Source organism: Danio aesculapii, chromosome 2, assembly GCF_903798145.1.
Source record: "Danio aesculapii chromosome 2, fDanAes4.1, whole genome shotgun sequence".
Classification (NCBI taxonomy): Eukaryota; Metazoa; Chordata; class Actinopteri; order Cypriniformes; family Danionidae; genus Danio; species Danio aesculapii.
The window spans coordinates 48,623,974-48,688,588 of NC_079436.1; the positions used below are offsets into that span (position 1 = coordinate 48,623,974).

The window sequence follows — 64,615 nt, forward strand, 5'->3', positions numbered from 1 at the left end:
GGCTGTCATCTATTTGTTTACGAGGTGTTTGACAAATATTTTAATGCATAAGCTACCAATCAATGTGTAGTACTCCCTAAACCCTTTAGCACATTTTACTACATTTAAATGTAACGTAAGAGCTCATGCACTTTACCCCACAATGATTACACTTTGATTAACTTTCAAACATTTGAATGAGAGGAGGTTCAGTCGGCACCATAACATTACATTCTCTGAGAACAAATGTAACAAAAAACGTCAAATTAAATATATATTTTTAAATAAGGCATGAGATATTTTGATATTCAAAGCACTCATTTTCATTAAAGACATTTGCATGTTGTACATAATGTATTACATAACACATTGCATTTTTTACATAATGTATTACATAAAGCATTTCCAAATAAGTTTCCAGCAGGGGATTTAAATAAAGAGCACACATTTTGAATAAACTTGTAAGTTGCTGCATGAGTGTGTTAATTTAATATATAATGTGTGTGAGCATACAGTATATTCAGTTTCATTGTATATATTTTGAGCAGCAGCAGTATGTAATCTAAACATGTGGTATTGCATGTAAAATTCAAACATGGTCTAACTCAGTGTTTCCCAACCCTGTTCCTGGAGGAACACCAACAGTACATATTTAGAATGTCTCAATTAACTCAATTAACTTCAGGTTTTGGAGTCTCTTCTAATCTTCTGATGAGTTGATTCCGGTGTGATTGATTAGGGAGTGGTTGAAAATGTGTACTGTTGGTGTGCCTTCAGGAACAGGGTTGGGAAACACTGGTCTAACTAAATAAAATAACTAACCAGTGATCAAACCTCAAATGTTGTCTCAAAACCAAAGTCTGTTATTAAAATGATTAGTTTCATTTACCTCCTTGAGTTATTTAAACATGTTTATTTGTCTTCTTACTCTGAGGTGCAGATTGCAAATGTTAATGGTTTAGGGCGTACTCACATTATGTACAGTACAGTTGCCTTGAACCTGGCCAAATCACACTTGTCCCCGCTCCTGTCTGCCCTGACAGCCTGCACTCACATTGCAATTGAGCCTGAGCATGCTTATGTCATCGATGATGCGCTGTTCAGTTACAGGGCATACTCACACTATGTACAGTTGGATTGAACCGGGCCAAAGCACGCCTGTCCTCCCTCCTATCATCCCCGACGGCCCACTCGCCCATTGCATTTAGTCCTGAGCGCGCTTACGTCATTGATGATGTGCTGTTCGGTTTAAGAAGAGCTCTAGCTCAGCACAGTGGAGATTAGTGAATACAACATACTGCAGTACATCTACTGCAATACAACTGCATTATTACTCCAGTACAAATGCAGTACAACTGTAATTCAACTGAATTACTACTTAAGTACATTTCATGTTATGATTGGTCATTTTCCTTTAAGATATTTTTCAGCATTGACTCGCATGTCACATCTTTAAGACATGAAAATGAATCAAGTCGTGCATCAAAGCCAAGATTCTCATGTCTTTTAGATACATCAAATATTATTGTTATTAGTGTACTTGCAAAGATTTTTGGTAAATAAACATTTCTTTCTGAGAATATTCTGTAAGTCATGATCAAAATGATCATTTACTGGAATGCTGGAAGAAAAAATTCAACACATTTGCTAAGTCTGTAGCTTTAAATGCTTTCACACATATCCAGGGGTAAATAAAGGACAATGCATTATTTGAGGATGTTAGCACACTGCAGCATATGTAGTTATGTGGATGTTATCAATGCTCTCTCTCTCACACACACAGAGCTAGAAATAAATCACCCCAGCACCACCTACAGTACAAAAAGAGACACCAAAAAGACACGAATTTCAGCCTGAAAAAGGCCATCCAGTTTATTATTGGATGCACATCTTCAAGTGCCAGAGCACCTGTTCATTAATAGAGGAGCTTAAACACATCTCATTACTTAACAATGAATATAAACATTAGGTTCATGAAGCTTTATGAAAAGGATATTTGGTGTTTTATTATAACTCTAATGACACACTATTAGCATTTTATATGGACAATTTGTGGATCTCTTGGACTGTTAAAGTTGGATATATACAGTTGAAGTCAGAATTATTAGCCCCCTGAATTATTAGATTGCTTGTTTATTTCTACCCCAATTTCTGTTTAACGGAGAGCAGATTTTTTCAACACATTTCTAAACATAATAGTTTTAATAACTCATCTCTAATAACTGATTTATTTTATCTTTGTCATGATGACAGTACATAATATTTGACTAGATATTTTTCAAGACACTTCTATACAGCTTAAATTGACATTTAAAGGCTTAACTAGGTTAATTAGGTTAACTAGGCAAGATATGGTAATTAAGTTATTGTATAATGATGATTTGTTCTGTAGATTGTTTAGAAACAATAGCTTAAAGGGGCTAATAATTTTGTCCCTAAAATGGTGTTAAAAAAATTAAAAACTGCTTTTATTTTAGCCAAAATAAAACAAATACAGAAGAAAATAAAACTTTTTACAAAAGAAAAAATATTATCAGACATACTGTGAAAATTTCCTTGCTCTGTTAAACATCATTTGGAAAATATTTTAAAAAGACGAAAAAAATTCGAAGGGGGCTAATAATTCTGACTTCAACTGTATCATAGTCAAGATCAGGTGTCAAGTACTGTATTGTATATATTCATACACTGATGACAAAGTGCCTGTAGTTGGCCACAAGATGGAGACAACAATGTATTAGAAACAAAATGGATATGTTACTACATAAAACTCTATTAAAGTGACAGTTCACCCAAAACCCAACATTTTTTAATTAAATGTCATTTTAAAAGTGCCAGCACAGTGAACAATTTAGAATCTAAATTATTTGACTAAAAGACCTTCTATAAAAACAGAGGCAATGGAATGAAATTTACTTTATTTAACTACATTTATCTTTCACATGTATTGTAAAAATGCTAATATTATTAAATAGTGTAATATATTAAATAGTTAATGTAGTACAAATTTTATAAAGTTCTGCTTCTAGTAATATTTTCCTGTTCCTCAAAGCAATATTGTAACATTATTTCATATTGTTTTAATTGATAGAGTGCATTAAGGATGCACTTTACATATATTATCTGAACTCCTCACACCATTGTTCTCCAGTTCAAACACCTTTTTACCTTTCTCCATTCTCCAGTTTATTTCGCTGCCACTTTCCAGCCCCATACTTTTGAACTTTTCGGTGATCTGGAAAACAAACAAGAATAGATCAAGATAAAGTCATAGACCGATTCTATTTTTCTTTACTCCAACCCATTCCCCTTGGCTCTTGAAACAGAATGTGAAGGGGAAGGGCTTCAAATTTACCCCTAAGAAATGGGACACCACTACACTACCTGACAAAGACTTGTCTCATCTGGAATGGCAAAGAAATCGTTCTTGCAGGACTTCCAGAGTTCATCAAGATTCTTTGGATTCATCTTCAATGAAGTGTGAGAAGGAGCGCTATCCTGCTAAAGAATTTGCTCTCTCTTATGGTTTGTAATGTAATGGGCCGCACAAATGTCTTGATAGCTCAGGCTGTTGATGTTGACATCCACTCTGCAGATCTCTCGCACGCCCCTATACCGAATGTAACCCTAAACCATGATTTTTCTTTCACCAAACTTGACTGATTTCTGTGAGAATCTTGGGTCCATGCGGGTTCCAATAGTATTTCTAGCATTGTCATTATTCAGGTTGCTGTAGTTGTAGTAGTAGTCATTGCAGTAGTAGTGGTTGAAGTTGTAATTTGGGTTTTGAAGTAGTAGTTGAAGTAGTATCTGTAGTAGTAGATGTCGTTGGTATAGTGGTATCAGAAGTAGTGGATGTGTAGTAGTACTAGTAGTAGTAGTAGTTGTTGTTGTCTGTGCAGTAGTATCAGAAGTAGTAGACGTTGTTGATGTAGATGTTGTATTAGCAGTCATTCCTGTAGTAGTATTAGTAGTAGATGTAGTAGTAGTATCAGTGGTAGTAGTTGTTGTTGTAGGTTCAGTAGTAGTAGTAAACATTATAGGAGTAGTAGTAGTAGTGGTTGCGGCTGTAGTAGCAGTAATAGTTGTAGCATTAGAAACTCTCTGTAGTAGTAGTAGTAGTAGTTGGTGTAGTACTTGCTTGTTTACTGTATTATTACTATCATTATATCTCAGGGTTCTCTCCTGGAACAGCATGCCAAACCTGCTACTATCATCAAGCAATATCTAAGTGCGAAGTCTTGAATTGATGTTTGTTTTTTTATATTTTTGTATCAGTTTGTTTGTTTATTTGATTTTATCTTATTAGTTTCACTCCAAGCTTGAGTCTGTTAATCACTTTGGTCAGCTTTGCTGTGATAAATGTGAAATAAATATAAATAAAATGTACTTACGAATGGCAGACACAAACCTGATTCAGAATGGCAGTCTGTAGCGAAGGATCATTCAAAGTGCATTTTCCAGCACAGGATATTTTCAGCCGGACAATCTGTTTTCTCTTTTCCTCTAATGAAATATACACATGCAGTCATTTTCAACATGGAAGATTAATCACTGATATATCACAATCCTAATATTTTTGAAATGGCCATTTCAAGAGTGATCATTTGTTTCTGTATCTGGTTAAACTCACCCTCATAACAGATAAAAGGATGCAGTACATCACAGCTTTCACGACTCCATTTCCCAGAATCAGTTGTTGACATGCTGACACAGCCAGATCCCACTCTCTGGGATGGTTGACCTGATGCCCAGTGTCTGAATCTGAGATCCCACAGATCAGACCATTCCCAAGGGTCTCGGTAAAGACCAATCCAGATGTAATATCCTTTTAAAATAGCTGCAGTTAGCTGGTCATTCTCTGCAGAGCTGTGGATGGTGGGCAGGTCTGTGTAATACTGTCTACAGTAACTCTGAGCATCTGTCCAGCTTTTAGCACTCTGTACCATGTAATATGTAGTATTTTCTGTGAAGAAAAAAAAAAGTATTCAGTCTCTGCTCTTCTTTTCCAGTTAAACTGCAGAATAATACACTTGAAAGAATGTCGAACTCACTATAACACACAAAATATCGCTTATAAGAACATGTCATATCTGTCCATCTGCCATCTGAAGTAGCTACACAGTATCCATCATCATTTGGCATTCCTGAAGCCCAGTTAAAGTACTGAGAAGAGTTTTCTCCATTCGACCAACCCCAGCGTTTCTCTGTCCCACTCTTCAGTCCAATCCACACTGATCCACTGTATCCAGCATCCACTGTATTTAACAGCCTGTTCACATCATCCATGGTGTCTACAGTAGCCAGATCAGTGAAATTCTCTCTGCAGTAATTCTGAGCATCTGGCCATGGTATCTTCAGGTTTATATAGTGATAGCGACGAGAAACAGCAGAACTGCTCCAGAAGAGCCCTGTAAAAGCCAATATGTTAAATTAGCTATATCTGCACATTGTCATAAATACAGATTACAATTAGGGCTGTGCAATAAAAAGACTTCGCTAACTTCCAATTGGCTGATTATTAATAGTTATAATTAACGATTAGGGGTGTAGATTAAGAAATGTGCTTTTTAAGTACTAAAAACATTATTAGATAATAATAATAGTAGTGAGAATTTGCTACTTATACTACAGTGTTAGTTTTTTGTCAGGAAAATCAAAATTTTACCATGATTCTTGATGTTGTTAGTTTTCACTATTTTTAAGTTTCCTGAACAACACAGCCCAACTAAGTTTCTTATTTTAAAAGCATCCGTATAAAGTAACATAAAATAAATCAAAGTAGGCAAAGATTTAAATCTGTAATTTTTTCATTAAAAATATAAACAGTTATATTATATATAGTTGAAGTCAGAATTATTAGCCCCCTGTTTTATTAGACTCCCTGTTTATTTTTCCCCCAATTTCTGTTTAACGGAGAGAAGATTTTTTCAGCACATTTCTAAACATAATAGTTTTAATAACTCATTTCTAATAACTGATTTATTTTCTCTTTGCCATGATGACAGTAAATAATATTTGACTAGACATTTTTCAAGACACTTCTATACAGCTTAAAGCGACATTTAAAGGCTTAACTTGGTAAATTAGGTTAACTAGGCAGGTTAGGGTAATTATGCAAGTTATTGTATAATGATGGTTTGTTCTGTAGACTATCGAAAAAACATATAGCTAAAAGAGGCTAATAATTTTGACCTTAAAATGGTGTTAAAAAAATTAAAAATTGCTTTATATATTTTATATATTGCTATATATAAAAGAGTACACTCACACCCAAGATCTATTGCATGCCAAGATATCCGTTTTGTCCAGTGACAAGAAATGTAGAAACATCTTCAGTAAAACTGAGCTATTTGACTATGAAAACTACTCACTTTAAATCAGAATTTTCCAGAATTTATACATTTAAATTATTCATATACCTGGCAAATTCTGATTTAAAGTTACTTTTATTCAACCACCTAGTTTTTTGACCACAAATGACACAGGCTTGCCCTGAAAATGACAATTCTGTCATCATTTAGCCACAAGTTGTGAACCTTGAACCAAGCTGAATGAGTTTTGTTAAACATAAGTTATTTTTTCACTGGCTTCAAGAGTATTTTTTCTGCTATCAACAGCCATCATCTGTTTGGTTACCCACATTATTCAATGCAGCCATCCAGGGGCGTTGCTAGACATAAAGCTCTACTGGGGCACGTACCCTTCTCCCCCATCCCCCCCGCCCCCCCTCAAATTTTTTTTTATATATATATATACATATATATATATATATATATATATATATATATATATATATATATATATATATATATATATATATATATATATATATATATATATATACACACACACACATTATATATATAAATATAAATACACAATATATATATATAAATACACTATTATTCACTATTATTTTGAAGAATAATTGTATAATAATAAGAATACTTTTATTTATAATATAATATACATATGTATATTATATTTATTATAAATAAAAGTATTCTTATTATTATACAATTATTCTTCAAAATAATCTTAAATGTAACTGGAAAACAATGTTAAGACAACTGGAGTGATGCTAAGATCATTTAAGAAATTACTTTTGCATAAATATTAATTTCATTTGAATGAAATTCTATAGACAATTCAATAAAATACAAAAAAAAGATGTGTTATAGGATTATCTGTTGTAGACTTGACACACGGCAGATAATTAGGTTTGTTAAGTCTTACCTCCTGACTCCTCATCCCTCCTTTTTGCTTCATACAAAATAATCTATGAGGAGGCACGCTTAGTAAGATCACCATCATATTGTTTAAACTTTAGTTTTGTGGACTTGCAAAACAAAAAAGGCTGTTACGCTGGTTTTCCAACGCATGAGCGGCGCATAACAAGCAGCCTGCTTTTTTGGCGCGCATGTTTACTATCGGGACTCTCAGAAGAAGAGCAGCGCGTGCGCGAGGCGCGCGTGTTCTCTGCGCACACGCGGAGATGCGTCAGTTTGCTTTTTGATTACATTGCTATTACATTGCTTTCACCAGCGTTAGTTCGGTTGCACTTAGAGAATAACGTCTTTATTTCGGAATGACCACTCTTAATAAATACACTTGCATATGAAGTAAATCATATCTCAATGCATTTACTGGGGCACTGGAGATTTTTACTGGGGCACGTGCCCCAGTGAATTGGGTCTAGCGACGCCCCTGCAGCCATCTTCTTTAGTTTTCAGCACAAGACAAAAATCTTTACTACAGTCAATAAAAGTATTCGCCACAACCAAAAATATTCCTATCACACAATTACAGATGACCAAACCAACCTGACATCAGAAACAGCACAAGCAGACTCTCGTCCATGACTGCTCGCACAGATCTTTTCTGCTGGTTCCTAGTGAGAAATAAAAAATATATATATATATGATATGCATCACAACATTGTAAGAGGAGTGTGTTGAATTAAATATATATTTGATTTAATTTCCCTTAGCATAAACAGCTCATTTAATAAAATAAAATAAAGACATAGTTTCTAGTCTCCAACAGATTGGGGTTCCAGTGATGCCATTAACGATATTTGTTAATTTAATTGTAAGGATGGCTATATCTCTCCATAATATTAAACCCTGAAAACTGTTATGGAACTTCACACGAGACAAGACCACAAGAATAGTCAAGCACTAAAACAATAAACTTTCTAATCTGAGAAGAAGATCAGCTAGAAACCCAGTTGTTCAGGTTGTCTCGATCATGCATCCTGAATATTTGCCCTGGACTTTACCTTCTCCACCAGAGCAGCTCACTCACATTCCACACAGAATGTTTAAGTTTTTTAATACGGTGTATCTTGTGGCTTTATATTCATGTTTGGTGTCATTTTAAATGTCTCTGTGTGATTGGTAAAGTGGTCCTAATTTCACTGTAATATTTCTTAAAGGATTTCTTAAATTGTTTCTTAAAGGAAATTAGCTTATCTGCTAAGAAACAGAACTGGCGAGGATGTGTCCGTGAGCAGATGAAACTGGCCAGCATACTGACTCTAAGCGACTTCGGGTAAACGATGAACCATTAATTGAAAATAAGGATTTATTAGGTTAACCAATGTAATTTAGACCTAATCACAACCTATAAGGTAATCAGCTTGAATTAGATGAATCTAAAATTATTATAAATTGGAGTAGGAAACAAATTAAAATAAATTTTAACGAATAAAAATATTTCTTTTCTAATGTGCTAAAAGGCTTACATGCATTTAACCTTCACCCATGCTGTTAGTTCCGTCATAGGACTAATAGATGGACCCTTACATAATGAACAAATATTATTGAACAAGAAAAGTAATCAGTTTAATTTTAATGAAAGGATCATTTGTTTCTATCAAGTCAAAAGACAAATCAAAGATTACTTTGCATAAAATTAAATGATGAAGGGCATAGTTTACCCAGAAATAAAACTTCTGTCATTATTTACTCATCCTTGACTTCTTCCAAACTGAACTACCCCTATAACAGCACATTAATGATATTAGTCATGATAAAATAGTCACAAACCTTATTCCCAAAATAAATGCTGCTCTCTGAAGACAAATATAAACCTGTACGTTTTAGACAGTTTTAACTTTGCTTTTAAGCATTTGAGTTTTCTTCATATCAATCACCTCATACCTAGAGTTCTTCGGAAGAAAGCAGGTTATTTGGTCTTTTATTAAGCGTATGAACAAAAAAGGAAACAACTGAAAACAATTTGGAGAGCTGATCTAATGTAACAGAAAATTAGCTTTTTGCATAATTGCCTTAAACTAAATTACGATTATAGTTGGCAAAGTTTAAATCCGATCTATAATCATACAAACTGGGCTTAAGGTTTGGATGGTAGTACATCCATACAGTGTTACATGTTTATCTATTCAAATAAACAACACAAACAGATCAGTCACACCACAGTTTGTTTTCATTTAACCAAACCTGAACACTCCCTCAGACAGCTTACCAATACTGAGCATTATATTGCACTTTAAAATAGATGTGTGTCAAGATTACAGTGCATCCAGAAAGTATTCATAGCGCTTCACTTTTTTCAATTTTTTTTATATTACAGCCTTATTCCATAACGCATTAAATTCATTTATTTCCTCAAAGAAATAAAGCTCTAAATTCAGTTGATTGGACATGATTTGTCCAATTATCATCCGTAAGTGGAAGATGTTTGGAACCATTGGGACTCTTCTTAGAGCTGGCCGGCCATCTAAGCTGAGTGATCGGGGAAGAAGGACCTTAGTCAGGGAGGTGATCAATAACCCGATGGTCACTCTGTCTGAGCTTCAGCGTTCTTCTGTGGAGAGAGGAGAACCTTACAGAAGGACAACCATCTGTGCAGCAATCCACCAATCAAGCCTGTATGGTAGAGTGGCCAGATGGAAGCCACTCCCCGTCTGGAATTTGCCAAGAGGCATCTGAAGGACTCTCAGACAATAAGAAACACTCTGGTCTGATGAGTCTAAAATTAAACTCTTTGGAGTAATGTCAGGCATTACGTTTAGAGAAAACCAGGCACCGCTCATCACCAGGCTAATACCATCCCTACAGTGAAGCATGGTGGTGGCAGCATCATGCTGTGGGGATGTTTTTCAGCAGCAGGAACTGGAAGACTAGTCAGGATAGAGGGTAAGAGGGATGCAGCAATGTACAGAGACATCCTGAATGAAAACCTGCTTCAGAGTGCTCTTGACCTCAGACTGGGGTGAGGTTTATCTTCCAGCAGGACAATGACCCAAAGCACACTGCCAAAATATCAATGGAGTGGCTTAGCAACAACTCTGTGATTGTCCTTGAGTGGCCCAGTAAGAGCCCAGACCTAAATCCTATTGAACATCTCTGGAGAAATCTAAAAATGGCTGTACACTGTTGCTTCCCATCCAACCTGATAGAGCTTGAGAGGTACTGCAAAGAGGAACGGGCAAAAATTCACACAGACAGGTGTGCCAAGCAAACCAGGTTTTTTAATTTTAAGAAATTTGCAACAATTTCAAAAAATATTTTTTTCACATTGTCATTATGGGGTATTGTGTGTAGAATTGAGAGAAAATAAATGAATTTAATCCATTTTGGAATAAGGCTGTAACATAAACAAAGTGTAATAGTGAAGCAATGCAAATACTTTCCGGATGCACTGTACACTATAAAAATGCAGGGTCCCACACAATTCATTCATGTTGTCCCAACACAAATTAAGTTAACTTAACACTTTGAACTAGTGTATGTAGATTGAACATAAAAAATTAAGTTGTCCCAATGAAATCTGAAGAATTGTGTTGTTTCAGCTCATTTTAAATAAGTAGTTTGAACGAGCAAAAAAAAAAATGTGATCGTAGATGAGTCGAACCCACCCAAAATCCCAAATTACACTTAACACTGAAACTTCAGAATGAGATGTGAAGGTTTAGCCTGCACCGTAATGGCTTTTGGATTTAGCAGAGTTTTGTAGTGACAATATGCGAGTAGATTTCATAGTCAAATAGCTCATTTTTACTGAAGGTGCTTCTACATTTCTCATCACTGGACAAAACGGATATCTTGGCATGCAACAGATCTTGGGTTTGAGTGTACTCTAAAAACTTTACTTCCCCATCATCATCTCCTCTCTCTGCATTTATTTAAAACTTTTTTCAAAGATAAACATGAGAGATCATAACTCAGCTGCATATTAAAATGATTTCTGAAAGGCCAATATCACATGAATGAATTATATTTTTGATAAGTATATTAAAACACAAAACTACTTTTAAAAATCAGAAAAGCATCATCGCCACCGATAGCTAAAAAATCTAAATTCAAGTTGCGGATCTTTCCTGATCTCAAACTCTCTCTCTCTCTGCTTCCGGCATAATATGCTGCCCTATCATAATGAAGGCAAAAATACAAATAATAATAATAATAATAATAAATTAAAATCAGAATAAGATGTCCCAGTTTTACTGATTTGATCAGATTTTTTTGTTCAATAAATGTAGTCTCTGTAAACAGATAATACTCTGAACATAAACGTTTTTAGGATTACTCCACAAAAAACAAAGAAAATATTAAGGCAACTTAAAGAAAGCATTTTTATCAGTGCAAATCAATCGACTAGTAGTGAATTATATGATGTCTTTGTGATAATTTATTTGCTTTTTATTACAGTATCTTGAAATAAGTAATAGGAAGACATACATTTCTTACCTTGTTTTTCTGCTATTGACAACTTAGGAGAGATGGAAAATATGCAAGATGCTACACTCTGGTTATTTTGGATAACCCTGCCTCCAGTCAAGTAAAACAAACAAACCATCTTGTCACTTTACATGTTGTTGACCCAAACAGATTAAGCTGCAATCTGGACCAGAGGTCTGTTGGACAAAACGAGTGGGTTGCAGAATAATTTTCAAGTTGACCAAACCAAACAAATCCAACATGATTAAGATTGGGTTAAGTGGTTTCACAATGCTTGATTTAAACGTTTTCTGTTAAGTCAAGGTTAAAGCCAATCATATGAAACCTTTAAATGTCACTTTAAGCTGTATAGAAGTGTCTTGAAAAATATATAGTCAAATATTACTTACTGTCATCATGGCAAAGATAAAATAAATTAGTTATTAGGGATGAGATGTTAAAACTATTATGTTTAGAAATGTGTTGAAAAAAAAAATTCTCTCCGTTAAACAGAAATTAGGGAAAAAAAATGAACAGGGGGGCTAATAATTCAGGGGGGATGATAATTCTGACCTCAACTGTATATATATATTTATATTTATATATTAGCATATACTGTGCCAATTCGATTTAATCAATTCACTTATACTGCATGTCTTTGGAGTGTGGGAGGAAACCAGGGAAACCTGGGGGAAACCCACGCAAGCATGGGGAGAACATGTAAACTCCACACAGAAAAGCCAACTGGCCTGGCTGGGACTCAAACCAGTGGGGCAACAGTGCTAACCACTCAGCCCCATGCCACCCTATCCTGGATTACACTAGGAAAGAGGGGGAGGAGTAGGGGTTGATGGGGGGGGGGGGGGGGGGGGGGGTTGGGGGGGGGGGTTGGGGGGGGGGGGGGGGGGGGGACTATTGCTCTGCAATAACACTTCCGAAACGCTAGTTGACAGTAAGGAGTTTCTTCGCTGGTGTTTGTTTATCCTGAACGCCTCCTTAATGTACAAGTGGTTCAAACTTGCTCATTTTGAGGCTGGAACCGGCGGACGAGCAACAACTTTAATCACAAGGTAAACACAAAACAAAACTTTTCATCCGGAGCTCCTTCATAGGGCTCCACACTTGTAAACACTCGCTCCATTGGGCTCGTGTGGCTCTTGATCCCGCCCACACTCGTCAGCGCTACCAAGCTGACCAATCACAGAGCTTGCGCTATAAGTTGTTTCGACATGTAGTTACATTTTTTTGAGAGGTGCTGTCAGCGATGCCGACAGCCACGGCGAGGGCTATGCATCCATGCGTAGGCTGCGCCGTAGCCACTTGATGCAGAAGTATAAATCAGCCTTAAAGAGCCCATATTATACATGAAATAGGGTCATATTTAGGTTGTAAGGGTCTCCAACAACAGTCTAATATGCATGCAAGGTCAAACAACACTTTGATGGTCTTATAATATGCATTTATTTTTACCTAGTTATCCCAGCGACTCCCATATGAATCGTTCAGCGATTCATTTGTACCCAAACCCGTCCTCAGCGCGAAGCTAATCTGCGCTGATTGGACCAATGACAGGCTGCTGCGATTGGTCGACGACACTGACAGGCTTCAGGGCGAGACAGAGTGAAATGCCCAGCAGATTATCAACAATATAAAAGTAGTCACAGTGTACACACGCTTCATAGTGGATTTTGGCTGCCAGTGGGTGAATGTAAATACAGACGATGGACTAGAAAATACTGACGACTAACTATTTTATCAAGCAAAAAGTCCAAGAACTGGCGAGGATATGTCCTGGCAGTCTACTTGCTCTTTTTACACACACGCACACACAGGGCCGGCGCGTCCAGAATAGAGACGGCGCGGCGGCGACACCTCCCTCCCCCTCCGCGTCCTCAGTTACATCCGCGATTACAACCCTAAGATTTCAACCGCGACACCCCACCCCCCCCCGCCCCCGCCCCCCCGGTCCTCATTTTACAAACGGGTCCCTTTGATCACCCTTTGCCTAGAGCTTTACCCTATTCAGAGACACACACACATCAACCTCCTAAGAGGAGACACTCACACAAACGACCGTCCTCAGAGGAGCCACACACACACACATTACACACACACACATAGCTGACTCCATAAACAAAGCGGCACGCGTCGCGTTTTCAACGTAGCTTTACACGCGATATGAGAATATAAAGAGTTAACCTGATACAGCACACGCGGTTACAAGTAACAAAACACAACTAAATGCATAATTTGCAAGCTAGAGTAAACGAGGCAACAATTTTAATCGCACGTACTTACACTGGTGAAATGGGGGAAGAAACTGATTCATGATCCACTGATCCTTGTTCTGACAGTCTTTACCGATCCTTCCTTTAACAAACTGATGAAGTCTTCTTTGTAAGCAGGTAGTTTCCAGAGGCTCTCGATCTGCTCAAGGCTAGGCTATATGCTAAGGTTTCATCTTTGGGTGAACTGTCAATAATCTCCATCTGCACAGCGTGACTTCATTCTACCGGTGTCTGTGTGTGTCTCTGTGTGTGTGTGTGTGTGACTTTTTTCTGTTAGTGGGCGGGGCCGCAGGTTTCAAATCTCCCGGGCTTGCGCGTGCAACTACTTGTGTTTCGTAGCTGCGTCATCGCGAAACACCTAATAACTCGTTATTAAGACGACTCGTTTGAAGCACTACGAGTCGACTCTTTTATAGATGAATCAATAGTTTTAAACACTGTAAACTTACAGATTTAAGCCTTAGCTGGATATTTCACTTCACTTAGAGCTGTGTGACACACTACATGGAAGGGCATTTTCAAAAAGCCATAATATGGGCTCTTTAAGGCAGGGCTGCCAACACTCACGCATTCGACGTGAGAGTCACGAAGTTGACCGAATTCTCACACTCTTACGCCACACATTCAGTTTCTCACGCAAAAAAATCCTCCTGTGAATATTTTTTCCATTATAATAAAGACGGTGTTAAAGACTTTTATTGTGCTATAAAGATGTTTTTCTCTCTATGTGAAAGCAAGCAATGTAATCAAGAACAAACTGACACATGCACGCAGAAAACATACCCGTGCGCCTCTCGCACCGCCTCTGCTTGACGCTGACGCGCTGCTCACGTTGCCGCTCCCGGTATGAATCCCGGTTGTGAACATGCATGCCAAAAAAAATAGGCACCGCTCACGCATTGTGCAACAGGTGTTGTGCTAAGAAACACATCCCTATTTAGGCAAAGGCAAATTGCTCACCTCGCTGGAACAAGCTAGTTGAGTGATTCCTGCCCATCACCATTTGATTGACAGAAACAAAACAACTAAAGAGAGTGACAAGCATCAGTGTGAGTGACGGAGCTCGTAAAGCGCATGGCATTGTGTTTTAACGTGATCGATTATGAACCCGGTTCGAATCCAGCATCTGATGAACACGTTCTTCTTTTTTTCCCCCACTACATATCAAATTTTGCCTACTCTTCATCATGAGGAAGACAAGTATGAAATGGAATCATTAATAAGTGTGTGTATTATGGAGGTTTCAGATTCATAGAACTGGATTGGAGAGGTGTTATATCCAAATCATAAGCATTATACATTTGTAGAAGTAATAAATTAAAATACCCTTAAATATAAATTTTAGTAATGCTTTAGTGAACTTGAACAAGTATATTAAAATCCATTAATTTTAACTTCTCACTCCAAACTACAGCCAAAAGTTGGCAGCCCTGGTCTAAGGCTATGTTCACACTGCAGGCAAATGTGGCCCAAATCAGATTTTTTGCCCACGTTTGACTCAGCGAAGCTGAAGAGCGTGGGGGGTGGGGGGTCAAAGGGTACAGATTTGCGGGTAAGGAGGGGGAACTTTCATTTTAAGGATGAACTTTCTCTCTTTCTCTTTCTTTTGCACATGCCTGTTGTTTAAAATTAAGTAAAATGAAATAATTCTGCAAACAGAGATAGCCAAGTCCACCTTCACAGTTTAGTCTGCAACTGCTCATTTACTCTTGATGAGTTCACTACACCAGTGGTCAGAAAGACGTGCACCGCGGTTGTCATAAATCACAAATGGTCAGTGTTTTCTATCGCAAGTGACTTGCAAGTGCCAAAATACATTTAGTAGTAGCAGAACAAGCCTTTACAGTTCATGAAACACACCATGATTGTCTGTGAAAAGAGCAATAATCATATTAAGCATAATCTGACAACGTGCTTCATACAGTATACACATTGTGTACATAATTAGACATTTTGTGCTGTGCGCATCTGTACTTTTGCGCATGCGGGTCAGTTTAGGACCATAATCTGTTCACACTGCAAATTTGATATTGACCACATTTATAACAGCAGTATAAACAGCCATGCAAAAAAAACAGGTCTGAGATTTGAGGACTATGTCTTTCAGTGGAAACGTAGCCTAAGAGAAAAGGTTATTTTCTTTTACAATCACTATCCAGTCTTCCTCTTTCTAATCCACTCGATTTGATTTCCTGCTTTTTTTTTACTAGCAACCAATAATACTTTGAGATGGTATTTGTCTTGAGGATCAAAATAGTTTTCTATGTTTTTTGAGTAGGTCAAAAGCTATCATCAATCTCAAAATTCATTTAAATGGCTTTTTTTAACCACATTTTTAACTTCATTTTACCTAATGTTGATTTTCCTGCATTTTCTTGAATTTGAATGTTGCAAAAGACTAAATAGGAGAGGCATAAGCTTCTAGGAATCCTACTGTGTAAAGTTCTAGGTATTGTTAAAGCTACCGCTACTTTTCTTTTTCTCTAAACAATAGGGTGTAACGCACAGCCAGTGTTTTTTCCCCCTACCGATAAACGTCCGGAGAACAGTTAATGTGACTTTTTTCTATATTAAACGGCATGAGCATTGATGTTGTAATGTAATAAAAATATAATCTGTTAAATAGACGTAAGCATTAATTAGTTAAAGCGTAAAAAGCTGTTTACATGCACTCCCCGACAGTCTCAGCAGGCTAGCCCAGAAACTCCATTGAAAATACTGGACATAGCACAAAAAAGGGAATTTAATGCTTCTTGTACATTCTGAGAGCCATATTGTATACCAATCAGGCAGTGAAAATCATTGATTTTTAAAGAAAACAGACCTTAAACGAAGCGGTTTTGTAATGGCGTACAGCTCACCAGAAGCACTTTATCTGGGCTAGTGAAAAGTCCTTCTGCATTTAATCTATTCAGTTCAGATTTCCATTTATATTCTCTTAATCAGTTTCCTGTTGAAACCATTCATGAACTTATTGGCTGTACAATTACTTTCCTAATGAAACACCTCATCTTTACTCTTTCTCCAGGTTGTTTTGCCCTCACATTCCAGCCACATGCTCTTAATTACACTATTAAGAAAAAAGTAATTAAACAAATTATAATTGAACTAAACTAAACAAATTAAACTAAACAACACAAACATGAAGATACTTACCACGTTTAGATCAGCACTCTATAGGATCATTCAGTGTGCATGCATCTTTACTGGACAAGGTCTGTTTTTACATTATTCTGTAATTTGTCAAGAAATACATTGTTAAACATTAACATAGAAGATACATTAATCTATCAATATTTTTTACACCGTTTGTAATGTATTTTTTAAGAGTAATCTCAAAATCGGATGAACAGCTTAAAACTAATCAAAACTCACTTTTACTTTTAATCTTAGGTAAATTCAGAGTGATTTTTCCAACACAGGCTCATTCTGAACACGCAGTCCTATATACATTTCTGAAGATCTTGAATTATGTAGCCAGAGTTACGCATCGCTGCATTTAGTCTTTAAAACGAACGCAACAAGATGGTATTACGAGACAGTTTCTTTTCGCACTAGCAACTGACCGCTTACCTCCATATGAACGGCTTTCCAGCTGTTACCAGTTTTTACAGTGGCTTGCTGCGTACATCGGTGGACTTGAAATGGAGAGAGGAGTTGACTTCAGTAAAATCTGAAAAGTTGTAAAAATCAGAGGGCTTTTTTTTCTGGATTGCTTTTCAAAACACTCGGTTGGGTTTAGGAAGTGAGTGTTCACTGGTCAATCTGTGTTCTTTAAAACACTATTGGTTGGGTTTAGGGATGGGGGTGGTTGGGGTTATCGGTTGGTTGGTCAGTGAGCCAGTCAGTCAACAATTCAATTCAATTTAATTCACCTTTATTTGTATAGCGCTTTTACAATGTAGATTGTGTCAAAGCAGCTTCACATAAAAAGTCGTAGTAAATTGGAACAGTGTAGTTCAGTTTGTAGTGTTTAAGTTCTGTTAAGCTCAGTTCAGTGTGGTTTAATAATCACTACTGAGAGTCCAAACACTGAAGAGCAAATCCAACGATGCGCAGCTCTACAGATCCCAAACTATGCAAGCCAGTAGCAACAGCGTAGAGGGTAAAAAAACTTCACTAATTGGCGAAGTGAAGAAAAAAAACCTTAAAAAGAAACCAGACTCAGTTGGGCATGACCATTTTAATTTCTCCGCTGGCCAAACGTCTTGTGCAGAGCTGCAGTCTCAACAGCGGCCTCTGGTGGATTTATGTGAGAAGAGCAGGCACAAATGGCACCCGCGAGAAAAATTTGAGATCTGAAAAAGTGTACACAGGGGCCTCTGGTGGATTCGCAAAAACAAACTGCAAAAAAATGTACACCCTGGGATGTCTTTAGGGCTCTCCAGAAATATATATAGAGGTACGTTTTTAGAATGAGCCAAGGTGGGATTTTCCTTGCTTTGACTAAAAAGCAATATCATAATCAATATCAAATGTGCAGTACACACATACTGTAGCAATAGCTGTCTGAAGAACAGCTATAAAACAGATTTGTTTTATAAAGGGACACCTAACCAAAAATGAAAATGTACTCACTATTTTCACTCCTTCAAGTGGTTCCAAACCTTCATGTCTGAACACAAAGAAGACATTTTGAAGAAAGCTGAAAACTTGTAACCATTGACTTCCACAGTAGAAAGAACAAATACTATGGAAGTCCGTTCATGCAGATATCATCAAAATACAGTGATTAAAAAAGTAAAACCATGCTCTAGTGGTGTTTCATCATCATAATGAGCCTTTCACTGCACCACTGCCGAAGTGTTTGTGGTTGTCTTCCAGTCATTTAGCTAATTTACTACTGTTTTTATGTTTAAAGTTGGTGAATGTGTTTTTTCACCAACAAATGTACTGGTAATATACTGTAAAAATATAGTGAAAATAATAATTATTTATAGTGATGCTGATTGATAGGTCTGACCACTCAATCAAATGATGAGAAATACTATTAAAGCAATAGGTTCATTGCTGTATATTTAATGTTACAGATGCTTGATTGTTGAAAGATGATTGGTTAAAAGCTTTATCATAAAAATACCCTAATGTTAGCAGCACAACCAAGAGGAAATCTATTTAATTTAGAGAATAGACTGTAGATAACAATTGAATAAGCATTCATTAAATATATACTTGAAAAATAGATTGTGATTGTGATTTGTGTTTGGGGCAGCAGAGAAGACTTTACTTGCTCTGGCAAAGAGAATAATTTGCATATTCAAACACTGTAGCTTAATTTTATTGAAGATGTTTTCTCAATTGTATCACATTACTGGTCACAACGTAATGCAGCAAAACCAATACAACAAATTTTGCATCCTTTTTTCCTGCCAGTGTGTCTACATTTTGTAGGATGTCACACACCAGAGGACTGAAATGGCACTAATTGTTCAAAATATGTGCACCATTTACCATTTTTCAGCTCAGTTCAGAAAAGAAAACTGCTGTGTGAGTTGACCAAATGTTTAAATGTCAACTAAACAGAAGTAAAATTCATAGAAAACTAATTTCATAACAGAGCTCTCTCTCTCTCTCTCTCTCTCTCTCTCTCTCTCTCTCTCTCTCTCTCTCAAAAAACAAACAAAAAAGCCAAATTAAACATAGCTGGCATCCCTCAAACTGCTGAAACACTGTGCAAAAGTGTTTAATACCTTTAGTTCCAATGTTTACAACGGTTACATTTTGAATGAACCATTGGCAGAAATGTAAAATAGCCAATAAATGTGTAATATAATGTAATAACTGTATTAAGTAAGGTACATCCAGCATAAAGGCCAACAGGCTTATCAAGGCCCAATGAAGTACTACTGAAGGGCTTTATTCTGTAAAAACAACTGTCCTGGATGTACTTAATCCTGCTTATTACATGGCCACTTGCCACAAAACATAGAAATTAGACACAAAACTTTAATCTAAGTTGTAATAGTTTAATAATACTTTAATTAAATGCAAAGTTGAAGGAATGAGAAAAGCTGATAGAGCATACACTAACTGACACGTTATTCAATCACTAGATGGCACCGAACAGTCAAAAACTCAAAGCTGACAGAAACAAAACTGACTGAATGCAGCATATACTAACCTACATATCATTTAGATGGAACCAAACTCAAAAAAGCAGTGTGACGCATAGGGACCACAGAGTTTACGGAGAATGGGCTGAAAAAGAGAAAATATCCTGTGAGTGGCAGTTCTGTGTGTGCAAATGCCTTGTTGATGCCAGAGGTCAGAGGAGAATGGCCAGACTGGTTTGAGCTGATAAAAAGACAACAGTAACTCAGATAACCACTCGTTACAACAGAGTTATGCAGAAGAGCATCTCTGAATGGGTTATGCAGAAGAGCATCTCTGAATGGACAACTCATCCAACCTTGAGGCGGATGGGCTACAGCAGCAGAAGACCACACCGGGTGCCACTCCTGTCAGCTAAGAACAGGAAACTGATGCTACAATTCACACAGGCTTACCAAAATTGGAAAACAGAAGATTAGAAAAACGTTGCCTGGTCTGATGAGTCTTGACCATTTGGATGGTCAGGTCAGAATTAGGCATCAACAACATGAAAGCATGGATCTATCCTGCCTTGTATCAATGGTTCAGGCTGGTGGTGATGTAATGGTGTGGTTGATATATTTTTTTGGCACACTTTGGGCCCTTTAGTAGCAATTGAGCATCGTGACAATGCCACAGCCTACCTTAGTATTGTCGCTGACCACATCCATCCCTCTATAACCACAGTGTACCAATCTTGTGACTTCCATCAAGATAATGCGCCCTGTCATAAAGTGTGAATCATCTCAGACTGGTTTCTTGAACATAACAATGAGTTCACTGTACTCAAATGGCCTCCACAGTCACAAGATTTTCATCCAATCAAGCACCTTTGGGATGTGGTGGAATGGGAGATTCGCATCATGGATGTGCAGCAGACAAATCTGCAGCAACTGCGTGATTCTATCATGTCAATATGGACCAAAATCTCTGCAGAATTTTCCAGTACCTTGTTGAATCTATGCCATGAAGGATTAAGGCAGTTTTGAAGGCAAAAGTGGTCCAACCCGGTACTAGAAAGTTGTACCTAATAAAGTGTCTGTCTGTCTGTCTGTCTGTCTGTCTGTCTGTCTGTCTGTCTGTCTGTCTGTCTGTCTGTCTATCTATCTATCTATCTATCTATCTATCTATCTATCTATCTATCTATGTGATGTTTATGCTTATGTGTGTGCTGTTTCAGTTTGATTAATGGGGCATAAATACTGTACTTTCAGATAAGGACCTGGCATAGGAAAATCTAATGCTTGCATACATGCAGAACAGGCCAGTAGCCAAGGGGGGGGGTGGGGGGGGGGGAGCTTGGGGTTCAGGTGGTCTCACTGAAAAAGGTCCTGAATTTGTCCCTTACCTGTACATGAGTTCATTTATCCTATCTTGACTGCTATTCCATTACAAATTGTGACATTAACCCATCGAAAAAGCCTTTATGATCAAGCGGAATCCTGTGTTGGCTGACTGAGGAGAGTTGAATGTGCTGGGCAGTTTGTTATTTGCCTAATAAAATAAAAACTTTAATAGATTGTTATTTTTGCATTTTAAAAGTAAGTATTCTTTTTATATTTGTTCATTCTAAATAATTAGGAAATGCTTTTGGTACATCAAAAAGTAAGGTTACGATGACCATTCAACAAGCTAATCCAGCAACAGATAGTACTTAAAATGTCACTAAAATGCAGTATTTAAACCTCATAATTAAATAGAAAATGGGGTGAGTGACTGCAAAAAGGACCAGTTTTTGAGAAAAAAAAAGAACCACCCCTTTCACCAGGCTGGCTACAGGTCTGAGAAGAAAAAACCCAATACTCAACCACTAACATTATTGTGCCTCTCATCATGTGCCATATTGAGTCTGTTTACACAGCACACAGACTTCCTATAGTTCCTATATCCCAGTTGGGAGTCTCATCTAATGATGTTTCTACTATACAAACCAAATATTATTTTCAAAACCTACCCCTAAACCCTAACCCTCATTGGAAACAATATGGTGGTGACACAAGTCCCCATGAGTCTGTGTGCTTTCTGGTTTAAGTGTCCATGAGGATATAAAAACAAGTACACACACACACACACACACACACACACACACACACACACCATCCAAAAATAATAAAAATCACCACAACACCACCAACAGTACAAAAAGACAACACCAAATTGCAAATAACCCTGAAACAAAACAGAAATTTCACACTGAAACAGACAATATAATTTATTCTGTAGTGTGTACATCTTCACACGATAGACCACCTAATAGAGGAGTTTAAACATATATGAAAAGTGTGTATAAGTTATGTCCATGCTTTCATATAGTTACTCAGTAATGAATATCAACATTAGGTCACATCAAGATATATGTAAAGGATAATTACATTTCCTATGACACACCTTTAGTTTTTTTATTTCGAAATGGGCTGTGGATCACTAGGACTGTTAAAGTTTACAATATCACCAGAATTTATTTATTAATGTCAAAGTGCCTATAGTTAGCCACTAGATAGAGACAACGATGTATTAGAGACTTGGTCTCACAAAAACTATTAAAGTGACAGTTCACCCAAAACCTAACATTTCAACACCCAAAGCGCCAATGCAGATTGGCAACCTATAAGATTATAAATTATTTTATAAGAAAAATCTATAAACATCCTGAAGTGCAATTAAATTAACTTAATTAAGCTAAATTCATTAATCTCTTACTTATCTTGTAAAAAGCAAATATTTCTATCTACAGCCGGGCTAGATTGAGTAAATTAGTTAATGTAGTACATATGTTGTAAAGTACTACTGCTAGTACTATTTTCCTGTTCCTCAAAGCAATTTTGTAACGTTACTTCATATCATTTACATTTTCACAGTGCATTACGGATTATTTTTACATTCATCTGGACTCTTCACACCATTGTTCTCCAGATGAAACACCTCTCCACCGTCCCCATTTGTCCATTTTATTTTGCTGTCATTTTCCAGTCCCATGCTTTTCAATTTTTCAGTGATCTGGAAAACAAGCAAGAAAACAAGAAACATCCATCACTCAATAAAATACCCAACAATGAAGGTGTGTGAGGCTCCGTTTACACTGATATGTTTTAGTTTTAAAATGCATAAGTTTTGCTACGATTACACCATCTGTCCACACTACGCCGGAGTTTTCGAGCGCCGACAACGGAGCATTTTGAAAACGCATGTTAGTGTGGATGGTGGAAACGGAGACATCTGAAAACAGAGGCGGCGCTGCAGACATTCGCTTGTCTGATTGATGATTTTTCCACAATATTTAGTAGCCTACACGCAGTTCAGTGTTGTATCCTCTCCTTGTAAGTTCAGACTTCGCAAGTTTGACGTGGAAAACAGACTCCTGAGGACACACCAGGTAAAGGAACAGTGTACTCTATAACCTCACTCATCACCCTGGCAACGTTGTTTCACTTTTGTAAGAGGCTAAATTATCATATGCTTTTGTTTATATGACAAAACATGTCTTTTTGACTCCAAAGGCAGATACTGATAAGATCAGGGCCTGGTGTGTGGACTTTGGGGGTTTTACGATGTGGTCACATGTTGATTGGTCAGTTTGAATGTCTCAACATTTGGGCTTAAGTCACATGGTCAAGAAAGATACAAAAAAGGTGGTAAAATGCTGCTCTGTCTCTTCTCTTTTCCTGGGCTCTCTTTTCCTGGCCTGTCTTTTCCTGGTCTGCTTTCCTCCTCTGCTCCTCTCCTTCTCTGGAGTCTATCTTCTCTGACTCTTCTGCAATCAGGCTAACTTCTGGGCCTGCTCTTTGTCTCTCTCTCCCTCCCCTTGTGTCTCTCCTTCTACCTCTGGTAACTTTAATTTTACATTTTACAAGCTGGGTACAATTTATATCATATGTTTTATCATTTCATATTTGATCATTTTATACAGTTATTTTGTAACTAATTCAGCTGTAACCATAGAGAATTATTGTCATTAAATCATTTCATTTTCAAGTACTTGTGAATTACTTTTGATTTAACATCGACACTTAATTGTTCCATATTGCAATACAATACAATCACATAATATCAATGCTCTCCCACATTTATAGCTATTAATCCTGCCCTTATGTCTGTTTTTGGTATAAGATTGCAGAAGGATGGTTTGACTAGAAATGTACAGTTTTTTACCAACATACTGATAACTCTTCAGTCATTCGGCAGAACTACAGTTCGAACCGCTGTGGTTTTAAAAAACCTATTCTTACACTTTCTTAACAATAAAATGAAAAAATTGTTAGGAAATAGGAATACATTTTTTTATTATTTTTGTCTCTTTTTCTTTTTATGTGCGTTTTCAGCGGAGTAGTGTAGACAGAGAGTTGTTCAGAATCGCTGGGTGAAACGCAAGTGTGGCTAAAACGTATAACTAAAACGTATTCATGTAAACGGGGCCTGAGTGTGTTGTTGACAGAATCCTCATTGGTATCAGCTGTAGTGTGTAATCAATGTCCAGATTAGCACAAAGCATGATGGGGATTGTAGTTCAGGTCAATAGCCAGTGAAGCGTACACAGCTGGAGTGACCTCAAGTGTGTCTACTGCCTACTCCAGTTAATAATCATGACAATGGATTTAAAATAATTTAGTACATTTAATTTGAACCATTTTATTAAGTTTATGCTTCACAGTTTTGTTGGATTAGAATTTGAAAGCGTATAAGGCAGATACACACCTGAATCAGAATGGTAGTCTGTAGTGAAGGATCATTCAGTTGGCATTTTCCAACACAGGACAATTTCAGTCTGACAATTTGTTTTTTCTTTTCCGCTAAGGAAATACACACATCTAGTCATTTACAACATGGAAGATACGTCGCTTATACGTCACACTCTGAATGTTTCAAGGGTGATCATTTGAGTCTGTTAAACTTACCTGCATAGCACATAAAAGGATGGTGTGCATTACAACCTTCTTGATTCCATTTTCCAGAATCAAATGATGCCATGCTGGCACAGTCAGGTCCTACTCTCAGGTTTGGTTGACCTGATGCCCAGTGTCTGAATCGGAGATCCCATTGATCAGACCATTCCCAAGGGTCCCGGTAAAGACCAATCCAGACGTAAAATCCTTTAAAAATGACTGCAGTTAGCTGGTCGTTCTCTGCAGAGCTGTGGATTGTGGGCAGGTCTGTGTAATACTGTCTGCAGTAACTCTGAGCATTTGTCCAAGTTTGAGGTCCAGCACTTTGCATCATGTAGTATGTAGAGTCTTCTGTTAAGAAAAATAAAGAAGGTAGTTCGTCATCTCTTTATAATCTCTTCATTTCCATCTAAACTGCAAAATAAAACACTTCAAATAATGCAGAACTTACTCTGACATGCAAAATATTGCTCATAATCGCATGGCATATCACCCCAACTGCCTTCTAAAGTAGCTACACAATATCCATCATCACTTGGCATTCTTGAACTCCAGTTAAAGTACTGAGAAGAGTTTTCTCCATTCGACCAACCCCAGCGTTTCTCTGTCCCACTCTTCAGTCCAATCCACACTGATCCAAGGAATCCGTCATCCACTAAATTGAACAGCCTGTTCACATCATCCATGGTGTCTACAGTAGCCAGATCAGTGAAATTCTCTCTGCAGTAACTCTGAGCATCTGGCCATGTCATTCTCACGTTTATATAGTGATACTGACGAGAAACAGCAGAACTGCTCCAGAAAAGTCCTGTAAAAACCAACATGTTAAATCATCTAAATCGGCACATCATCAAAAATACAGATTACAGATGATCAAACCAACCTGACAGCAGAAGCAGCACAAACAAACTCTCCATGACTGCTCACTGGGATGTTTTCTGCTGGCTAATAATGAGCAACAAAAAAAATTCTGTATAACAATGTTTTAAGTAGAGCACGTTGAATGTAATGTATTTAACCCTGTTTGACCCAATAGATAAATTAAATATAACATATTTAACGTAAATATTCACATATTTGAACCTGTTATTCACAGATTTAACTACCTATAAATATACAAACCACTTGAAATCATTATCAGTCCTAATAATTATTAAATATTTTTTTGCAATTACGTACAATTATTATTATTATTAGCTTTTTAATATGTTAAAGAGGTTTAATATGTATTAATTAATTTTTTAAACCTTACTATTTTGTTAGAGTGCAATGCACTATTCTGTGCTTCTGAATGACTGAATTTAAATGTTTCATGCTGTGTCTGGTACAGACAGTCAAATTTCTTGTCTGGAATCTTGTCACGTTGCATGTTGTTAGGACACGGGGTTACTAATATTGCCAGCCTGATCTCACGAGAAAACGTAAGTATTTTACGTTTTGACAGTTTAGTGGCTAATTCGTACGAATTCAGTCGTACGAAATGGTACGATTTTAAAAAGGAGGCGTGGCACCTAACCCCGCCCCTAAACCCAACCGTCATTGGAGGATGAGCAAATCGTACTAAATTGTACGAATTAGATCGTACGAATTCGTACGAATTAGCCACTAAAAAAAAAGTTACGAATTGCCGTGAGATTGTGTTGATATTGCCGCTAATATTTACTTTTGTAATATTTATATTATTTGCTAATTAAAAACCACATTATGTGTGTTTTTTAAACTCTGAATCTGTGTCTTGTATGGAGGGTTAGAAAAAATACCAAATATGGTTGAAATTTGGTGTGTATTTAAGATTTTAGGGTGATATTTAAGACTTTTCCAGAAGCCGTTTTGGTAACACTTTATAATAACTACACACTATGAACCATTTATTAAGCATTAGCAAATAGTTAATTCATTATCTGTTAATCATTAACTTTACATTAATAAGCAGTAAGCAGTTTTTAACTGCAGCTACAAATCCTCTATTCTTGACTTACAAAGACATTTATAATGTGCTTAATACCTGTACTTTCGTACTTTGTTAATAATTTATTTTTCATTACTAAATTAAGTATTGCATTATTTACTAACCAGTTATTTAAGCATAGTTGGTTGTTTTTTAAGATCATTCAGAATGAGTTAGTAAATGATTAATAAACTATTCAAATTAACATGTATAATTTTTATTATCCAGGCATATAGTAATAGTTAATTTGTATGTTAATAACTGCTTTACTAACACAACTTCATGCAGTTTTGTGAGCTAATCTAAAGTTAGGACTATTTGTGCTTTATAAATCTCTCATAAATGACAATTAAAGGCTCAGTTAAATTCTAAACAGGAAAAAAAAACCATTATTCAATCCTATTCGTTTGAACATCCACAAATGAAACTACTTCAAATGAAAAAATAAATCTTTGCAACCTTATCTAAAATAAAATCACTGTACAGTTTAAGTATCGCATCCTATTATATTGGTAAATTATTATATTGTTGTTGTTTTATCCAATTTGATATCGTATTTTGACACTCCTGTTATTCAGCAATGTTTAAACTTTACAGTAATTTTATTTTTTATATATGATTGCAAAGATTATTGTTCATTTGATACCAAGCCTTTAATTGTCATTTATAAGGGATTTATAAAGCATAAATAGTCCTCACTTTAGATTAAGTCACAAAACTGAATGAAGTTGAGTTAATAAAGCATTTATTAACATACATAGTTGCCATTACTACATGCCTGAATAATAAGATATATAAACGTTGATTTCAATAGTTTATTAATCATTTACTAACTCATTCTGAACGATCTTAAAAACCTCCAACTACTCTTAAATACAAATGGTTTGTAAATAATGCAATACTTAATTTAGCAATAAAAAATAAATCATTACCAAAGTATTAAAGTACAATTATTAAGCACATCATAAATGTGTTTGTAAGTCAAGAATAGAGCATTTATATCTGGAGTTATAAACTGTTTACTAATGTTTATTAATGTAGAGTTAATGCTTCAATAATGAATTCACTAGATTCTAATGCTTAGTAAAGATTCATAGTGTGTAGTTATTATAAAGTGTTACTGCTGTTTCTCAGGTAGACTGCGATATTTGTTGAAAATGCATGCAGATTTTCATATGTAAGGTTTTATAAATGCAAGTACACATCATATCCTTTAGATTTTCTGGCCAAAAACAACCTCAGTCCTTCATATAAAAATCAGTCTACATGCTTCCATTAAAAAAAATAAACAAAAAAAGAAATAAATTTTGATATAAACAAAGAACCTGTGACCGCCTCTTTATCGGAGGTCCCAAACCCTGTTCCTGGAGATCTACATGGTGGTTATACTGTACACAATTAGGGTCGTCCACACTACAACACACACACGCATGCACGCACGCACGCACACACACACACACACTAAGCATCCACTGCTTTAAATGTTATGAATACTGACTTGCTAAGAAAATATGCCTTTCGCTATAGTCAAAAACAGTTGTTGCCCACTGATTAAAACTGATGAAGTATTGCACACTGATGAGAGAAAACCTAAACATTCACAGAGTTTGTGATGAAGATGAGGTTGTTTTTCCATACAAAATAGATTTAAGGATGGACATAGTAATCTATCTGATTTTTAAGGTTTTTTTTGAAGGTGGGTAATTTTTCACTCAAAGGGTGAACGTGTATCCAGAATTCTAGGACAACACAAGGGCTACAATTGGTGTTTTCCATAGACTCACACACAGAGCAGGCAAAATTGCTGAATTTAGATGCTCATATTCCTGTCATTTAAACAATCATGAACAGTAAATCAATTGTGGCCAGAAGTGAAATTGTAGTTTCTTACCTCAAAATTAGTTTTCGTGCAGTAAATCCTTTTTATTTGTACAGTGAGACTTGCTGTACAGTTTCTCCTGTCACCTGACGAAATAGACTATAAAAGTAAAAGATGTAAACGTATGATGTTATATTATATACACCATGTTTCACCTAAATGCATCCTTTAAATGGTCAAACAGAATAACGTGCAATGTGGACCAGAGCTTAGGCTAATAAATCCCCTGGCTTTCATTGATTTGTTTATGAGGTGTTTGACAAATGCTTGAAGCTACCAATCAGAATGTAGACCTCCCTACACCCTTTAACCCATTTTACTACATTTAAATTTAAATCAATGAGTTTATACACACATGATGAGTTTTTCCCCACAAAAATTACACCTTGCTTCATTTTTAAACACCTCAATGTGCTTTAGAATTTGACAAAGAGGTTCAATCTGTACTGCAACGTAGTCTGAGATCAAAAGTAACAAATAAAAATGTAAAATTAAATGTTCTTTTTTTAATAACAAGGCATGAGACATTTTGATATTCAAAGCACTCATTTTCATTAAAGACGTTTGCATATTGTTGCTGGTCAGAACATCTAATCTAATGGATCATGTGGAAGATAATTTGACTGAAAACACTATTCTACAATATTGTCAAACAATATAAAAACTGTATGAATACAATATAAATCATTTTCACCCCATTTAAAAATAATTTTTCAGGTAAGTTAATCACTGCAAAATTTTATATAATGTACAAAGCTTTCCCAAATAAGCCATGTTTTCACCATAGGCTGTAAAAAATATGGATAAAGTGACAGTGCCTTTTTCCATTGAATGCTTTGAATGCAAAATGCCAGATAAAGGGTACAAACCATCGCAAAACACTGCTGAAATGGACATGCGCACATGGAATACTTGATGGAGCCAGAGGTGCAGTCATGGAATCAAACTTCCAACCAAATGCTCGTGCTTCAAACCAACCATGCCCCCTGAACGTCTCATTTAACTGCACTGTACTGTATCTGTACTGTAACAAAGGTTCGCTAAGTGAAGTTTATTTATAAACTAATTTCGAGAGGATCATATGCTTATGATTGCTTGCAGCCGGTCCCGCATTATTTATGATTCACAGACGATTCCTAATACCCTAAGTTCCATATAACAGCTATCTTCCTTTTGAAGAATCCCACCTTCCACCCCTACTCCTCCTCCTTTTCTAGATGGGTGGCACGGTGGCCCAGTGGTTAGCACTGTTGCCTCACTGCAAGAACATCACTGGTTCTAGTCCTTACCAAGTCATCTAACGTTTCTGTGTGGAGTTTACACATTCTCCCCGTGCTCATGTGGTTTTCTCCTGGGTCCCCCGGTTTCTTCCCACTGTTCAAAAACATGCAACTTAATTTAATTGACTAGTTCAAATCGGCACCATAGACATGCTCCTAGTAATATTTATTCCTTCAGAGCAATCACTATCTATTCATTAGCTACTACAGCAAGGGAGTTCTCGAGATCTACCTGTCGGTACTGTAGTTGGTGGCTTTTCTTACAAACTTGATTGATGGTATTGCTCTCCCGTGTGGTTGGTGTTTCTTGCACCTCTCTTGCTCCAGGGTGTTAGCGAGTGCTATGAGCACCTTGTCATGGCACCACCTGTATCTACCTTGGGCAAGTGCTGTTTAACATCCTAACATGATGTGTGCCATGGTACCCCTCTCTCTACAAAGATTGCACAATGGGTCCTCTCTTAAGCCCCACTTGTGTAAGTTTGTCAGAGTTGGGAGTGTGTCGTACACCGATCTTAACATGAATGAGATGTGGAAATGTTCCAATCTCCACAGATCTCCCCATGTGATCTTCCTCTTGGGTATGTCCCACTTGGTCCATGCTCCCTGGGATGCTAGCTCCACTGTTCTTGCCCTTCGTCCTTCCTCCTCCAGGTTCTGTACCTCCTCCTGGAGCAGGGTCCTTCGATCCTTGCATCCAGCCTTCCTCCATTGCTAAATATGGGAAGTTCCAAGACCCTGTCTTCCTATGCATGGCATTCCTATGATGTCACGTAGCTTCAACATACTTTCAGCTTGTGCAATAGACGAGTCAGCTGCCCACTTGCATCCTGATCTTGTAAGCATACCTGCCTGCCAGACTTGTTCATCCTGAGAGTCTCTGTATGTCATTATGATCCTGCATTTTGTTACCTTAAATTCTTCCACCACGGGGCACCTCCAACTTCCTCTGTCACCTTGCCTCCACATGGGTCGTGGTAGTCACAGTAAGGTCGTCCATATAACCTCTTATTGGGGGTTTTCGGATACCTGATTGCATTTTTGCGCCTTGGGCTTCCTTCCCAGCGGTTGTTATTATGAGGTTTATTCCCATGATGAAGAAGGTGGGGGAGATTGTACATCTAGTCACGATCCCTTTTTCCAGGTTTTGCTACAGGGTGGTGAAGTGGTCTGTTTTGAATCGAAGCTGGATTTTGCTAAAGTAACTGGTGAACAATCCCTTTATGTGCTGCGGGACAAGGTAATGGTCTAATGCATGGATGAGGCCATGAGGGGTTGATCCGTAAGCATTAGCCAAGTCCAGCCAAACAATGGGCAGGTTGCCGTTGCTGGACTTGGTCTTCCGGATCATCTGACTAAGAACTCCCATGTGTTCCAGACATCCAGAGAAGCCTGGTATCCCACCTTTCTGGATAGCTGTGTCGATGTATCCATTCATAGTCATGTATGAGATCATCCTCTTAGCCAGTATGGAGAAGAAGATCTTGCATTCTACACTTAGCAGTGAGATTGTTCTAAATTGGTCTATGGTTGAAGAGTTCTCTTCTTTTGGTACAATGCAACCCTCTGCCCTTTTCCAACATGGTGGAATGTTACCCTTCTTCCATATCGTATGGAACAACTTCCATAGCCTCCGGAAGAGCATTGGACAATTCTTATATAGCTTATAGGGTATGTTATGTCCTGACCTGACCTTCTTCACCACCTCTTGGATTTACTTCTAGGAAGGTTTGCTGATGTTGCTATTGATGTTTGGGTTGGCATCCAGGGCCTGGTTTCTGAAGAATGTGGGTTTCTCTCAAGAATGCCTCCACGAATACTCTGGGGCTGGTCAGCTTTCCTGACTTTACTTCACTGAGCAGTGTTCTGGTGAATCGGAAAGGGTTTTTGGTGAACTGAGATCTTTTGTTCTCCCTGTCCTTCCTTCTTTTCTGGGTGCTTTCTGCTCTTCGGAGTCTGCAGAGACATTCTCGGAGTTGACCCGTCAGGCTCTTGATGCCTTCCCTTTTGTAAATCGTGGATTTTTTCTACTTGGTTGGTGTACAACCCTGATGTTTGCCTTCTTATCCTCCAATCCGAATCGCTCCCTTGCCAGATTATACGTTATTGTTGTGAGAATGTTGACTTTCTGCTCAGCTGTCCCTGCATATACCGTTAACAGCCATATGAGTCTTAGCAGCAAATCCGTGTTGGTAAAGCCATGCTTTGTACAATAATTAATATTAATAAAATATTTATAAAAAAATAACTATTAATACATCAACCTATGTCTGTCAGCAGCAGCAACATCATTTGTCATGTTATTTATTTATTTATTTTTTTTGTTTTCATTTGGTTTATTTGTGAAGTTAGTGAAGTTTTTTTTCCCTCTCCGCTGTCGCCACTGGCTTGCATGTTTCGGGATCTATAGAGCTGCGCATCGTTGGATTTGCTCTTCAGTATTTGGACTCTCAGTAGTGATTATTAAACCACACTGAACTGAGCTAAACTGAACTGAACTTAAACACTACAAACTTAACTACACTGTTCCTATTTACTGTGACCTTTTATGTGAAGCTGCTTTGACACAATCTACATTGTATAAGCGCTATACAAATAAAGGTGAATTGAATTGAATTGAATTTGATGCCTTAATTATATCTGGCAAAGAGGATTAAATTGATTTGAATGTTTTTTTATATGTCTTCAAGTAAAAGCCAACAGTAAATGATGGATATAAATAATATATAACATTTACAGTTGTATTTGTCATATAATAATTTATTTAACTTATATTTATATATTTCAAACAGCAAATTCAGTAGAACTCATTAACATGCTGGAACTTAAAATATCAGACACCCTCTAAAACAAGTTCGCGTGACGTTACAGGATATCAATGAGGACATTAGTTTTGCATTCCTAATTATTATATTCATACCCATGAAAAGAATTTGTAACTGCTAATGTTAGGTGTGTATCAGCTAACAACTAAGTGTTACTTTCTCCACTTCATTAATGTCAGGGCGGCAAATTAACAGCTCGTTAATTTATGCTCGTGCAAAGGATGAGACAGAGAAAAGTTAGCTATGCATGCCATCCCTAAATAATTAAATTCATTCATTCATCCCAAACGGTCTAAGGTAAGATGTCAATTACAAGACACACCCTGTTTTTATAGCATTATATCAGCTTGATAAAGCAGTGCCTTAACTAACCAAAGTACACACAAGTACACACAAGTATACACACACACACACACAGATATGGGCACCATCCAAAAGAAAAAATGAAACAGACAATACAATTTATTCTGTAGTGTGTACATCTTCACATGATAGACCACCTAATAGAGGATAAACACATCTGAAAAGTGTGTATAAGTAATGTCCATGCTTTCTTATAGCTACTCAGTAATGAATATCGACATTAGGTCACATCAGGGATATGTGAGGTTTTATTACATTTCTTATGACACACCTATACGTTTTTAATTTTGGAATTAAATTAACTTAATTGAACTAATTCATTAATCTCTTGTTTGTCTTGTAAAAATGCTAATATTCTACAGCTGGGCTAGATTGAGTAATGTAGTTAATGTAGTACATATTTTATAAAGTACTAGTACTAGTAATATTTTTCTGTTCATATCGTTATCATTTACATTTTTACAGTGCGTTAATTAGGATAATTTTTACATTTGTCTGAACTCTTTACACTGTTGTTCTCCAGATGAAATACCTCTCCACCGTCCCTATTCTCCAGTTTATTGTGCTGTTACTTTCCAGTCCCATGCTTTTTAATTTTTCAGTGATCTGGAAAACAAGCAGGAAAAGATTAAATTAAAATACAGGCTTTATCTTCAGCTCTGAATTACAACACAAGCAGCAATGCAGATTGTTGGTGAAGGCGATAATATGAGTGCTGCTTGATGGATGTAATGGTGATGGCAACAGAGGTGATACTACAAGTGCAGCTTTATTATAATGGAGGGTGAACAGGAAAGGGTCAAACAGGAGCAAAACAGTACCCTAATCCACAAGAGTAATCCAATAAACAGAGTCTGGGCAGGAGGCAAAGAATCATAAAACAAGAAACAGTCCAAAAATCACAACAGGCAAGAAAACAAGAAACCTCCACAACTCAACAAAATACCCAACAATGAAGGTGTGTGAGTGTGTTTTTTTTAATATATATTGCATGTAATAAATGAGAGAGAGAGAGAGAGAGATAGAATCCCAATTGGCATCAGCTGTAGTGTGTAATCAGTGTCTGGATTGGCACAAAGCATGATGGGGGTTGTAGTTCAGGTAAATATCTGGTGGAGAGTACAGATAGCTGGAGTGTCCTCTAATGAGTCTGGTACTAGCTAGTAGTTATGACAATGGATTTAAGATAATTTAGTACATTTAATTTGAACAATTTTGTTGAGTTTATACTTAAAAACAGTGTTGTTTGATGTATAAGCGTATAAGCATATAAGGCAGACACACAAACTTGATTCAGAATGGCAGTCTGTAGTGAAGGATCATTCAGTTGGCATTTTCCAACACAGGACAATTTCAGTCTGATGATTTGTTTTCTCTTTTCCTCTAGTGAAATACAAACACGTGTAGTAATTTTCAACATGGAAGATACATTGTTCAACATCTTAATTTGAAAATTTTAAGCGTGAAATGTTGCATTTGATTATGTTTACTGTTTAAACTCACCTACAAGGATGCAGCACATTACAGGTCTCTTGCCTCCATTTCCCAGGATCAGTTGTTGACATGCTGACACAGTCAGATCCTACTCTCTGGTATCGCCCAGTATCTGAATTGGTGATCCCACTGATCAGACCATTCCACACTGATCTTCTGCATCCAGCACCCACTGAATATATCAGTCTGTTCATATCATCCATGGTGTCAACAGTATCAGTAAAATTCTCTCTGCATTAACTTGAAGCATTTGACCATGACATTTGCAGGTTTATATAGTGATACTGATGAGAAATAGCAGAACTGCTCCAGAAGAGCCCTGTAAAAACCAACATGTTAAACCATCTATGTCTGCACATCATCATAAATGCAGATTACAGATGACCAAACCAACCTGACAACAGAAACAGCACAACCAGACTCTCAATGACTGCTCACATGCATGTTTTCTTCTGGCTCCTAATGAGAGATAAAACATAACACAGACTTATGCATAAAACTGGTCCTGAAATATGCTTATACCACTCTCTACGCTAAAGATGGGATTTATTAACAAAAACTAGATGGGAAGATGTGCACACCTGCATGCATGCCGTTTTAGCAGCACCAGTGATGAGCTGAGAAACTGACAACAGATAATACACAGATAATAGAAATATAAGATGTTTAACTGACATTATCTCATAACTGAACCTGTTTTTCATAGATTCACTTACACATAAATATACAATCCACTTTAAATCATTATTATCAGTCCAAATAATTAATTCTTTTTTTTGCAATTACATTAAATATACTAAAAACGACATACTTAAAACTACACAATAACTACATATGCATATCTTCATATGATACGTGACGAAATGAAATTTTTCCATGTTAAAGGAGTTTATATCCAAACCATTGCCTGAAATGTGAAATAGTTTCTTTTACCTGTGGCTGAACAACAGTATAAACTTTTATGACTGATCACCTCAGGTACTGATTATGTGCTTTTTTTGTGTTAAATGCTATCAATATGATTTTGAATATCATTTTACGTGACATTTATTGCCATAATAAAAGCAGAAGCAGATAGTTTACGTCTTTAAAAAAAGCATATTTCAAAATGAGAATTCTGACTTTGCAAACCAACACATATAAGTCACTCAGCATGTACTTTTAATAATGTTAAAGATGTTTAATATGTATTAATTAGATTATAAACCTAACCATTTTGTTGGAGTGCAGTGAGTGCACAATTCTGCGCTTCTTGTAGCTCAACTTAGATTTTGTTTATGTTTTTTTTATTTAGTTTTTTTTTATTCATTCATTTTCTTTTCAGCTTAGTCCCTTTATTTATCTGGGGTCGCCACAGCGGAATGAACCGCCAACTCATCCAGCATATGTTTTACGCAGCGGATGCCCTTCCAGCCGCAACCCATCACAAGGAAACCCATACACACTTATTCACACACACACATACACTATGGACAATTTAGCCTACCCAATTCACCTGTACCGCATGTCTTTGGACTGTGGGGGGAAACTGGAGCACCCGGAGGAATTTTTGTTTGTTTTTTATTATTTGAAAGCATATTGGTTTATCTTATTAACTTCCTTGTTTCTGGTTGGCTTGAGTCAGAGGTCACATGATCCTTCTTGATTTATTTAACCTGCGAGAGATGGTATGGACAGCATAGTGAAATCTCAATGCAGACACATGTTAAATGCTCCTGATTATTCTACTGCTGGTTATCAGGCCAACACAGTAAACGAAACATTGTATGTATATTATTTGTTTGTTTTTTTGTTTTTTTTATGTCCTTTTGATTGTTTGTGTAACACATTTAGTTTGTTTGTTTATCTTTTTAGTTTTCACAGTGTTCAATAAATAAAATGCATGGACATAAATAAAAAAATGATTTTGTTAATTATTATCACTGACACACCATCAACACCAGTACCAAAAGGCCCATCAATAAAATATTGACTCACAATTGTAATTTTTGACAACAGAAGGGTTAAAGTAGGGGCTTTCCTTACACACATACACAGAGCAGGAGAACATGCTGAATTTAGATGCTCGTAGATTTGTCATTTAAACAATTATGAACAGTAAATCAGTTGTGGCCAGAAGTGAAATTGTAGTTTCTTACCTTAAGATTTTGTCCAGTGAGACATTCTGTACAGCTTCTCCTGTCACTTGATGAGGATGATGGACATGTAAAAGACTGATGTAAACTGATGATTTTATATTTTACCCACCGTATTCCACATAAATACACCCTTTAAATGGTCAAACAGTATAAGCTGCAACCTGGACCAGAGTTTAGTCTAATAAACCCCCTGGCTCTTATCCATTTGCTTACGAGGTGTTGGACAAATATAAATAATGCTTAAAGCTACCAATCAGGATGTAGGACTCCCTGAACTCTTTAACCCATTTTACTACATTTAAATCAATGAGTTCATACACTTTCCCCCATAACAATTACACTTTGGTTTATTTTTAAACACCTCGGTGTGTTTCAGAATGAGATGAGGAGGTTCAGTCTTCACCGTAACAATACATTATCTGAGATCAAAAGTAACAAATAAAAATGTAAAGTTAAATGTTGTTGTTGTTGTTTGTTTTTTGTTTTTTTTAATAACAAGGCATGAGACATTTTGATATTCAAAGCACTCATTTTCATTAAATCCATTTGCATGTTGTTGCTTGATCTTGAACATCTTGATCTAATGGACAATGTGGATGATGTTTTAACTCTCAAAACACTATTTTAAAATGTTTTATTAAACACCTGCAGCTTAAACTATAAATATGTTTAAAAATCATTCTCCATTCTCTCAATCACTACAAATTTTTATATAATGTACACATGTTTTCACCAGATGATTTAAATAAAAAGAGCAAATGAGGAACTTTCTGGAAATTATCACTAATAGACTTGGAAGTTGCTGAAGAGTGTTAATTTAATATGTGTGTGCTTTTTTACTTGTGTTCAGTGTCATTGCATATATTTTGTGCTGCATGTTGTCTAAACATGTGATATGCATGTAAAATTCAACAGATGTAACTAAGATAAAGCACTACATCGATCAATCTCATTACACAAAACCTTAAAAGTTGTCTCAATCACTTATTAAAATTCCTATGCCAAAGTCTGTCATCAAAACAAGTCACATGACCATGTTTATTGTTTTGTCTGCTTGCTCTGATAGGCAAATTGCTAGTAACTGGAATTGCTGCATTTGAATCATATTAATGTTGACTGGTTAAACTTGCAATTGTAAATATGAACTTTTCATGGTTTTTGGTTACCTGTTACTGACTGGCCTCTTCCCAGATATCTCAGTGATATGCAACACTTTTACCTCACAAATGTACTACAAAAACATGGTGTTTACTAGTGCAGTAATGTAGTGACTTTTTCTGCCAGCAGAGAGCATTATCAGTAAATAACAGACTATTATTATATTCTAATAATACTGTAATTAATGCAAATAAAATAACTAGACGATATTATGTACTGTGTAAAAGCTCATTCAGTACATACAAACAAAAATAAAATGCAATGATGTGAAAGCATTAGGAATTGGTTCCCATTTAAATAATCAATTAGGAACCATACATTATATTCCATCTGATAAGAACCAACCTAAGCAACACAGGCCTTCAGTCTTTTATCCATGTTGCTACAATTTGCATATTTTCATCATTCATTTTTGCAATCATTTCAACAAGTATATGCTCAGTGTTAAAGGACAGAATGACAAAGACATTCTGTCTGTTATGCTGCCTTTTTTAAAGGAATGACAGTGTTGAATACATCTTCCAGTAATCATTTTCCCTGTTTGTTGACAAGTGAAGTTTTTTATGAATTAATTTCGAGAGGAGCACATGCTTATGTTATGATTGATCACAGCTGGTCCCGCATCAGCTCACTATTGACTCACCAATCAGATGATTCCCAACTCACTATAAATAACCAGAGTTTTCTTATCTCAGTATCTTCATCTTGAAGAATCCCTCCTACCTACCCCTACTCCCCCTACTTTTCAGACAGATGACACGGAGGCCCAATGATTAGCACTGTTGCCTCACAGCAAGAATGTCTCTGGCTAAAGTCCCTACCAAGTTTGCTCGTTCTCCTCATGCTCAGGTAAGTTTTCCTCGGGTTCTCCGGTTCCTCCCACAGTCCAAAAACGAGCAACCTAAGTAAATTGAACATACCAAATTGATACCGTAGCCAAGGATAGCAAGCGTACATCTCTCCTTAGCCATCCTATATCTGTCAGTAGCTAGAAATAAGTCGGGGGAGTCCATCGAGATCTACCTGAGCTCAAACTCCCCTCTCGCCCTGGAGACGGGAGGGAGCCCCGGGCTCGAGGGTCTCATAAGCTCTAAGCTCAGTGATTCTGTGTTATTACTGTCATAATGATGGGGGAAAATAAAGGTGGAGTTCCAAGTGCAGCTTTTTATTTAAAATGGTCAGACAAAGGGGTCAGGGGTCAAAACACCAGCAAGCTAAAAATAAAGGGGTAATTCACAAGAGCAATCCATAAAACAGGCAAAAGGTCGGGCAGGGAGCAAACAAAAACAGAAATAAAAACAACGTGAAACAAGAGTGAGCAGAGAATGTGTGTGAAAGTGGTGCTTAAATAGACCAGATGATCGCAAACAGATGTAATCAAACCATGACAACTGCCTTCTAACCATGACAACTGCATCCAGCAGACACAATTTTTTATCAGCCTGTTCACATCATCCATGATCTGATTCATCACAAACAGATTGCTTTTATGTTTTTTTTTTTTATCTGTTTTCTAATATGTTGGAAAATAAGCAGAACTGAAACCTATTGATGTAATGGGTGGTGAATGCACAATGTACATATGTACACTGTTCATAGCATGTTTAGATGTTTAGAAGAAACGTTTTGTGTTATATTGTATTGAGGTACTGCAATCACGAAGTATTGTTAGAGGTCCTATTATTCTTTTTCACTTTTTAAAATTGTGCTCAGTGTGTAGTTTTTATAGTTGAGTAGAAAAACATACTAAGTTTCAATTGATCCACTTCAAAAGGGAGAGATTACGTTTTTGTATTTAAAAGGAGAACGGATTTAAACTTAGAATGGAGACGTGTGTCTGGAAAGACACTTTTGGGAGATTGCTAGATGACCAATCACTCTGAAGAGTAAGAAAACAAGCCAATCAATGCCAATGAGTTGGCAGAGCTCGGCTTCGCAGGTGCCAATTATTAATCATTAGAAGAGTATATAACTAGCGCGCGCTGAGTGAGCAGTTAGATTTTGAGCCTCCTGAAGCCAAACACTTAACTATCAGCTGGAAACCCAGCTGCTGTGGCATTGGAGACACACGTCTCCATTCCCTCTTCGAGGAACAAGGGTTACGATAGTAACAGAGACGTTCTGACATGTGTCTTGAAGACATTTTGGGAGAGTGTATGGACAACGCCACAGCAGCTATGCCTGTCACGACATCACCAAGGGTACAACCTTCTTATATCCCCTTGGTCCTTAATTACCATTACATGGGAATAATTTAGGAAGAATTTAGATCAGAGGTTGTAAATGACCTAGCTAACTGTAGTCTAGGGATTTTTAAATTACGAGAGTACATTGTGAAAGCGTGCCAGTCCCCGAAGGCGGAGGACACCTGCTACCCAAAAGGGGAGACTTGATGGCAATATGGACATATGAACTAGTCCTATCTAGGGGTCCACCTGGTAAGGGGGAACACACCGTGGCTGAATAACACATATGGGATTGCCACCGGGGATCGCACATAGCTAGCACAGAACCCCAGCACATGGGTAGACCAAAACCAGACATCGTATTGGGTCAGGCACCCGTCTCCTCCATTGAGTAGGGTGCTGGGGGCCTCGGAGGAACTCTCTAGGTATGGCCAAATGGGAAACTCGCTTTAGCAGAGCAGAATAAGTGCACATATCTCTGGGTTAGGGAGCATGGCGCATCAAGCGTTTTTGACACAGAGCTTGGTTTCCTCCCGATTGACCAGGGTTACCCAGTAATCGGGAGGAAACAGGCTCCACTCAAAGATTATAAAATCTTGCGAATGTATTAGGTGTCGCTCAGCCCACAGCTCTACAAATATATGTGAGAGAGGCATCGCATGCTAACGTCCAAGAGGAGGCCACACTTTTTTTTGAGTGTGCTCTCGCCCCCCTACAAACACACGGTCAGAATGACATCTTTAAACATATGCGCTGATCGACCATGTTGCTCTCTTAGGGGATCTGCTCTTATAGTGAAAACTGCTCTTTCAGCTACCAGCGAGACGTCCAGGGGACAGGAAAGGAGCCCAGTTCGACCGCCGCTGTCATGTTGTCGCCCACACAGGTAGGGAAACTGGTTTCTCTGTGAAATCATGTTGGCAGAAGTACTCTTCAGTCTCTGGTGTGAGGCTCTGATGTGAAAATCTAACTGCTCACTCTTCATGAGCCAGTTATATACTCTCCTAATGGTTAATCACTGGCACCTGTGGAGCCAAGCTCTGCCAACTTATTGGCATTCATGGGCTCATTTTCTTACTCTTCAGAGTGATTGGTCGAGTGGTGGAGTTGATTGGTGAAGGGCAACTGGATTTACAACATGCAAACTCATAGATTTAGTGTAAGAGTGACTGTTTAACTTGAAGAGTGAAGTAAACATTCTAGTTTCCCAACTAGATTTTCATTTCTCTTACAAACCATAGCAACATTTTGTATTTTACAAACCACAGACCATATTATTCTACCCTTAAAATAGCAATTTTTTCCCAACACAAGTCTTCATGAGTCTGTGTGCATTCAGGTTCCCACCGGGATATAAAAACAAGTACATACACACACAGATAATGGGCACCTTTCAAAAAAATAAATCACCACAGAACCACCAACAGTACAAAAAGACAACACCAAAATAACCCTGAAACAAAACAGACATTTCACACTGAAACAGAAAATACAATTTATTCTGTAGTGTGTACATCTTCACATGATAGACCCCCTAATAGAGGATAAACACATCTTAAATGTGTGTATGAGTCATGTCGATGCTTTCATACAGTTAATCAGTAATGAATATCAACATTACGTCTACATCGAATTTATGTAAAGGATATTTGGGGTTATTACATTTCCTATGAGACTTTCCTATTTTGTAAAATGAATGGGATGTGAATCTCTAGGAATGCAGAAGTTTAAAATATCATAGCGATGTGCTAAGTATATATTTATATATTGATGTCAAGGTGCCTATATTAAGCCACTAGATGTTATCACAGAGAACTATTAAAGTGACAGGTCACCCAAAACCCAACATTTCAACAGCCAAAGCAACAACAGAATGGCAACCTATAAGATTATAAATTATTTTACAAGAAAAAATCTATAAACATCCTGAAGTGGAATTTAATTGAACTAAATTCATTACTTTCTAACTTGTCTTGTAAAAATGCGAATATTTCTACAGCTGGGATAGATTGAGTAATGTAGTTAATGTAGTACATACTATATAAAAGTACTACTACTAGTAATATTTCTAGTGCCTCAAAGCAATATTGTTTCTTCACATCGTTTAAATTTTCACAGTGCATTAAGGATACCTTTTACATTTTCTTTTTGAATTTTCCACACCATTGTTCTCCAGATGAAACACCTCTTCAACGCCCCCATTTCTCACGTTTATTGTGCTGTCACTTTCCAGTCCCATGCTTATTAATGTTTCAGTGATCTGGAAAACAAGCAGGAAAAATCTAATTAAAATACAGGCTTTATCCTTAGGTCTGAATTACAACACAAGCAGCAGTGCAGATGAAGCTGTTGGTGAAGGTGATGATATGAGTGGTGCTTGATAGATGTAATGGTGATGGCAACACTACAAGTGCAGCTTGATTATAATGGAGTGTCAACAGGCAAGGGTCAAAACAGGAGCAAAACAATACCCTAATCCACAAGAGTAATCCAATAAAGAGAGTCTGGGCAGGAGGCAAAGATTCATAAAACAAGAAACCGTATAATAATCAAAACAGGCAAGAAAACAAGAAACAATCACAACTCAATACAGTACTCAACAATGAAGGTGTGTGGGTGAGGTGTTTATATATATATTGAGTGTAATAAATGTAAATGATCTGCATTTACATGCGTGTTTGTGTGAGACAGACTCTCCATTGGTAACAGATGTAGTGTGTAATCAGGGTCCTGACTGGTGCAAAGCATGAAGGGGGTTGTACAGTAGTTCAGGTGAATAGCAGGTGGAGCGTACAGATAGCTGGAGTGTCTTCTAATGAGTCTGGTGCATACTCTAGCTAATAATCATGACAATGGATTTTAAATAATTCAGTACATTTAATTTTAACAAATTCATTAAGAGGGCAGCACGGTGGCGCAGGTTCGAGCCTCGGCTAGGTCAGTTGGCATTTCTGTGTGGAGTTTGCATGTTCTCCATGTGTTGGCGTGGGTTTCCTCTGGGTGCTCTTTTTCCCCCCACAAGTCCAAAGACATGCGGTACAGGTGAATTGGGTAAGCTAATTTGTCCGTAGTGTATGTGTGTGAATGGAAGTGTATGGGTGTTTCCCAATGATGGATTGCACCTGGAAGGGCATCTTCTGCATAAAACATATGCTGGATAAGTTGGCGGTTCATTCCGCGGTGGCAACCCCTGATTAATAAAGAGACTAAGCCGAAAAGTAAATGAGATGAATTTCATTGAGTTTATACTTAAAAACAGTGTTGCTCAAGTAGAATTTGAAAGTGTATACGGCAGACACACACCTGATTCAGAATGGCAGTCTGTAGTGAAGGATCATTCAGTTGGCATTTTCCAGCACAGGACAATTTTAGTCTGATGATTTGTTTTCTCTTTTCCTCTAATGAAATACACACATGTAGTCATTTACAACATGGAAGATTAATCACAGATATATCACAATCTGAATGTTTCAAGAGTGATCATTCGATTCTGTTAACTGGTTAAACTCACCTGCATAGCAGATAAAAGGATGCAGTACATTACAGCGTTCTTGCCTCCACTTCCCAGAATCAGCAGTTGACATGCTGACACAGTCAGGTCCTACTCTCTGGTTTGGTTGACCTATTGCCCAGTATCTGAATTGGAGATCCCACTGATCAGACCATTCCCAAGTGTCCCGATACAAACCAATCCAGATGTACCATCCCCTTAAAACTGCTGCAGTTAGATTATCATTCTCTGCAGAGCTGTGGATTGTGGGCAGATCTGTGTAATACTGTCTGCAGTAACTCTGAGCCTCTGTCCAGGGTATAGGTCCAGCACTTTGTATCATGTAGTATGTAGTGTTTTCTGTTAAAATATGAAAGAAAGTATTAGTTCTTCATCTCTTCATTTCCAGTTAAACTGCAGAATAATACACTTAAAATAATGTTGAACTCACTATAACACACAAAATATCGCCCTAAATTACATGGCATATCAATCCAACTGCCGGAATAAGTAGCTACACAATATCCATCATCATTTGGCATTCCTGAAGCCCAGTTAAAGTACTGAGAAGAGTTTTCTCCATTCGACCAACTCCAGCGTTTCTCTGTCCCACTCTTCAGTCCAATCCACACTGATCCACTGTATCCAGCATCCACTGAATTTAACAGCCTGTTCACATCATCCATGGTGTCTACAGTAGCCAGATCAGTGAATCTCTCTCTGCAGTAACTCTGAGCATCTGGCCACGACATTTGCAGGTTTATATAGTTAAATTGACGAGAAACAGCAGAACTGCCCCAGAAGATCCCTGTAAAAACCAACATGTTAAATCATTTATATCTGCACATCATCATAAATGCAGATTACAGATGACCAAACCAACCTGACAACAGAAGCAGCACAAACAGACTCTCCATGACTGCTCACACAGCCGTTTTCTGCTGTCTTCTAATAAGAGATAAACAACAATTCTGTATAACAGTAAAGCATATTGAATTGTATATATTTGATTTAAGGCTCTGTTTGCACCTGAGGACTCAATGTTGCGTATGTACAAAACAGGCCCTGAAATAGGCTTATGCCACTTTCTACACAAAAGATGCTTTTTATTAGCAAAAACTTGATGGGAAAATGTGCGCATTTGCATGGAAACTCTGACCCAAGCATGCCGTTTTGGCGGCATCAGTGTGAGGTGATAGACTGACAGCAGATGATAGAATTATAAGATATTTAACTTAAATATTTACATAATTGAACCTGTTGCTCATAGATCCACTTATCCATAAATATACAAACCACTTTAAATCATTATTATCATAAAAAAAGGCTTTTAAAAAATAGGCTAAAAACAACATGCTTAAAACTACACCATAACTACATACAAAATGGCGATATGCAGCAAAAGGAATTTTTTTTTTCATGTAAATGGAGTTTATTTCCAAACCATGACCTGAAATTTCTATTCTTGCGGGTGAACAACAGCATAATCTTTTATGTCAATGATCACCTCAGGTACTGATTATGTGCTTTTTTAGGTCTTAAAAAAGCATACTTGAAAATGAGAACTTTGACTCAATGCAAATCAACACATATCAGTCACTCAGCATGCACTTTTAATAATGTTAAAGATTTAATATGTTCTACTTAGATTCTAAACCTCACCATTTTGTTGGAGTGCAGTGAATGCACTCTTCTGTACTTCTGAATGACTGTATTTAAATGCTTCTCTTGTGTTGCAACTGATGCAGACTGTCAACTTGTCTGGAATCTTGTCACATTGCATGTTGTTAAGACATGATGTTACAATGTATGCTCCTCACCTTACATTTACATTCGTAATATTTATATTACGTGCTAATTAAAAACCACCTAATTAATATGTATTTTTTGTAACTCTGAATCTGCACCTCATTTTGGGTCTCAATTTTTTTCTCCTCTATCCCTCAACAGTCTGTGGCTTATTTTAATGTGCATGGTAGATTATGAGGTGATTTACATGGACTAAATATTGTTGAATTTGGCATGTAAAAGGCGTTATTTAAGACTTTTCTACGTACACAGATTGTAAGGTAGACTGCAATTTCTAAAGCTAAAAATGCATGTAGACATACGTACGCAAAGTTTCATAAATATGAATTTTTGTTTGCGTATGCCTTTTTCAGCAATCTGGATTTCTTCAATTTGATAAATGAGGCCCTTGGAATTAAAATGCATGTTAGTTGATCTGATAACAATTGGACAATGTAAGTACAGTACAAAAGCGAATAGGGTGTGAAAAGTTTTGAGCTTGTTCACTTTCATCCACCTCCAGAGGTAGTTAAAAACCCATAACTTAAACATCTCATTATTTAAAAAATAAAGACATACAATACATTCTTGATTCCTAATGTGAAGTGAGAGTTTTTGTTAGAACAAAATACAGTATTCTTATTTAAAGTGTTAGTTCACCAATAAATGAAAATTATGTAATGAATTACTTCGTGTTGTTCCAAACACCTAAGACCTTAGTTCATCTTCGGAATACAAAATTAAGATATTTTAGGTGAAATCTATACACCAAGGTTCCCGACTCGTTCAAAGTTTGTTGCAAAATAACAAACTCAAATTCTCAAAACAGATCATATGCCTTTATTGGTTCAATCAGATATTATCGAGAAGACAAATGAAAGTCTCCGGGGTTATGAGGTCTGCACAAAACTGGAAAAATATGCGATTTTTGTTGTTTAGTACTGCATTAACGATATTTTTGATGATTTAACATTTGCCAAAAAAAAAAATCGTATTTTTATTAGCTATGTTTTTTAATCATTTATTTATGTAGATATTAAAATAAACATGTAAGGTTATTATCTAATTAATTTATCTGGATCAGACTAAAAACATGTCACGGTGCAAACCTTTAGTCTTAAAAACTGAGTGAAAAACTTTGAGCTGTAGTCATTGGCCGTTGTCATTTTCCTCTCTCATCTTGAATTCTGTCATTTGTATATGTTTTCAGCTCTGGGTTCAATTTTGGGGTGGCTCCAGCTAGGGCTGGGCGGTATATCGAGTTCTAGGGATGTATCGATATGATTCCCCAATGCGATGTGGGATTATCCAATATCTTTCATATCGATATGGTTTGAGGCCACAAATGCGCAGTCTGCACGTTTCACGTTACCTTGGACCACTCCAAGGTAGCACGCGTGCTCCACTTGCACAATTGAGCGTATGTGTAAATGAATGAAGGTCAGAAACCTTTTATCGATCATTTCTTCCGCAATTAATAGCAAGAACGAACATAGAAGCCTTTTCAAATATACAAGCAGCACCTGCATGTGTTCAAAAAATTAAATATGCTGAAATGGGACGAATTTATACCGCATTTCGAAAGTGAAACCACCTTATGTTTATTGATTATAAGTTCAGTATTTATTACATGATGGTCTCTTCTTTACATTTACGTTATAACCAGGGCCAGACGGAATCTGCCGACGTTTTTTGCTATTTCTGCTGAGAATTTTGGTAAAAATACACCAACTAAAACCGTAATAGGTGAAATAAAAAAAAAAATGTCTTTTTAACTTTTATTTAATGTTTAAATTGCAAATCCAATTAGATTCACTTCATTTGGTAAACAAAGCAAGTCTCTCATATAATATCTCTACTAAAAGACAGAAAATATTACTTTACAAACTGCATTGTGCACAAATCAGGTGAACATTTTCATTTTAGTCAATATTATTACTGTAATTTATTAAAAAACTTAATAAATATACATTGACACACATTTACTCAAGTAAATAAACAGAATTAATGATGGGCTATAAATCTGCAGAAATCTGCAGAATTCTGCGCGCGCAGATTCCGTGTGGGCCTAGTTATAACACATTTACGGATTCCTGACATGAATAACTGTAAATCATCTTACAATGTTAATAAGCATAAGCCATAGCATACTTGCTTTTGATGTACATACATACTAATAATGCTGCTTCGCAAAGCCAAGTTTGCAGAGCCCTGACGGTGTGGTTGAGTCGTTCATTGAGTATGTTTACATGGGCAACAATACTTTAACACAATTTTAATATGATTAAGACAATACTCTGATTAAGAGTAAACAGCGATTTTTGATTACCTTAATCCAATTAAAGTCATAACTGAACTAAACAGAAATGGAATTAAGACGTGAAGTATGCATATATTAGTGGCATTATTGAAGTAAACACTGCAATCAAACTATTACCATCATGTAGGACTTTTCGCCACATTTTGTGACAAGATCCACACACATGGCTGTCAGCAAAGGACCACACACGCACACACACGAAATGCAGAAGTTTTTTTTCTTTCCATTCGACGTGCGGTATTAATAAAAGCAACACTCTTCCACCAGTCCTACATATTCGCGTCAAATACCCCAGTTTGTCACAGGGGGCATGAATGAAATGTTCAAAAGTGAAAGTTGAACTGCCGAACTGTAGTTAAAGTCAAGAAATGGAAGATGAAACACCCAAAATTACATGAAACTCTGCAGGAAACGTGAATAGCCTGGTGACGCAACATTCAAAATGCACTTCACATAATTATATTATTGTCTTATTTAGATTAAGGCAAATAACTATTACTGATGTCCATGTAAACGTAGTCAGTATCTTCAAAGTAAGTGAAAGATCCAGATGGGCATCCTGCTGATTTGATTCAGAAGGGCACTTTTTTGTCAGACGGCTCACCGGTTTGACTTTCATTCATTCACCCTCATTAGTTTTAAAAAGCACCCGGTCCATTTTATTTGTATATATTTTACTGGAACGCATTAACTCTACAGGTGCATGATAGTTTGCTGTGGAGCTAACGTTAATCATATTATTCCCTCGGGTGCACGCCTCAATGTCTCGTGCCCCCCTTAATAGATGCTGGCGCCACCCACAGTTTGAAAATCCCTGATTTACAGGACTGAATTGCTTGTGCTCCTATTACATGGTGTCTGTTGTGCAAACATCCGCTGCCAGCCACCAAAGAGAAACTCTTCCTGTAGCTCTGAGGACCGTTCACATATTGTGTCTATTGCTTGCAGAAATTCTTTATTTTAAATGTTGACATTCACAAATAGAGAACAAGGTGTTTGTGAGAAATGTGTGTGTGTTTTTTTACACATTTCGGTTATTTTATTCATTCATTCATTTTCTTTTCGGCTTAGTCCCTTTGCTAATCCAGGGTCGCCACAGCGGAATGAACCACCAACTTATCCAACACGTTTTACGCAGCGGATGCCCTTCCAGCCGCAACCCATCTCTGGGAAACGTCCACACACACTCATTCACACATACACTTATACACTACGGACAATTTAGCCTACCCAATTCACCTGTACCGCATGTCTTTGGACTGTGGGGGAAACCGGAGCACCCAGAAGAAAACCCACGCGAACGCAGGGAGAACATGCAAACTCCACACAGAAACGCCAACTGAGCCGAGGCTCAAACCAGCAACCCAGCGACCTTCTTGCTGTGAGGCGACAGCACTACCTGCTGCGCCACTGCGTCACCCCCAATTATTTTACATTTTACTAATTAATTTAGACGAACACAGAACAGCCAAATGCTACAATATCTTTTTCCTTATCCACAAATAAAACTTGTATCAGAGCTAGGGCATAGACCGGGGTTAGTGGTGAGTCATTGGAGATCATGGCTGATGGTTGCATAGAAATGGCAGACACCTTGAGTGCACAGGTCTTGTTAACTGAAAAGGCATAGTGCTTTCGGCAAATGTGTCTGATTGAAGTTAGATCATATCAACACCTCAAACAAACCGTACCAGATTTCGATTTGAAGTGGACTGAGACCACCTCTCCAGCTGGGTCCTGATTTTTTTTTTGATACACACCAGCTCAAAAGATCCACACTACAGGGGAAACCAACTTGAGTTTGATTCAAACAAACTAAACAAGACCAGTATAAATACACTTTAAATTATTTTGTTAATTATTATCACTGACACACCATCAACACCAGTACCAAAAGGTCCATCACTAAAATATTGACTCACTACTGTGAATTTGTCATTATTGAACCGAAAGGTGAGCAGAATGTATACAGAATTCTAGGACAACACAAGGGTTAAAATAGGCGTTTTCCCTACACTCATACACAGAACAGGAGAACCTGCTGAATTTAGATTCTTCTAGATATGTCATTTAAACATTCAAAACAGAAAATCAATTGTGGCCAGAAGTGAAATTGTAGTTTCTTACCTCAAAATAGTTTTTGTCCAGTAAATCCTTTTTATTTGTACTGTGAGACTTTCTGTACAGTTTCTCCTGTGACCTGATGAGGGTGATGGACATGTAAACGACTGAAGTAAACTGATGATGTTATATTTTACCCACTGTATTCCACATAAATACACCCTTTAAATGATCAAACAGTATAAGCTGCAATGTGGACCAGAGCTTAGTCTAATAAACCCTCTGGCTCTCATCTATTTGTTTAAGAGGTGTTTAACAAATGTATTATTGCTTAAAGCTACCAATCAGAATGTAGTACTCCCTGTACTCTTTAACCCATTTTACTACATTTAAATCCATGAGTTCACACACTTTCCCCCCACAGCAATTCCTTTTTAAACACCTTAATGTGCTTCAGGAGGTGGTTCAGTCTGCACCACAACATTGTATTCTCTGAGATCAAATGTAACAAATAAAAATGTAAAATTAAATGCTTTTTAAAAAAACAAGGCATGAGACATTTTGATATTCAAAGCACTCAATTTCATTAAAGACGTTTGCATGTTGTTGCTTGATCTTGAACATCTTGATCTAATGGATGATGTGGTAGAGGTTTTAACTCTCAAAACACTATTCTAAAATATTTTATCAAACATCTACAGCTCGATAACCTATCAATAAACTATAAATTCATTAGCAATCAAGTCAAATACTACAGATTTTAATATAATGTACAAAGCATTCCCAAACAAGGCATGTTTCCACCAGCGGATTTAAATAAAAAAGAACAAATCAGGAACTTTCTGGAAAATATCACTAATAAACGTGTCACTGTGGTGCAGTGGGTAGCACGATCGCCTCACAGCAAGAATGTCTCTGGTTTGAGCCTCGGCTGGGTCAGTTGGCATTTCTGTGTGGAGTTTGCATGTTCTCCCAGTGTTGGCGTGGGTTTCCTCCGGGTACTCTGTTGTTACGACTTTATAGTTTTGCTCTAGGGTTTAAGAGGTAACATTTAAAGGTGGTTAAAATTTGTAGTGAGTTGGTGGCAAAATTTCAACAACAACAACCAAAATACTGCCAAAAATATGTGAATTTATTTACAATAGTGAAAAAGTCAAACAGAAAAGAAAAAAGTATTATTTACAAGATCACACACAAAAAGAATAAATCAACGTATATTATGGTTGGGGAAACAAGAATTGAGTGGCGCCAAATAAATGAAAGCAATATAACAAAATGCCCAAATCTAGCTAATATAACCCTCTAAACCAGAGGTGGGCAAACTCGGTCCTGGAGGGCCGGTGTCCTGCACAGTTTAGCTCCAACTCTGCTCAAACACACCTGCTTATTGATAATTAGGGATCTTGGAGACACTGATTAGCATGTTCAGGTGTGTTTGATTAGAGTTGAAGCTAAACTACGCAGGACACCGGCCCTCCAGGACCGAGTTTGCCCACCCCTGCTCTAAACTATCAAGTAGAAAATAAACAAACAGAACATCTTCAGCGTTTTCACGCTATGTCTAAACCTACTCTTCTAACCAAAAATATGGAGAAAACTTACAGCGGGTGGCGCTCACATCTAAACTAGTGTGTTTAGACAGTGGAGTTATCTACGTGATGTAAGATGTATGTCACGTGACCTCTAAACTCCTCGAATCCCAGGGAAAGGCTGACGCCAGAGATCAGGGGATTTTCACAAGCACACGTACAAGACGGTAACAGCTATGAACACAACAAGAACAAGACCAAAATCAAAACTCTAAACTAATATCAATATCACATCACATAATAAGCTGCCATAAGTCCAAAGACATGTGCTATAGGTTAATTGTGTAAGCTAAATTGGCTGTAGTGTATGAGTGTGAATGAGTGTGTATGGATGTTTCCCAGTGGAGGCATGCATCTGGAAGGGCATCCGCTGTGTAAAACATATGATGGATAAGTTGGCGGTTCATTCCACTGTGGTAACCTCTGATTAATAAAGGGACTAAGCTGAGAAGAAAATGATTAAATGAATCACTAATAAATTTGGAAGTTGCTGCATGCGTGTTGATTTAATATATAACATGTGTGTGGACATTTACTTGTGTTCAGTGTCACTGCAATTATTTTGTGCAGCAGCATGTTGTCTAAACATGTGATATGCATGTAAAATTCAACAGATGTAACTAAATTAAAGCACTACAGCGATCAATCTAATTACCCAAAACCTCAAAAGTCATCTCAATCACTTATTAAAATTCCTATGCCAAAGTCTGTCATCAAAACAAGTCACATGACCATGTTTATTGTTTTGTCTGCTTGCTCTGACAGGCAAATTGCTAGTAACTGGAATTGCTGCATTTGAATCATATTAATGTTGACTGGTTAAACTTGCAATTTGTAAATATCAACTTATCATGGTTTTTGGTTACCTGTTACTGACTGGCCTCTTCCCAGATTGATTTGCAACACATTTACCTCACAAATGTACTACAAAAACATGGTGTTTACTAGTGCAGTAATGCAGTGACTTTTTCTGCCAGCAGAGAGCATTAGCAGTAAATAACAAACTATTATTATATTATAATAATACTGTAATTAATGCAAATAAAATAACGAGACGATATTATGTACTGTGTAAAAGCTCATTCAGTACATACAAACTAATAAAATGCAATGATGTAAAAGCATTAGGAATTGGTTCCCATTTAAATAATCAAATAGGAACCATACATTATATTCCATCTGATAAGAACCAACCTATGCAACACAGGCCTTCAGTCTTTTATCCATGTTGCTACTATTTGCATATTTTCATCATTCATATTTGCAAGCATTTCAACAAGTATATGCTCAGTGTTTAAGGACAGAATGATAATCATTACATTTACATGGACATCAGTAATCGAATTATTTGCCTGAATCTGATTAAGACAATAATATGATTAAGGTGTTTATACGAGTTACTTTTTAAAAGTTTAACATGTTACAGCAAATAGTTTGATTAATGTCATTGCTATTCACGTTTCCTCCGGAGCTTCATGTAATTTCAGGCATTTCATTTTTTATTTTTTGACTTTACTGCAGCTTTACAGTTTCACTTTCATTCAGCAACATTTCAGTCAAGTCATGGGGAGTTTGGATCACTTTACTGACTCAAACCTTTGAGTCTCATTCATCTTGACCTTTTTTCGAGTCATTTCATTCAATTTACCAAAATACAGTAACAGGTGCTCGTAGGCAAATGGCATCGTGCCATCCTCACAGTGCGCACGAAAGTAAGGGGGGGTTCCATGACGCTCCTTGCAAGATCTATGATTAGATCTGCTCACCTCTTCTGGCCATACCTGTCAACATTGGGATGTGAAAATAAGGGATTCCCCCTCAACCACGGCCCCCTACCCCTACCCCCTTTAAAAAAAATTACTAAATATGTTCATATATGTCACTTTAAAAATGCACATATCTAATGTTATATTATAATGAAAGCTTTCGATTGCTTTCCTTACTTTTTATGCTCATTTAGGACGAAATTAGTTGTGTTTGAAAAAAACCCACCAAGATCGACATGTTTAGATGTTATTATTATTAATTATGTGTATATGTCTGTTTAAACACACACCCAAAGCCCAGACTTTCGCTCCGCTTCAAATTGCGTGTACAGAATCCGTTTGGGAAACAGCCTCTATTTATCACTTTGAAGCGCGTCAGCTGACAGTCATGCACATGACTGTTTTGAGGATTGCATATGAAGGGGAGACGGACCCTGTAATAAAAAGGAAGGGAATCCTGCCATTTTTTTTATTTATTTAAAAGTGTTTTCATGCCTAAACAAAGCGAAAGCAAAAGCGAAAGTGGTGGAACAGACTCGCATTTAAGAGTAAGGGGCGGCCCCTGGTGGTTTGGCGGTATGGGTTGCGTATAGGGAAGCTGGGCTCTTTAATGTTTATTTGCCACTCTTCAGAGAAGGACTGAAAATACGGTAGAAATACGTAGAAATACGGGAAAATACTTTTACGGGACGATAGCGGGATAGAACTGTAAAATACAGGTGAATCCCGGGAAAAACTGGAGGGTTGACAGGTGTGCTTCTGGCTTGTGTTTAAATTTGAGTCATTCGTTCACCTGACATTGACAGTCCCATATAAGCATAACTAAAAAAAATAAATACAATAAAAACGGCTTTCAATGTATAACCTTAACCTTTTTAACCTTATGATTGGCTTTTGTCTCTCATGTGAAGAACGAATGACTCAAACCCGATAGAGGACTCGAAAAATGAACTGATCTTCTACTCCACCTGCACATATATGAGCATGCGCGAATGAACGAATGACTCCCTGAGAGGACTCATCGTTTTCGAGTCACACAGAAAGTGAATTAATCGTTCAAGACCGACCCAGCGTGACAGACTGAGGTATTGGATGCACGGACAGGTGGAAGAGTGGGAAGAAAGAAAAAGTCTCTGCATTTCATGATGCAGGTATCTGTGGTCTATCACTGACTCTGTAGGTGCACAGCTGTGTGTGTATGGAATATCCTGTCTCACAATGTGGTGAAAACTCCTACATGATGGTAATAGTTTGATTGCAGTGTTTACGTGTCTGTACTGCACTTTCATAATGCAACTAAAATCGGCATACTCCACATGTCTTAATTCAATTTATGTTTAGTTCGATTATGACCTTAATTGGGTTAAATGAATTAAAAATCGCTGTTTACAAGGTAGACTTCTAATCAGAGCATTGTCTTAATCGTAATAAAATCGGATTATTGGTGTCCATGTAAACATACTCAATGATATTCTGTCTGTTATGTTGCCATTTGTTAAAAGGAATGGCAGTGTTGAATACGTCTTCCAATTATCAGTTTCCCTGAATTGGTTGTTCACAAAGTCATCATCAGATCCTGAATTATGGGATTTTTAGGCTGTTTAAAGCAAAGACTCCATTTGTCAGACCATCCCCAAAAGCCTAGAAACAATCCAAAAACCATGATCCAGATGGTTGTGGATGATGGCCACCTTATGTTGCACTAACTCTAAGCATGACTAGCTATTCCAAGTCTTTGTGGGGTTCAGATGGCTGCTCCAGCAGCCCTAGGGAGTCACACACCTCTTAACAGCTTTTCGTGGGACTCATATGATGGCTCCAACCTTTCGTGGGACTTAGACGACTGTTCCGACAGCACTGTGGAAATCACACGGCTCTGTCAGCCTTTCGTGAGGCACAAGTGGCGGCTCCGGCTTTTTGTGGGACTCAGACGACTGCCCCTGCAGCACTGGGGAGTCACACAGCTCTGGCAGCTTTTCATGGGACTCAAGTGACAGCTCTGACGGCACTGAGGAGTCACACGATTCTGACAGCTTTTCAAGGGACTTAAGTGGTGGCTTTGGCGGCACTGGGGTTACACACGACTCTGGCAGCCTTTCGTGGGGTGCAAGTGGTAGCTTCTACCTTTTGTGGGACTCAGACGGCTGTACTAGCAGGACTGAGGAGTCACATGGCTCTGGCAGCCTTTCGTGGGGCTCAAGTGGCAACTCCGGCCTTTCGTGGAACTCAGACGGCTGCTTCGACAGCACTTGAGAGTCACATGGCTCTAGCAGTCTTTCGAGAGGCTTTGAAAAAACTGATCATAAACTTGACTGTCTGGGATAGGCGCGGAGCTTAAGTTTGGCTCTCCTCCTCTCGCCCATAGATTGAACAGCAGGTCCCGTAACCAAAAATTCCTGCCATTCACTTCTCAACCCTCTCTCCTGGGGGTTTTCTTCCTCCACATATGAGACCGAGAAGGGAGAGGCCAACAACAAAAGTGCAAACTCCATATATATAAACCCCAGTCCTCATCAAATGCTGGCATGTTAGAGCGAACTGGGTCTGAGGGTCCTCCTTGAAAAAACATCAAACACAGACTGCTGAAGCTGCATCTCGGAGCCAAGAGCAAAAACTCCTTCACATAACGCTCGATAGAGCAATTACCTTGACAAAGTCTGACAATTTCTTTATCTGCTGGATCCATGCTTATAGTCATTCTGTCAGGGTACGTTGAAGAGACGGATACAAACAAATAAAAGAACCTAAGGCAAGATATGGGAACACAGCACATGAACAACATACCATACAAAAACAAGCGACTCAGTAACAACAAATGGGTGCAGGGTGTATAAACAGTCCAAACAATCAACAGTGACAGGATTTAGCTGCATGTGTGATCAGTGGAAGTGAAATCCAGTGTATGTGTTGCGGAATAAAGGGATTTGTAATTCATGACTGAATTGTAGTTCACCAGCGATCTCTGCAGTCCTCAATCATTGGTGAACGTGACAGTTTAACTTGAAGAATGAAGTAAACATTCTAGTTTCTTTACTAGATTTGAATTTCTCTATTGTTTCTTAGTGTATCTGATTTAAATAATAAACATGATCAGATTAGGAGTAAAAGGATTAGCATGGCATCTCCATAGACATCAGCATGCATTTTAAAACCCACAGACTATATTATTTAATTCTTAAAACAGCAAAAGTGGATTTAGACATGCCCATAATGCTTTTGTGTCATGCGCTTTACACCTCATGCTTTGAGTATAATGTTAAAGTAGAACACCTAATGATGTTTCTGCTATCAAAACTGTATATTCTATCCCACCCAATCCTCACAGGAAACAATATGCATTTTTTTCCATTTTCTAAATACTTAATTCTGTCTTATCTCAATCTGACTTATAAGCACGTTTCCCATGGGGAATAAACTCAATTTTGGTCCCAACACAAGTCCTCATGAGTCTGTGTGCATTCAGGTTCCCACCAGAATATAAAAACAAGTACACACAAGCACAATCACACGCACGCACACACACACACACACACACACACACGCACACACACACACACACACACGCACACACACACGCACACGCACACACACACACACACACACACACACACACACACACACACACGCACGCACGCACGCACGCACGCACACACGCACACGCACACGCACACACACACATAGGTATCATCCAAGAAAACAAATCACCACAGCACCACCAACAGTACAAAAAGACAACACCAAAATAACCCTGAAACAAAACAGACATTTCACACTGAAACAGATACAATTTATTCTGTAGTGTGTACATCTTCACATGATAGACCCCCTAATAGAGGATAAACACATCTGAAAAGTATGTATAAGTAATATCCATGCTTTCATATAGTTACTCAGTTATGAATATCAACATTAGGTCACATCAAGATATACGTAAATGATATTTGGGGTTTTATTACATTTTCATATGACACACCTTTAGTTTTTTTTTATTTTGAAATGGGATGTGGATCTAGGATTGATAAAGTTTAAAATATCATAGCCATCTTTTAACTATATATTTATTATATATTGATTTCAAAGTGCCTATAGTTAGCCACTAGATGGAGACAATAATGTATCAGAAACAATTATTCTTATTATTCTTAACAATTATTAACTATTAAAGTGACATTTCACCTAAAACCCAACATCTCAACACCCAAAAACACCAACACAGAATGGTAACTTATACGATTATAAAGTACTTTACTAAAAATGTAATAAATTCATTAATTTCTAACTTGTCTTGTAAAAATGATACTATTTCTATCTACAGCTGGGCTAAATTGAGTAATGTAGTTAATGTAGTACATACTATAAAAAAGTACTACTACTAATAATAGTTTCCTGTTCCTCAAAGCAATATTGTAACATTACTTCATATCGTTTAAATTTTTACAGTGCATTAAGAATACCTCATACATTTATTATCTGAACTCTCCACACCATTGTTCTCCAGACGAATCACCTCTTCAACATCCCCATTTCTCCAGTTTATTGTGCTGTTACTTTCCACTCCCATGCATATTAATTTTTCAGTGATCTGGAAAACAAGCAGGAAAAGATCAAATTAAAATACAGGCTTCATCCTTAGGTCTGAATTACAACAAAATCAGCAATGCAGATTGTTGGTGAAGGTGATGATATGAGTGCTGCTTGATGGATGTAATGGTGATGGCAACAGAGGTGATGCTACAAGTGCAGCTTTATTATAATGGATGGTCAACAGGTGAGGGTCAAACAGGAGCAAAACAGTACCTTAGGGGGTAATCCACAAGAGGAATCCAATAAACAGAGTCTGGCCAGGAGGCAAAGAATCATAAAACAAGAAACAGTCCAAGAATCAAAACAGGCAAGAAAACAAGAAACATCCACAACTCAATACAGTACCTAACAATGAAGGTGTGTGAGTGTTTATAAACTGCATGCAATAAATGTCAATTATCTACATTTGTGTGTTTGTGAGACAGAATCCCGATTGGTATCAGCTGTAGTGTGTAATCAGTGTCTAGATTGGCACAAAGCATAATGGGGATTGTAGTTCAGGTCAATAGCTGGTGAACCGTACAGATAGCTGGAGTGTCCTCTAATGTGTCTGGTGCGTACTCCAGCTAATAATCGTGACAATGGATTTTAAATAATTTCGTACATTTATTTTTAACAATTTCATTGAGTTTATACTTAAAAACAGTGTTGCTGAAGTAGAATTTGAAAGTGTATACGGCAGACACAAACCTGATTCAGAATGGCAGTCTGTAGTGAAGGATCATTCAGTTGGCATTTTCCAACACAGGACAATTTCAGTCTGATGATTTGTTTTCTCTTTTCCTCTAGTGAAATACACACATGTGGTCATTTACAACATGGAAGATACATCACCCATACATCACAATCTGAATGTTTCAAGAGTGATCATTCGATTCTGTTAACTGGTTAAACTCCCCTGAATAGCAGATAAAAGGATGCAGTACATCACAGGTTTCTTGCCTCCACTTCCCAGAATCAGCAGTTGACATGCTGACACAGTCAGGTCCTACTCTCTGGTTTGGTTGATCTATTGCCCAGTATCTGAATTGGAGATCCCACTGATCAGACCATTCCCAAGTGTCTCGGTAAAGACAGATCCAGATGTACTATCCGCTTAAAACTGCTGCAGTTAGCTTGTCGTTCTCCACCGAGCTGTGGATTGTGGGCAGGTCTGTGTAATACTGTCTGCAGTAACTCTGAGCATCTGTCCAGGGTATAGGTCCAGCACTAAATATCATGCAGTGTTTTCTGTTAAGAAAATGAAAGAATGTATTAGTTCTTCATCTTTTCATAATCCCTTCATTTCCAGTTAAACTGCAGATTAAAACACTTCAAATAATGCAGAACTCACTCTGACATGCAAAATATCGATCATAATCACATGGCATATCAGCTTAACTGCCATCTATAGAAGCTACAGTACACAATATCCATCATCACTTGGCATTCCTGAAGACTGGAAGCTTCTGTAGCCAAAACAAATTCCTTGTGTGTGTGAAGCACACTTGGCAATAAAACTGATTCTGATTCTTTTCAGTGTTAAATACTACCAAAATGAGTTTAAATATCATTTTACGTGACATTTATTGCCATAGTGAAAGTAGCATCACACAGCTGACATCAGATCTTGAAAATAAATTAACATATTTAAAAATAAAAGTCAGAACTCTGATTCAGTGCAAACCAGCACATTTCAGTCACTCAGCATGTACTTTTAATATTGTTAAAGAGGTTTAATATGTACTAATTACATTCCAAACCTTACCATTTTGTTGAGGTGCAGTGAAGGCACTATTCTGTGCTTCTGAATGACTGTATTTAAATGCTTCTCATGTGCTGCGTCTGGTACAGACAGTCAAATTGCTTGTCTGGAATCTTGTCACGTTGCTTGTTGTTAGGACACGGTGTTACAATGTATGCTGCTCAGTTTATATTTAAATGAGTAATATTTATATTATTTGCTAATTAAAAACCACATTGTGTGTATTTTTAACTCTGAATCTGCTCCTCATTTTGGGTCTCAATTTATTTTCTCATTATTCCACAAGACTGTGGTTCATTTTAATGTGCATGGCAGGTTATGAGTTGATTTGTGTTGACTAAATATGAATGAAATTATCCATGTAAAGGGAGATTAAGACTTTTCCATGTACGCAGTTTCTCAGGTAGACTGTGATTTATTAAGCTGAAAATGCGTGCACATGTGCATACGCAAGGTTTTATAAATCTCAGCTTTTTGCATATGCCATTTTCAGCAATCTGGACTTCTACACAGTTTTATGAATGAGGCCCTTGTTGACAGGTGTTTCAATACGGTACTTCTGCCAACAGGGTGTGAAAGGTTTTGTGCTTATCCACTTTCGACCACTTCCAGAGGTAGTTAAAAACCCTTAAACTGCTCATCATTTAAAAAATAAAAAATAAAGACATAAGCCTTGTTTTCTTATGCCTTCTGAGAAGTGAGTGTTTTTGTAAGAAAAATATCCTTATTTTAAGTGTTAGTTCCCCTAAGAATGAAATTATGTAATTAATTATTCACCCTTGTGTTGATCCAAACACCTGACACCTTATTTCGTTCTCAGAACACAAATGTAGATATTTTAGGGTAAATCTGAGAACTCCCCCATCAAAGACCACTCCAAAATAACAAAACAAAAAAAATAATAAGGAAAAGTGTTCAATATAATTTTTGACCTGGAAATTGGCTGACTTTTAAAAAAAAATTGTCAAAAAAAGTATCTTCTGCTTTAACTTTTATGAATACTGACTTGCTACAATCTTTTTCCACTTATGCAGGTACTTTTAGCTTTAGAAAATATATCTTTCACTTAGTCAAAAACAAGTGTTATCCACTGATTAAACTTTGATGAGATACTGCACACAGATGAGGGAAAACCTAAACATTCACTGAGTTTGTGATGAAAATGAGATTTTCCCCCACTCAAAATAGATTTGAGGATTGACATCATAATTTATCAGCTTTTTTAGAGGTTTGGTGAAGGTGGATAATTCTTGACCTGAAGGTCGAACGTGTATATAGAATTCTAGGACAACACAAGGGCTAAAATAGGTGTTTTCTCTACACTCAGGAGAGCCTGCTGAATTTAGATGCTCGTAGATTTGTCATTTAAACATTCATAAACAGTAAATCAATTGCGGCCAGAAGTAAAATGGTAGTTTCTTACCTCAAGATTGTTGTTTTCCAGCTGCTCTTGTCACCTGACGAGGATGATGGGCATGTAAAAGACTAAGGTAAACTGATAATGTAATCTTTTACCAACCATTTCACCTAAATACACCACACTAAATAACGTGCAATGTGGACCAGAGCTTTGTCTAATAAATTCCCTGGCTCTTATCTATTTGTTTATGAGGTGTTTGACAAATATTTTAATGCTTGAAGCTACCAAAAACAGAATCAAGACCTCCCATTTAACCCATTTTACTACATTTAAATTTAAATCAGTGAGTTTATTTCAACTATTACACTTTGATTAACATTTACATACCTAAATGTGCTTCAGAATTTGACAAAGAGGTTCAGTCTACACCAGGCCCTTGGTAAGGCAAGGCAAGTTTATTTATATAGGGGCCCTTGGCAAGGCAGGCCCTTGGCAAGGCAGGCCCTTGGTAAGGCAAAAGGCAAGGCAAGTTTGTTTATACAGTATAGCACATTTTATACACAGTGGCAATTCAAAGTGCTTTACATAACCCGCAATAAAAGAGACAAGTATAAGAAAATAAAAACAAATAATAAAATTGATTAAAAAAAAACAGATAAAACAGAAAAAGAAGAGAAAAACATAATAGTGTGATCTTTCAGACGTAGCACAGTGCTCATTCAGCAAAGGCACAGCTAAACAGATGTGTTTTCAGTCTTGATTTGAATGTGCCTAATGTTACATATCTCTGCTTTGACACACAAGGATCAGTAAATGGATCTCTGTAAACGAGTTGATAATCTGAAAAAGGGGTTGGGGGGGGGGGGGGGGGGGGGGGGGTGGGGGTTGGCTGGGGGTTATGAGAAGTGTTAGCAATCTCCAAATTAAAGTGAAGGGGGGGGGGGTAATACAAACGTATGGGGTCTTGAAATTCTCTCTGTTAGCATTTATAGCAACATTACAGTAAATAGGAAAGGTACAGTATCTACTTTGTATTCATAATTTCTCTCCAATGCTATCCGTTATGGAATAAAGAGTTATGCAACATAAATTCTTCTGTTAATGTTGATGATGCATCGTGGAAATCTATATGCTATAACTTAAAATATACCTCAAAGGACTCCAATCATCAGGGACATAACCTCTCCAACGTGGCACCTCACGAGATTTGCGAACAAGTCATATGAATCATATTTATAACCACATGAGAGTAACAGAGGTATGCCACCGAATGTAAAAAAATATCTTTAAAAATCTTTAAAGCAACTTAAAAAGAACAAGTTACCCCAATTTTTTACTCAATTAAATGTAAAAAGTAAATGTAATTTGTTACTACCCATCTCTGGCTATGAATTTATTCCATGCTAAAGAAATCCAGCATTTTGTATGGTCTACCTATTTTTAATCACCTATTATAAATGATATAATAAGGACAGTTCAAAATTAGCATGTTGTTTCATTATTATGATAACTAAACATTTTTTCACCCATATTTTGACTTGATTTTTTTCCCCACAAGAAGGTATTTAAAACATTACAGCAGATACTTTCAAGGTGATTTTGATGCACACTCTCATTTTCGACACATATTCAAGAAACATAATCAGGTTATTGTATTACAATAGTTATTCCATTATTTTTTATTACAGAAATAGTATTCTTTAATTAAATTAAAACATAATCAGAAATAAATAATCACACTTTGCAGAACAAATGATGAATTACAATAGCTCATATTTAGATTTTTTGACCTTTTTAATTGTTATTTTAAGTTACAAAAATTTACATTTAAGAGAGTTACAATATTGTAGAAATAAAACTATTTGTAGTTCAAATCAGTTTCATTTCATTGATACAACTTTCTACTTCCTATGAACAATGAAGTTAATATTTCAACTTTTAATCTTTGAATCGGTTTCAAAGTCAGTGAGGTACACAGATTAATGCTGGCCATTACATTCAATAATTAATTAATTGGCAGGATAGTCTCCTCGTGAAACACCTCTTCATCTTCACTCTGTTTCCAGCTTATTTTGCCCTCACTTTCCAGTCCCAAGCTCCTCAGCTTCTCATTAATCTGAAAAATCATCAAGAGAGAATCAAATACAACGTCATTCAGGTAACATTTACAGGCTATACATAGAGATACATACCTCATTTAGAAAGACTGTCTGTATTGTGGGGTCATTCAGTGTGCATTTATCTTTACAGGACAATTTTATTTGAACAATCTGTTTTTTAATGAACCTGTCATCTTGAGAAAAACAGAGAATACATGTCATAACATTAGCACTCAAAGAGTCATCCATGGAAGAAAAGATATACTGCCTGCCAAATCAAAAGACCTAGATTTAGTATTTAAGAAAATTTAGTACCACGTTGATTTTTTTTTCATTAGTACTGATTTGGTGCTGAAGTTTTAGTTTTTTTGACAACACTACTAGCAGTGGAGTGGTGATTTCCAATTTATGGATATTCGTTCCTAAAGGGGAAACTCAAACTCAACAATAAAGTGGGATTTTGTAGGGTAATTATGCATTCTTGCTGCCAGGTAGAAACTGTTTCACAACCATTCTTGGGTTAAAACCCAGTGGTTGGGGACCCCTGGTTCAGATTTTCCCTGTTCCAGAGTGATGGTTGCATCAGGGTGAGAAGAGTGATGAAGTGATGCACCCATCATGCCTAGTGCATACCATATAAGCTTGTCAATACAAGCATGTTACCATTAATCAGGCTCAAAAGTTTTACACATAGATTGGCTACCACAGAGTCCAAACCTTAACCCTATGGAGAATCTTTGGAATGTTCTAGAGTAGACTTCTCAGTGGTCTGAGTTTCCCATCATCAATTCAAGATCTTGGCAGAAAATGAATGCAACTCTAATTGTGAATACATATTGTGACATTACAGAAGCATATTGAAACTATGCTACTGTGAATCCATGCCACAATAATACAGTGCATCCGAAAAATATCCATAGTGCTTCCCTTTTTCTGCATTTTTTATGTTTTTATGGATTAAATTCATTTATTTCCTCAAAATTCTACACACAATACTCTATAATGACAATGTAATTTTTTTTTAATTGTTGCAAATTTATTCAAATTAAAAAAACCTGAAAAATCACATGTACATCAGTATTCAGTCTTTGCTCAATACTTTGTTGATGCACCTTTGGCTGCAATTGCAGCCTCAAGTCTTTCTGAATATGATGCCACAAGCTTGGCACACCTGTCTTTGGGAACGTTTGCCCATTCCTCTTTGCAGTACCTCTCAAACTCTATCAGGTTGGATGGGAAGCGACGGTGTACACCCATTTTCAGATCTCTCCAGAGATGTTCAATAGGATTTATAACTGGGCTCTGGCTGGGCCACTCAAGGACATTCACAGAGTTGTTGTGAAAGCACTCCACTGATATTTTGGCAGTGTGCTTTGGGTTATTGTCCTGCTGGAACCGCGGCCCCAGTCTGAGGTCAAGAGCACTCTGAAGCAGGTTTTCATTCAGGATGTCTCTGTACATTGCTGCATTCATTTTTCTCTCTATCCCGAAAAACATCCCCACAGGACGATGCTGCCACTACCATGCTTCACTGTAGCGATGGTATTAGCCTGGTGATGAGTGGTGCTTGGTTTTCTCCAAACGAAAAGCCTGGCATTCACTCCAAAGAGTTCAGT

At 37.2% G+C, this 64,615-nt stretch overlaps 2 protein-coding genes across 2 annotated transcripts in view; both read right to left on the reverse strand.

Moving 5' to 3' along the window:
• Positions 1-41,572: 41,572 nt before the first annotated feature.
• Positions 41,573-50,106, reverse strand: LOC130237184 (macrophage mannose receptor 1). Its single transcript, XM_056468054.1, has 6 exons — positions 49,924-50,106; positions 44,572-44,636; positions 44,140-44,496; positions 43,710-44,048; positions 43,502-43,596; positions 41,573-42,458 (listed from the first exon to the last, which is right to left on the reverse strand). Exons 2-6 carry the CDS (start codon positions 44,603-44,605, stop codon positions 42,321-42,323), a joined length of 963 nt encoding a protein of 320 aa, XP_056324029.1. The 5' UTR covers positions 44,606-44,636; positions 49,924-50,106; the 3' UTR covers positions 41,573-42,320.
• A 12,569-nt stretch (positions 50,107-62,675) lies between these two features.
• si:dkeyp-94g1.1 (uncharacterized protein LOC797092 homolog) overlaps positions 62,676-64,615 on the reverse strand; it is a 9,162-nt gene continuing 7,222 nt past the window's right edge. The window contains exons 5-6 of the mRNA XM_056469589.1: positions 63,093-63,193; positions 62,676-63,016 (exon numbers count right to left, since the gene is read on the reverse strand). Coding sequence (XP_056325564.1) covers positions 62,906-63,016; positions 63,093-63,193 — 212 coding nt within the window. The 3' untranslated portion in view covers positions 62,676-62,905. The remainder of the gene's footprint in view (positions 63,017-63,092; positions 63,194-64,615) is intronic.

What these genes read in the sequence shown, in the direction of transcription:
- LOC130237184 (XM_056468054.1), bottom strand. Translation starts at nt 44,605, where the DNA reads ATGGAGAGTCTGTTTGTGCTGCTTCTGTTGTCAG. An exon ending in TGTGCTGCTTCTGTTGTCAG is followed by an intron (nt 44,497 to 44,571) that starts GTTGGTTTGGTC and finishes TGGTTTTTACAG; the next exon opens with GGATCTTCTGGGGCAGTTCT. An exon ending in GCGATATTTTGTGTGTTATA is followed by an intron (nt 44,049 to 44,139) that starts GTGAGTTCAACA and finishes ATATTTTAACAG; the next exon opens with AAAACACTACATACTACATG.